This window comes from Neolamprologus multifasciatus, chromosome 12, assembly GCF_963576455.1.
Source record: "Neolamprologus multifasciatus chromosome 12, fNeoMul1.2, whole genome shotgun sequence".
In the NCBI taxonomy this organism is placed as follows: Eukaryota; Metazoa; Chordata; class Actinopteri; order Cichliformes; family Cichlidae; genus Neolamprologus; species Neolamprologus multifasciatus.
This window is the reverse complement of record NC_140450.1, coordinates 31,347,485-31,418,069: the sequence shown is the minus strand read 5'-3', so window position 1 is coordinate 31,418,069 and position 70,585 is coordinate 31,347,485. Positions and strand designations below refer to the sequence as shown.

Here is a 70,585-nt window from a genome sequence, read left to right as displayed (position 1 = left end):
GAAACTTTTAATTTACATGAACAATGGCAGAAAAATCCTCCCAGAAAAGCAGCTGTGGAGGTGGAGGAGTTAAAGCAGGCAGGAGACATCTGACATTAAGCTGAGGGTTAGCTTAAGCCAGTGTACAGTTGTCTGACTTGCCCTAAAGACAATAAAGATGCCGAGGTGTGAACATGAAAGCAATTTGTAAAATCTGAAAAGATGACTGTTTAAAAAGCCATTGTGTGGATTTCAGCAGTGAAATGTTTTTATATTTGAGGGAGATAACAACAGATCGCTTCTTGACATATTAACAAGCAACCTGTTGTGTGAATAATGCCATCAGTAATGGGTCATGGTAGTGATCAGACACCAAAATAAAGCTATGGAAGTGTGAAGGAGGCATTTCTCAGACAGGGATGTTCTTTCTGGCTTAAAATGACTTGATCATCATGGATATGTTTGGCAAATATCTTTTTTTTCCTGCGTGATGTTTTGCTTATGTTGGAAAAAAGACTGAAGTCAACTGGATTTATGAAGGACTATATATGAAGAAATTACCAAGTTTGCAAGTATCTTTATGATTCCGTGTTATTGTACCTAAAGTATATTCAACCAGCCTATGAATATCTTGATAGCACTATTATGTTAAATTCATTGTAATATCTGCTGCCCACTTGGTCACTATTAAATAATAAACTTTTAATGTCAGTGAGACTTTCCCCTGGTAAATAAAGGATATATAAAAGTCCATTTACCCCAAACTGATAGCGGCTTCTATAATTCCTTTTTTTTTCAGTGTGGAAAATACCGGAAGTCCTTTTTGGCACAACACCTGACTCTAATTAAAACCCTCCTGACGCAGGTGTGATCCTCCGCCACGCCAGAGGCCTCTCGCTAATCTCTTTTACATGGCGCCGCGATAAAGAATTAAATCGACCAGGTGGTAGCTTATTTTTATCAAACGGTACTCGTTAAAATGAAGGTACCGGAGGAGGAATCCATGAGTGACATTTTGAAGCGGCTGACGGGCGAGTCCGCGCTCCCTGTCTACTGCAACATCGAGAAGTTCAAACGAGGACGGGACAATTTATACTTCGTGGCCGAGGACTTCAGCGAAACTGTGAAAAAACGAGAGTTGGTCAACGCCAAGGAACGAATGAGAGTGAGTGTTTTAAAAAGTAACTCGTAACCACAAATGAAGGACGGGTAGCAACATTTCCTTTAACAGCTCACTCAAGGAGGGAAGCTGTTAGCAACCTCACAGCTAACGATGCTAGCTGGAAAAATAGATACGTTATTGTTCATTTTGGGAATAATTTGCTAATATTTCCTCAAGATAGACTGACGACTTTATTGTCCAAGCAGAATTGCAAGTTTAATCTAAACACTTCGACTCTCAATAAAGCAATTTTTTTTTTCCTTAATCTGTGCCACCCCGCCCAACAAGGAGTCCTCGGCTAATGTTTCACAGCTGCATCCCTGAAGCTGCACTACACCAGCAAGGGACATTGTTTGGCACTGAAGTTCGCTCAAAGGCCTGCATCTTGTTTTTTTTTGTTTTTTTAGCAGCTGTGTATTAAGTGCTAAGCATGACCTTTTTCTGAAATTGCTTTGTGAATGCATCCTGGCATTAAATGGTCTGAAATGGACTACATTTTCTTGGAAATGCAGTTCTCCTTCGTTGTTATATTAGAGGTGTTGTTTTTGGATGTCTGAACGATATTATTAGAATGAATAATGATGATAATAATAGCGCTGATATTTGCATAAGTAGACCTGCTGGGGTGCTAAAAGTTTCCTTTGTTTAATTAAAAACTACCTTTTGTATTTCAAAATTGACAAGTCTGTATACAACTCAGTGCTGCTTACGATCAAATAAGTATGAATATAGACCCTGTAAATGTTTAGTTTAAACCGGGATTTGTTCCCACAGGGCTTAAATTTCTACAAGAGTATCAAATTGTGACAATCGCTCCTGCTTCAAACCCTACAGTTTTCAGTGTTTGCTAAAGCACTTCAGCCTCTCTTTGTTGCAGATCAGGAACTTGAATACCATGTTCTCTCGCTTGAAAAGGATGGTGCCACTGATGCGACCAGACCGAAAGCCCAGCAAAGTGGACACACTCAAAGCTGCCACAGAATACATTCGACTGCTGCTTGCAGTTTTGCAGGAAACTGACAGTGTAAGTACTTCGCTCGGCAGGACTCCCTGAAATGACGTGTGTTGTTTTCCAAGAGCAACACTGCCACTTATTGTGAAATGTTGATCTGTGTTTTGTTTTCTTTGTTTTTGTTTATTTTAGGATGATGGCAGTGGGACTGATTTCTTAAAGAATGCAATCACCTACAGTCAGACTGAAGGCCTTGGTAGTGACTTTTGGCGAGTGGATGATGTAAGTTGTCTGTTTCTACAGTAAAGTGACGCTGTTGTATCAACCTACTAATGGTGCTAATCCACATTCAGAATTTGCATATATCATTAAATGGAGCGTCACATACATACTAGTGCTCTGGCCTAAGTTCCTGCAGTTTAGTTTTGCATTTGCATGTATGTTGGGTTGAATTCAGGTTGGTGCGTTAGCCATTAACGCCTATCCCCATTCTTTGCATTGAGAAACTCTTTGCTTGCCTTTGCCATAGACTTGGGGTCATTACTTGTTTGCACAGTGAATTGTCATCTGATCAGTTGGAGTTTATGCAGGTGCAGACAGAGCTACTGCTGTAAGTAAGCCTAACAGCTTCCAGATCATTTATTCTGGCAGTATGGCAAGAAGGTCATCACTGCTTCAAGCACTGTTTATATGATCTGGTCAGAGAGCAAGGACAGCAAGCAGTCCTCTGCCCTTGAAGAAAAGACATCTGCCCAAGATGAAGAATATTCCTCTCCAGAAGATGAGGGGACAATCTCCAAAGAGGCTGACTGCATCACCACTGATGAGTACTAGCCGCTGCCTGAATACTCTTCTTTTTTTGGGGGGGGGGGGGCATGGAGGTGGAGGCCATGGAGGTGGAGGCCGAGCAGCTGATGGAAAAGAACATAGGAGCATTTTCTGAGATCCCTCATGATGGGAAAACCACTACTGAAGAGAGACTGCTCTACAATCCAGTGCCCACTGGTATCGAACCAGGACTCACCCTGTATGCAGTTCCCTGCATTAGCAGCCTGAGATCTACTTTTGACTTTTTTTATAACAAAGGAGATCTTTTAGCTGCTGTGCACCCTTACAAACCTGCACAGGAAGTGAAGGTGTGAGGATTGGAGTTGTGAGCCTACACCAGAATAAAGCAATACATAGCATGTTGGATGACAACACTGGAAGTTCTCAGGAAGTAAAAAAATGGCATGGGGTTCAGACTCCAACTGACGGAGGAGCTCCTAGGACAACATCTTTACTTCGGTCACCTTGGCAGAGGAACCCCTCAGATGAAAACTGGCACAGGGGAAACAACCTAGAGCTTCCTCCTCAGCTTCTCCAGATGCAACAGAGGAAGATTTTGTTGTCCGTCTTTGGCTTCACCAAAACTAGCATGGTGATATCCCACAAGCCAAATCAACTTCTTTTGACAGCAACACACAAGGAACCAGCAGTCAGTCATGGGGAATAAAGGACGCCTGGAAACAAGAAGCAATCCTGGACTACAATAGACACAAATACAGCTTGGATAACTTGGAGAGGATGTTGGCACCTCGAGTTGTTGAAGGAAAACTAGCTGCTGGCTCTTTCCTCCAATCTCCTGGATGTCTTGGGGATACAATGCCTTTGTCCCACCGGAAACAACTTCACTGAAGTGGGGAGTCCTTTACAACCTACAAATGAAGAGTGATCCTGGAAGAGCGGGGGCACATGCTCGTGGCCTCAACAGCTGCAAGACACCCTTGTCCTTGATTCTCAGCCACTTCTGCCATTGATCCTAAGATATAGTAGTCTGAACCAGAGTGTGACCCACACCCCACCAAAAAAATGAGAAGGTGCAAAAGGCGCACCTCCAGGATTGGAACAGCAGCCCCTTGCACCAAGTGTACAGGGTGGGCCATTTATATGGATACACCGTAATAAAATGGGAATGGTTGGTGATATTAAAGTCCTGTTTGTGGCACATAAGTATTTGTGAGGGGACAAACTCCTCAAGATGGGTGGTGACCATTTAGAAGTCGGCCGTTGAAACCAAGCACACCATTGTTTTTCTTGTGACATTACTAATAAGTTTGTCACATGGCCCTCTTCCTATTTAAAAAAACAAACAAAACAAAACAAAACAAAAAACAAAAGTTGTATCCAAGATGGCCGACTTCTAAATGGCCACCAATTTTATAGCCTTTTGTAAACTTAAACAAGGGGTGCCCATTTTTGGCCACGAGCACGCTGAGAGGGAGTTTTTATGTTTTTGCTCTCCCTGCACAAAAATAACAATGCATTATAAGCAATTACATGTCCCAGACTCTACTATTAATAATACAAGAAATTCCAGTAACACTGAAAATATATAAAATTGTGAGATTTGAGGTTGTCTTCCAGCTAGTGCAGTGGACAAACTGGTGTTTAAAGGGTTAAAAATGTGAAAAGTAATAACTATTTTATATTTATGAAAAGAACTGAAGTTAGTTAAAAACGTTATGCAGAAAGAATGGCAAAAAAACATAAAACCAAAATAATAAAAATTACAGACCTAATCAGTTGGTGGCCACAAAAGCTGCAAGGTTAGTGATTTTGAACAAGGGTTAATACATAATTGTTTTTTTTCATAAAGCCGCAAGCAGCAATCAACCATTCAGTCCTGAGCATAACATAAAACTACTTCAGCTCACTGTCAAAACTGTATAGATATTTATTGCAAAATATTAGCATATTAAATGAAATTATCTGTTAGTGAAGAGTTTTCCAGTGTGTTAGGGTGAGCTATTGTATTCAACATGAAGTGCAGCTTTTCCAGGAAAGTGCTAAATGAGCAGTAACGGGGGGTGGCAGGGGGCTGCATGAGATTTAGGACGCAACAACTTTCTGACAATGGCCAACAATTAAAATGTGGAAAATTGGATTAAACGACTAGTACTGACTAGTGACGATTAGTTATGTAGTAGACTAATTACGCACACTTCTAATTTGTAACCATGAATTTCGTTCAGCTCACTGCTAAATATGGAATGAAGAAAAGTTCTGCAGGCTGAGTGATTTGTGTAATTACAACTGAAATAACATTTGTCCCTAAGCAGCTCTATAGGCAAACTTTTATATTTATCATTGAACACTACTGGGTTGTTCAGTGTTTTCTAGGAAAAAAAACAAGCATTTGGAATAAAATCCCCCTCGTCAATAAATTAAAGATTAATAAATTATAATTTTCATTACAATTGATTGATTTTTGCAGTGACCTTTGAGAGAATAACTTTTTACCATCTCATTTGATTGTTGTTCTGGTTTAGTTGGTCTTGCTTTACTGTAGTTGACCAGTCACGGTTCCCAGAAATGAATGTTTTATCTAACTGTGGTCTTTCTCCCTGCCAGTTGCTGAGCATGTCAGAGGAACAAATTGATGATGGATTCACTTTACCCCCTGAACCGGTGACAGATGATGGAGAGATGACCAGACTGATGTTGCAGCACTGTGTGATGCCAACATACCAGTTCATCATCCAAGTAGCTCCTGATCAGCCTGCGGTAACTCATCAATGTACTTCATGTTTTCAGGGGTCAGTGTTCAGCCTGTCAGTCAAAAAGAGAGGGAACCTCAGTCTGGATTACTCATCTGATTTGAGGCTCCCTACTTATGTTTTTTGTTTTTTAAGTGCAACAGTGCACACATCTGCAGGTCTATAACTAAGATTAGAATTTTCAGTTGAGTTCAGAACTCTGCTCATGCTGAAATGCAGCAGTGTGCTTGTTGACATGGTGACTCTGGTCACTTTTGACCCCATAGCCTGTACTCCGTCCTCCCTTGGGACACACAGTAGTGGGGTTAAAATAAAGACTAGTAGATAAGTGAAAGGAAATCATGTGTGGGTTTGTTTGTTTGTTGTTTTTGTTTTGTTTTTTTCCTCACAATGAACATTCGAGCAGTGGATCAGAAAAGCTTCGTGTGTGTGAGAGATTCAAGTTGTCAGCAATGACCTGCCTCCAATTAACTGACCATTTACCCTATTTAAGGAACATCTGCATTTTAAATTTTACACATGTTCCACATGACTGTTTTAAGTGTGACCTAATTTAAAAAAAAAAAAAAATCTAAAAATTGCACATCTCTAAAATTGGGCACATAAAACCTCAACACAACACATTACACTGGCATAATTTAACAACAACTAAGCCAAAATGCACAAGTGGTGTGTGGAAAAACAAAGTACACCCTTCCTGCTTCCAATCGGAATAAAAGGCAAATGGCAGCCCATTGGCACTGCTAATCGAATACACCTGATTAATTGATCTTCAGGACCTCTAAGGCAGAAGTTTCTGGTCAAATTACCTCAACTGTTTTGGCATTCTCAATGCAAAAATGAATATAGTACTAAACAGCTGAGGTGTTTGCTACAGTCTAAAGGGTGTGCTTTGGAAATGCAGTCCACTAAGGCTACGTTCACACTGCAGGCGAAAGTGCATCAAATATGACTTTTTAGACCCTGCGGCTCGCATCCGATCATGGTGTGACAGTGTGAACAGCACAAATCCAATATTTTCAAATCCGACCTGGGTCACTTTCATATGTGGTACTGAATCCGATACATATCTGATGTTTTAGAAAGCGACTGCTGTTTGAACGGTCATGTTGCATTAAATCAGTCTTTTACGTCACCGACACAAGACAGACGCCAATTATCAGCGCCGGAGAAGACATCGTGAACGCTTCCTGGACATCCAGTGAAACTGTTGGGAAGACAACGTTGGAGAAATGTGAACATTTTATTTGTACTGTATAATCTGCAGATTCTGAAAATCTTCAACTGTCCTTTGAAGCACCGCTCCTCTCTAAAACGGCAATAAGGATAATTATTAGGCCATATGTGAATAACAAAAGTTATAACTTAAAACAAAACTGCAAAATGTAAAGTCCGAAACAAGTCTTTATATTAAGGGCCATCAGTCAAACAATACTGTTTGCTCTGGGTCTAAACAGAGCGCGTTGTGTGTGACGTCTTCTTTTGCGCACGCGGGCCGCCTTGAGCGTTCACACTAGAGCGCGTTTGCTGTCACATTTTATTTGTAGTGTGAACAAGCAGACAAAAAATCCGATTTGATCAAAAAATCGGAATTGAGCATTAAGACCTGCAGTGTGAACGTAGCCTAAGTGTGCTCACAACAGTCTTGTAGCTGTGGTGTTGCTCCCTCAGGGCTGAGTTAACTTTTAACTTTGAGGTACAGAGCTGTTCTGTTGAGAACTGGCTTATATGCAGCAGTTATTATATGATCAGATCGGTCCTAGTGGGTGTATGGATTTTGTATTTGTGTGGACATGGTCCAGTGCATTCTTGTCTGTTGTAGGAAATCAGGGGTTTATTGTATTTTTTTTAATTAATCAAGTTAATTTAATTAATCATTAATCAAGTTGCATACAGAATTTACCCTGATATATCAGTGTGTCACTCATTGACAGCTGGAGTAACCTTTCAGAAGGAAGATGGGCGATGTTTATGCAGTTCTTGGAAGACGAACCCTGCAAACAATAGGCAATCACATGTTTAATTCCACGAATGATCTGGCAGAAACATTCTTCAATTACAGCTGACAATCGGCGCACAGCATTTGATTGTCTTCTGAGTAGTGCCAACATCTGAAAGGTTCAAGCAGTCCTGACAAGTGCCCGAGCATCTGATTGGATAATTTAGGTGAAGAGGTTTGGAGAACGCCAGAGCGTTTTATTGCCGCACTTATGTCATTATGCTGTACACAGAACTATTGTGACAAGCAGACTTCAGTTTTCAGTGTTTGTGCATCAAATTATGAACATATAATCCTCGTGGACTTTAATCCAGCAGAGGAAATGCTTAACATTATAAGGACTTGAACATTAACTTTTTTTTGTCTTCCAACAGACGTCTCAACCTTGCTAAGCAGTGTTTACAACAGCTGATGTGGCCTGATATTGGACACCTGCCAGGTTTGCATTTTGAACACGAATATTAAATCAGTTTACAGAAATGCAAGTGATGAAATGTTGGTGGGATCAGAATTTAATGATCAAGAATGTAATTGACTGCAGATCAAATCAAGTTAGTAAATGCCCTGAATGATAATTAAATATCATTATTCTTTACTATTTTAAAAATATATGTGAAGTACAAAATTACTCAGAATTTGTACAAATGTTGCTTTCATGTGGTCTGAATGAGTATCTCAGAATGATTAAGGCTGTGAGTACTACTTTTATATTCTAATTGGGCCTGATTTCATAGAATCTTTGCGTGTAATGATGTAATTGCCCTTTTCTTTTTTCTTCTCTCAAAACACTGGATGTGCATCACATAAAGTAGTCTATAGTTGAGTCTTTAAGTGTGGTTGCACTGCCCTCTGGTGGAGCGTCCACTGTCTAATCTGTAGTTTCTGTTTCACCTCTGACCAGGGTACTAAAAATACCAGATTAGCTGCTGTTTGCATTGCCGATTTTTAGATTCCTGAATGTGAATTAAGGCTTCCTACAGAAACTTTTATTTAAGTGGCTCATAGTTTTAAGCGGACATTCTAGCCAACGCAACAGCTTCCTTTGAGCACTCGTGCTTCTACAAGTGGTGTGACGCAGCGCCACACAGGAGTTATTCTCACATCACTGTGACTCGACTATAACTCAAGTGACCTCGACCTGAAGGTCAGAGGTCAACTTGAGAACAAGGTGTAGAGGCTGATGTTCACCACTGGCTGCTGCCAGGATTTTTATACATACTCCTCCATTTTCAGGGGATTAAAAGTAATTGGACTCCTGAAGTTCATAGGAAGGATAATGACATAACCAAATTCTCAAAATCATGAACGCACTCGAACAGGTAGACAGATCATTGTCAAGAGACATGTTTGTGAATGTAAAGTCTCTGTATGTTCACAAACGATCCTGGTTTCACTCAAGAACAGGAAGCACAGGTTTGACTTTGCTAGGATACAACTGAGATCGTTGTACACATGAAACTAAAGTTAACTTGTAACAATTTGAGAGAAACGTGTCAGCATACAGTCTATAAAACGTGTAGGTAATGTTTTTATATGGCTCATGTGGATGCCCGTGAAGCAGTCACTGACGATGTGAATGCTGATAGAAGCTGGGTGAAATGTGAAGTGTACAGACAGGGCTCTAGTTGAACTTTACATGTTCACTCCATACAGACAATATTGATTTGTAAATGATTAACTAACAATCTCGTCAACACAAGTTCCTTATTTGGAGCACATTTCTACAAGACAGACAAGTTACTGTGTGTGTGTTCGAGTGATTGATAAATGTTATGAATACTTTAAGGAACCCAAGTTTTTCTTTTTAGGGTCCTGTTGCTTTGAAGAAAAGGATTGTTTTGAAGAAAGCAGACTTTCATTTGTGGTGTTTTAACCTTTTGGGGTTTTTTTTTTTTGTTGAAGTAAATGTTGATTCTCATTTTACAGATTGTATCCTTGGCAGCCTTAAAATGTAAAAGGAACTTTGTTTTTGTAATTTCACTTATGAAATGAATTGTTTTCTGTGTAGGCCTATTAGAAACCTGTTATATACAACACTTGTTGTAAGAGTCATGTAAATGTTAAACTCATATTAGTGTTCAAGAAGGTTTTCTTTGGGGGGGAAAAGACTTTTGCTAATTAACAGAATGAATTTGTCACACTGCTGTCACTTGTTAATGTTATTAACTACAAGTGGAAATGCATGAAAAATTAAAGACTGTAGTTCTTTGTTTCTTTTTGTTTTGATTCAGCTTTAAATAAATTTTAATTTATCTTCTCCCCCTCCAGCATATAATGTGCTCTTTTGAGGACATTTCTTATCATTGTTATGCTGATGATATTCAGTTGTACGTTTCTTTTATGCCCGAGGATTTATCTAAGCTTCAGCGTCTGAATGATTGCTTAGATTTGATCAAACATTGGATGGCTGCAAATTTCCTCCAACTCAACGAGGAGAAAACCGAAGTCCTCGTATGCGCCCCTGATAGGTTTCTATTGCAGATGGTGAAAGCCCTCGGTCCTCTCTCACTTTGTTAAATCCTCTATCAGCAATTTAGGTGTCACCTTTGACTCGAGTCTCACATTGGATGGGCATGTGAGATCTCTGGTTCGGTCTTGTTTTTATCATTTAAGAAATGTGGCTAGGTTAAGCCCGGTTTTATCTTGCTCTGAACTCGAGATTGCTATACATGCATTTATTTCGTCACGCTTGGATTATTGTAATTCGCTGTTTGTGTCTAAGCAAAGGTTCTCTGGATCAACTGCAGGTTGTGCAAAACGCTGCAGCAAGGCTTTTGACAAAATCCTCAAAGTACTCACATGTGACACCGTTATTAGCTCAGTTACACTGGCTTCCTGTTAAATTTAGAGTCGATTTTAAGATCCTGGTCTTGACCTACAGAGCTGTGCACGGACTGGCACCTGCCTACATCTTTGATCTGCTACAGCCCTATGTCCCTAGCAGGTCTTTGAGGTCATCTGATCAGGGCTTACTTGCTATAAAAAAATACTAAGAGGAGGACTAAAGGTGATAGAGCTTTTGCCACTGTGGCCCCTAGACTGTGGAACTCTCTCCCCCAAACATTAAGAACTGTGGACTCAGTAGCTGGTTTTTTTTTTTTGTTTTGTTTTTTTAAAAAAACAAACAAACAAACAAAAAAACTCAAGACTTACCTTTTTAGAACTGCTTTTGGTTAATTTTTTGCCTGTTTTATTTTCTCTTTTTAAATCTTTTTATGACTTGTAATCTTATGTGCAGCACTTTGTGATTCTGTCTTGAAAGGTGCTATATAAATAAAAATGTATTTATTTAAATAAAAGCTCTTTTTGTTCAGATGTTTATATTTTTTTTTCTAAACCCAGCAGTAGAAAATGTTAAAGCTTCATACACTTAAGTTCACTTATTAGGACAATTAAGGTTCAGAAGACCTGATGAATTCTGACCAGGTCTCTGCAGTTCAAGAGTAAAGAGACTTTAAAGATTTGAAAGCCTGTGTCAACGTGACCCCATGATTGCTGCAAAAGATCTTCAGAAATATTTAGAGAAACTGATACTGTTCCGCTTTTCAGGTCTACATGAAGAACATCACTTGAACCCTCATCTACAGTCTGCAAAGCAACATCAGCAGTTTTGTCGGCACAACCTAGCAACTAATTGGAAACTAATGATTACCAATTGACTATTTTTGTGTAGCTCAGTGTACAGAAAGTTGGTGTTTGTCTAGTTTGTATTAGATTTTTTTGTAATTTGATGTAATCGTTGTAGCTGGGAGTTCTTCAGCAGCCATATCATCACACTTTCCTTGGGCGGGTTTGAGTAGGTGGATACATTTCGGGTAAGTCATTAATGTACAAACTGAACAACAGAGGGCCCAAAGTTGAACCTAGAGATACTCCAACGTTTGATTAATCTATTCTCCCCGCGTGGTGTGGATCCTTGAGAAGAGCAAAGAAAACCTTCTGGAGGAAACCTGGTCTTGTTAGGAGAGACGGCATCCATCCCACTTTGGATGGAGCAGCTCTCATTTCTAGAAATATGGACAAATTTATTAAACCCCTCAAAACATGACTATCCAGAGTTGGGACCAGGAAGCAGAGTTGCAGTCTTACACGCCTCTCTGCAGCTTCTCTCCTCCTGCTACCCCCCCCAAAAACCCATCTCCATAGAGACTGTGTCAGCTTCCAAAAAGACAAAAAACAAACTAAAAACCAGCAACAAACAACTTAAACATTTACAAAGAAAGAACAATACAGTATCCACATCTGAAACAAAGAGTAAAACAGTGAAATGTGGATTATTAAATATTAGGTCTCTCTCCTCCAAGTCTCTGTTAGTACATGACTTAATAATTGATCAACAAATTGATTTACTCTGCCTTACAGAAACCTGGTTGCAGCAGGATGATTATGTTAGTTTAAATGAATCAACACCCCCGAGTCATTCTAACTACCAGAAATCTCGAAGCACAGGTCGAGGGGGCGGTGTGGCAGCAATTTTTCACACCAGTCTATTAATTAATGAAAGACCAAGACAGACTTTTAATTCATTTGAAAGCCTGATGCTTAGCCTCGTCCACCCCAGCTGTGAAACTCAGAAACCAGTCTTACTTGTTATCATCTATCGTCCACCTGGGCCTTACACAGAGTTTCTGTCTGATTTCTCAGACTTTATATCTAATTTAGTTCTGAGCTCAGATAAAATAATTATTGTGGGTGATTTTAACATCCATGTTGATGCTAAAAATGACAGCCTCAACATGGCATTTAATCTGTTGTTAGACTCAATTGGTTTCTCTCAAAATGTAAAAGAACCCACCCACCACTTTAATCACACTCTAGATCTTGTTTTAACATATGGCATAGAAACTGAACATTTAACAGTGTTTCCTGAAAACCCTCTCCTGTCTGATCATTTCTTGATAACATTTACATTTACAATAATTGATTACACAGCAGTGGAGAGTAGACTTTATCAAAGTAGATGTCTTTCTGAAAGCGCTGTAACTAAGTTTAAGAATATAATCCAGCCACTGTTATCATCGTCAATGCCCTGTACCAACACAGAGCAGAGCAGCTATCTGAACGCTACCCCAACAGAGGTCGATTATCTTGTTAATAATTTCACCTCCTCACTACGTACGACTCTGGATACTGTAGCTCCAATGAAAACTAAGGTCTCTAATCAGAAGTACCTGACCCCGTGGTATAATTCTCAAACACGTACCCTAAAGGAGATTACTCGTAATCTGGAGAGGAAATGGCGTGTCACAAATTTAGAGGATCATCATTTAGCCTGGAGAAATAGTTTGTTGCTTTATAAGAAAGCCCTCCGCAAAGCCAGAACAGCTTACTACTCATCACTGATTGAAGAAAATAAGAACAACCCCAGGTTTCTCTTCAGCACTGTAGCCAGGCTGACAAAAAGTCAGAGCTCTTTTGAGCCAACCATCCCTTTAACGTTAACTAGTGATGACTTCATGAACTTCTTCACAAATAAAATTTTTATCATTAGAGAAAAAATTACCAATAATCATCCCACAGATGTAATATTATCTACAGCTACTCTTAGTTTCATTGATGTTAAGTTAGACTCTTTTTCTCCAATTGATCTTTCTGAGTTAACTTCAATAGTTACTTCCTCCAAACCATCAACGTGTCTTTTAGACCCCATTCCTACAAAACTGCTCAAAGAAGTCCTGCCATTGATTAATTCTTCGATCTTATATATGATCAACCTATCTCTAATAATCGGCTATGTACCACAGGCCTTCAAGGTGGCTGCAGTTAAACCTTTACTCAAAAAGTCATCTCTAGACCCAGCAGTCTTAGCTAATTATAGGCCAATCTCCAACCTTCCTTTCATATCAAAAATCCTTGAAAGAGTAGTTGTCAAACAGCTAACAGATCATCTGCAGAGGAATGGTTTATTTGAAGAGTTTCAGTCAGGTTTCAGAGTTCATCACAGCACAGAAACAGCTTTAGTGAAGGTTACAAATGATCTTCTTATGGCCTCTGACAGTGGACTCATCTCTGTGCTTGTCCTTCTTGACCTTAGTGCAGCGTTCGATACTGTTGACCATAATATCCTATTAGAGCGATTAGAACATGCTGTAGGTATTACAGGTATTGCACTGCAGTGGTTTGTATCATATCTATCTAATAGACTCCAATTTGTGCATGTAAATGGAGAGTCCTCTTCACACACTGAGGTTAATTATGGAGTTCCACAGGGTTCAGTGCTAGGACCAATTCTGTTTACATTATACATGCTTCCCCTAGGCAGCATCATTAGAAGACATAGCATACATTTTCACTGCTATGCAGATGACACCCAGCTCTATCTGTCCATGAAGCCAGATAACACACACCAATTAGTTAAACTGCAGGAATGTCTTAAAGACATAAAGACTTGGATGGCCACTAACTTTCTGCTTCTTAACTCGGATAAAACTGAGGTCATTGTACTCGGCGCTGAAAAGCTTAGAAATATGGTATCTAACCAGATTCTTACTCTGGATGGCATTACCTTGGCCTCCAGTAACACTGTGAGGAACCTTGGAGTCATTTTTGACCAGGATATGTCCTTCAACGCACATATTAAACAAATATGTAAGACTGCGTTCTTCCATTTGCGCAACATCTCTAAAATTAGAAATATCCTGTCTCAGAGTGACGCTGAAAAACTAGTTCATGCATTTATTACTTCCAGGCTGGACTACTGCAATTCATTATTATCAGGATGTCCAAAAAACTCACTGAAAAGCCTTCAGTTAATCCAAAATGCTGCAGCAAGAGTACTGACAGGGACTAGAAAGAGAGAGCATATTTCTCCTGTTTTGGCTTCCCTTCATTGGCTTCCTGTTAAATCCAGAATTGAATTCAAAATCCTGCTCCTCACATACAAGGTCTTAAATAATCAGGCCCCATCTTATCTTAATGACCTTGTAGTACCATATCACCCTATTAGAGCACTTCGCTCTCGCTCTGCAGGCCTACTTGTTGTTCCTAGAGTATTTAAAAGTAGAATGGGAGGGAGAGCCTTCAGTTTTCAGGCCCCTCTTCTGTGGAACCAGCTTCCAGTTTGGATTCGGGAGACAGACACTATCTCTACTTTTAAGATTAGGCTTAAAACTTTCCTTTTTGCTAAAGCATATAGTTAGGGCTGGACCAGGTGACCCTGAATCCTCCCTTAGTTATGCTGCAATAGATGTAGGCTGCCGGGGGATTCCCATGATGCATTGAGTTTTTCCTTTCCAGTCACCTTTCTCACTCACTATGTGTTAACAGACCTCTCTGTATTGAATTGTATCTGTTATTAATCTCTGTCTCTCTTCCACAGCATGTCTTTTATCCTGTCTTCCTTCTCTCACCCCAACCGGTCGCAGCAGATGGCCGCCCCTCCCTGAGCCTGGTTCTGCCGGAGGTTTCTTCCTGTTAAAAGGGAGTTTTTCCTTCCCACTGTCGCCAAAGTGCTTGCTCATAGGGGGTCATATGATTGTTGGGCTTTTCTCTGTATCTATGAAGCGCCTTGAGGCGACTTTTGTTGTGATTTGGCGCTATATAAATAAAATTGAATTGAATTGAATTGAATTGAAAAGTCTACACGTATAAGAAGTTAATACTTAATACAGCCTGTACACCTTAAAAACAATCAGATCCATGAGCTCAAGCTACAGTCATCTAGGGTGTTGATACAACTCATAACCAATCTGAACCTCAGCAGTTTGTTTTCTGCTGCTGACTCAAGGCAGCAGCAGGAAACAAGCAGAAGTACCAGCCTCTGCCACCCACCACCTATTATTTACATCTGCTTCCAACCTACAGTAGCTTGTGTTGCCTCCAGCTGCTCATAACACCCACCTGCTCCCTCGTGCAGTTTACGGAGCTGGGAAGGAAACCACACACACCTCCCCAATCAGCCTCTCGTGCACTGTTCGATCCCCATCCAACAGCCTCTTACAAAGACCATTAAAACATATAACATCCCTCTGCTGGTCTAATCTCCACCCCCACAGAGCTGCAGGCACGTCACCTATGGCCTCATTTAACCACAGTCCACTTGCTACACCACATGAATGTTCTAAGGACCATCGACGGCCTCAACCTGCAACCTACAACTTCCTCCTCCACTTGCAGATTAAAGCAGATCGCAGGAGCTAAAGCTTCCACCTACTGCCTCGTCCAGGCAATTTCACCAGCACCATGAACCCAAATAGCTGAAAAGTGATGTTATGTTTAAAACAACTGCCAACCCCACACCTACAGCCTCATCCCGCACCTTTAATTTCAGCTGCAGATACCAACAGAAACCTTGAAGCCAAATCTCCTTCAAACAAAATGGTCATGAGTAGAAATGTTCAACTAACTAAATCCTACATAGTTCTGAAGTACTCTTTATGTGATTATAAATACACAGTGATGTGTAAATTTGAAGGACATTTGGCTGAATGTTGAAAAATAATCACATTTCTGAAAGTAAAAGAAATATCTTAAAAGAACTTGAGCTGTTTTAATCTTTATATGATCCTTAAAATCCTGACTCTTTTTACCCTAAGGATGAAAAATGCCACCCTTCCTAAAACTGCTGTAAAAATATTACTGTATAATACTTTTTTCCACTTTAAATGACTCAGTCTTTTAAAGCTACTTCAGCCTGTGAAATACATTTTAAAATGTTTTATTTTAACCCTTTAAAGGTCAGTGTGTTTACAGAGCTCCACTGTTTTATATCGGAAAAGAATACCAGCAGCGGAAAGTCTAAAAACTACATTTCAAGGAGTGTTTTTTATTTTTTTTATTAGGTCCTAAGATGGGTCAATGATTGGAGGCAACATTGCTTTTCCTGCATTTTTCATTTTTTCTGTCATGCCAGATTTTTTTTTAAATGGTAGCTTTGCAAAAATTGCTGTAAAAATGTTATACAGTAATATTTTTTCCACTTTAAATGACTCAGTCTGAAATATCAATATCAAATATTACATTTAATTACATTTTGGATTTTAACCCTTTAAAGGCCAGTATGTTTGCATAGCTCCACTGTTTTGTTTTAACAACTTCAGCCTGAAATATAAATATAAACTATTAAGTAGAGTTTTGGGACTTTAACCTTTTAAAGAAGAGGGACTCCAGCTGAGGTGGAGCAGAGGCTGAAAATGGACAGACTGGTCTTGGCATATAAGCTTCCCACATGGTACTGCCAGCTCTTCTATTTTTTTCCATGGAAAAGTCACACTGCTCTTACATTTGCTGATGAGAGGGGCTTGTAGCAGCACCCTGCAGATTTTAATTGATTAATTGTTTGACTTGTAAACATCCACACACTCATAGTACCATCTCCAAAACAACTGCTCCTGCATTGCTGCTCATATTTCTAACTATAGGCGCAGTGCAGTTGCATAACAGGCGTGATAACAAGGCTACTGAAAGTTTCAAAGAAAAAAAGTTGCCTACCACAACACTGGAAATCCTACTTGTAAAAAGCTAAACATAAAATAAAGTTAATTGGGAATGTTTACACAATCAGGAGTTCTCCATATTATTGACTGTTACATAAAGTGTTATTAAACCTTATTGGCAATTTATTACTCAGTACCATCCTCATAGCTCCTTCATAAAAGGTGATAAAATTTGACTGATACAATGTAACTGTCACATCTGGGCTGTAATTAAACCCTGTAATTAAACTGAATTGTTTTCAATTATTTTATTTGAAACTACAATAATTATATTTAGCTATGAACACTTAAAGTTCACACTAATAATAAAGGGGGAACAAGTCACTCCTTGAAAGAGTGTATTTATAATGTAAGATTGGAAAATATTGTTTACCCATAAAATTATGAAGAAGTTACGCAGTACTTCTGTAATAATTCCCTGTAAAATTATGTTATGCAATACTTTTTTAATTACTCATGCGTGACATAACATTGCTTACACATGACTTAAAATTACCTACAGTATCATTATTTCTTTGTTTCCTGTAAAAACGTGACTTGTTACTCCCTTAGTGTATCTGCCTTTAAGTATTTGCATCTAAATATAATTCCATGTCACATTATTGAAAATTCCACACAGTTACAGGGGAATTCACATCCTGGCCATATTAAGTGTTATCATAACCTCTATATCCATAATCTTCTCTGGTGATCTGATTAACCTTACTTGAAATGAAGAAATCAGTTATATAAAATTGCAGGTTGAGCAAATATTGTGTTGGCCCGTAGTGACGTCACGGGGGTCTGTTTTAGTACTTTTTCAAGCTGAGCCTCCTAAAAAACACAAAGGATCAACTGCATAACCTCGTGTAGCAGTGCTTGATTGTGCTGGAGTGGATGTGTCTGCGTGGGGTAAAAACACAGGGTCTTTACAAATAAAAGTGGAAGTGACCAGCTGCTCTTTTTTCCCACCACCTTGTCTTTCTAGTTCAATTACAATCTGACAAACTCATTTCCAAACACCTACAATCTGCATATTCCTGCTTCTCGGGCTGTGCTGTGTTAAAAACAGAAGGTGGCGCCTGTTTGATGTATGATATTTTCTTCACTTGAAGTGGGCCTGAACGACTAAACAAAAAGACAGCGATAATAAAATCCTCCAGGACTGTGCGTCAAAAGGCTTTACGAGCACAATAACCGAGCACACTGCCAGGATCCCCTCTGTAGCGAACTGACTGGGAGTGTTTGGGGTGCTAGACTGTGCACAGGCGTGGCAGTGGGCTGGTCCTGGCTCACTGAGCGATGAAAAAAAAACAACACAGCAGGGTCGGTTGACTTGGTATCAGCTGAGGCCCTGAAACACTCTGACAAAGGAGCCAGTGCACACAGATTTGTTGCAATTAACTCCTTCACTCTGAGGACGTCTTCAGGCTGTGGGTGTGCCGCACCCACTCAGCAGACACGCTCCCGAGGATGCGCTGAGGTGAGTAGCCCACACTGCTGATATTTACGTGTAGTTATCCACGGAGAAAAGACTGGGTGTAGTGCGGGGTTCTCCCTGACGCGTGCATGAGCGTTGTGTGCGCATTTCTCTGACGATGCCTGCCTGAACTACTTCATGTTTAAGCTGCTGGTGTTGCGCGTCCAACTCTGTTTTTGCACAATGAAATTAAGAGGCCCACGCCGCATGCAGCTTTCACGCACATTCCCCCCTCCTGTAAATGATCTCCGCAGCCAGGCTCGGTGGGTGTGAGGCTGTCTGTTAACAGAGCCTGTGATGGCAGCGCCTCTCTGCTACTTTAGCCACACCGCGTCTGCTTGTCGTTGCTTTCCCTGCGCTGTGTTTCGCTCGCTAGCTGTGCTCGGCCTTTATTTGGACTGTAGTTGGGTTTAAATGTGCCTTTGCTCGTTTGGCTCACTGAGGGGGGTGGTGTAGTGTTGTGCTACCGTCGCTGGTCTCTGCCTTTTTGCAGGAGGCCATTACCGGAACCTCCGCGCTGCTGGTGCTGATGCTGCAGTGCTTCCGAATGTTGCTAGGCAGCCATGGGGAGCGCGCGCGGTTTGCAGGCGGAAGAAAGGATGATACTAAAGAAGGGAAAAACTCGGAAAACAGTTTTGTACGTTAACGTTGACGTTTACATTCCTGTGTTCTGCATGCACTGCTCAGGATCAATTGGCCTGTACGCATCTCCCCCCTCCCCGCCATGTGACACATCTGGGGTTTTTTTTTTTCCTTTTTTTTAATCTCCCCCAGCACAATGGCAGGCCGTGACTGTGGGGTAGCGCTCAGACACAGTAGTCAGACTTCAGCGATACTGAAAAAAGAAATAGCTGTAAAAACAATGGTTTGCACACTGTACCCTGTTCAAGAGAAATCATAGCATTTATTGGGGGATTTTGTTTATCATTTATCCATCTATCGAATAAGACACTGTTGTGGTTATAATGAACCAAAGCACCTTAAAATTTAACTGTATTGTAAGCTGTATGTGGAGATTGTTTGAATTTGGAAAGATAAATAGTTTTTCTTTTTCTTTAATAAAGCAGTGATCAGGACAAATAGAACAAAATAGATGTAAAATAGTTGTGATGAGGAATTATGATGATGTAATTCACTATGTAAGTTAGAAATATGTTCAAAAACATGATTATTTTTTATTTTAAAATGTTTTTTTGTGTTTTGTTTAGTTATTTGTTCTTGAACTCCAGATGCAGAGGGATAGCTACTTAGCATATGCTATGTAAAAAGTGTAGGTGCAATGAACGTCAGACACCTTTTCAGCCTGTAACTTGTGTTCATCTTGTTTAATTCAACAATTTGTTGACAGTATGTATTTAAAAGAGCAGTTTGGTGGGGGTTGTAATTGAAAAAGTAAAAAAAAAACTGTTAATCACCAAAACTGGAGCTTATTTTATACGATATTGGCAAGTGGGAATTTTGTTGTTTGAATTTAAATTGAAACAACTTAAAGAGCATATTGTGCTCATGTCCAGCTCCTTATTTTTTATTCTTATACTCAATTAGCATATGCTGAATTTTTTAATTCATGCATTATCATCCATCCATTATCACACAAGGAATATTCAATAACTGCAGGATTCAGTAATACTGTAATTAACGTAGTTCACTCCATTTCTTGTGTGTGTCTTCAGCTGCTGGTCTCATGTGCTGAAATGCTTTCTGTGTTGATGTTTTGTCAAGTTGGAGCCAAATTTCCCATTAGAGGCCGCAGAGACATAACTGTCCTACAGAGAATTTGCAAAACTTATTATACCTCCACATCAATCTTGCATAAATGCACTTTTATTTACTGCACACTGCATTTCTACAAGACACTCTTGTGTCAGATGTTTAATATTAATGTGTCCAATCTAAAGTGTCAAATCTCACTGCTACATGTTAGCAAATTAGAGTCAACTAAACTCTGTTTATTTGTTTTTTACCAAGTCCAGCTGATGTCTTTTTACCAATATTTTTTGTGTGTGTGTTTGTGTATACAACAATTATGTGCACAATATATTTTAACATACATCAATAATATCAACACTTAGCAGCAAATCAGGACTAAAATATGGACAGGTGTCAATTAAACATTTTGTTTCATCTCAGGCTTTTATCCCTGAGTTACCTCAAATTCATCTGAAGTGCATCTGTAGTAGTCTGCTGTTTACCTCAGCTGCCAATATGCCTCCACCTCTATTTACTACAGAGGAGGCTGTAAAACCTTGTGACAGGAGTACAAATCGATGAGTCGATGAAGCTCAGTTGTGTCTAATGGCAGTGATACTGAGGTGAGTTGTTGAGGACATGCTGAACTTTTCTGTCAGTAAGTGCTGCTGTTTTGCTGATGTTAGCCTCTGTTAGCTGCTGTTAGCCTGCATTAGTGAAACCGCCTTTTGAGGTGCCACTAATGTTGATGGATTTAAAAACTTAGTGGCCAGCTGTCCAGAGACAGGAGAGTTGCATGTCCACACTGCTGACAATAACTGCAACAATATTAGGAAAAAATAAACATGTTTATGCATATTTTTATGTGTTGGAGCCCTGACTCCAGGTTAGGAGATGAGGCTTGAGTTGTGGAGGATGAGGTGGTGAAAGAGAAGTCAGTGGTGGAGAGGGAGAGATGCACAAAAGTTAAATGGTCATATATAGTTTCTTTAAATTAAAAGTATTCACAAGGCGTTTTATGCCTACTCAAATCAGATTGCTATGCTTTGGTATGACCTTAAATCAGCCACTCGTGCTTGGAAATCCTCCAATGTGGCTGAATTACAAGAATCCTGCAAAGAAGAGTGGGCAAGACTTCCTCCACAGTGATGTGAAAGACTCATTATTAGTTATCACAAACGCTTGATAACAGTTCCAAGGGTGATACAACCAGTTATTAGGGTTAGGGGGCAATTCCTTTTCACACAGACAGTTAGGTTTGGATAGCTTTTATCCCTTAATAAATGAAATCATTTGAAAAGTGGATTTTGCATTCACTTGTGTTTATGTAATTATAAAATTGCTTTAATGATTTGAAAGATATAAATGTGATAAATAAGAAATCAGCAACAGGGCAAGTGCTTTTTCACAGCACTGCACATGCAAATTGTGATGGAGGACATTAAAACGCAGTGACTGACCACAATTATTCAGTTTCACCACCAAAATCTGTTATGATTTATTGAAGGAATGCTGGTTTGGATTTGCTGAAAAGGTGTGAAATGAACTAAATGGAAGGGAAGCCAAAGAAAATGGATCCAGCAATGCAAAATGTTGAGTCAGTGCTCTCTGCCTCTGTGCTGCTGGATGTGAAAGCTCAGACACAATGACTTAAAACCACTCGATGATAGCTTTGTCTGCTGCAAATCTAACCCTCAAATGTGGAAAATGATGCACTACAAGCTCCGTGTCTTTAAAAGAGAAATGCGTGTTTAGTTTCCAGGGTTTGATTTAAGGATAAACATTGAAAAAGAATCCTTAAAAAAGCAGAACGAGATTCACTTAAAAATGATTGCTTCCTGTCGGATTTCACCGTTTGGTTCGAAAGTACTGATTCAGCTGTCGAACTCAGGAAGTCGTCTTGAGCTTTTGTGAAACAAAAGTGAGGTGATGATGCAGCATGTTCAGCCATCGCAGGGAGACTAATGATAGGGGGTGGAGGCAGTGATGGAAGGCCAGCAGCCAGAAGTCCATGTCTCCCTTTTAGTCATTAGGATCCTCCCTGGAGAGAGCAGCTTTCTGTCTGGTGCCTGTCAGCAGCTGGGCCCCCTCTGCCCCCTGAGACAGAGAAACACACACACCATGCTCTGGTAGGGAAGAGAGAGAGCTGCTGCCGTTGGTGAAACACGAGCGCCAAAAGCATTAAAACAAACCCATCTATGTGAATAGATGTAGATTTAAAGCAGCAGTGTAGCTTGCATATAATATAACACAGTGTGTGTGTGTGTGTGTTTGGGGGAGGGGCTTAATTCTTCAGGGACCGGCTGATGTTTTTGCACAGCTGATGTTGGGATAAGTGCACAGTTTATTCAGAAACTCCATTAAAGGTTTAGTCGTCTGCTGCAGCGAGGTGCAGTAATGCACACGTGTCTGCTGCCACTTTCTCTCGTACCTTCAGAGGATGAGAGTGCATGTCAGCTGAGGTTACACAAACAGTGGCATTGCAGTAATGCACCTAATCGAGTAAGTAAGTAATGAAGACAGTTAGTGAGTGGTAGCATTGGAGGGAGGGTGTGGTGTGTGCGGGACCTTATCTGCTCCCTGCAGCAGAGTGTGTTTGAGTGAGGGAGTGGCCAGCTCTTTTCTGAAGATCCTTACGGTAACTCTTTTACTCTTTCTCCAATTACCGAGCCATATCGCATGCTAACTTCCTCTTAGTGGTTCTGCATGTGAGCTCTTACTGCTAATGCTGCATTTTCTATAGCTCTGCACTTCCACCGGCCAGGGCCCCGAGGAATACGGCATCCTTAATGCGAGGGTAGGTTTTTCATCTTAATGCTCCCATTTGAACGTGCAAGGACGCCGAGGCTTAATGCGCAGGCCGGCTCGTTGTTTATTTATCTGCTGTGAAGCAGGATGCTGAAAAACACAGAGGTATTTAGAGCTGAATAGAATTGTACTTAAATGAGCGTGCTGAATGAAGACACAATTGTACTTTAATGTTCGATCGCGTTTGCTTGATCTCTTCAGAATGTCTCTCTGGGCTGGTGTGAGCAGAGCTCCTGAAGCTTAAGCTTTAAAAGTTTTTCCTCTCATTTGCATATTTACTTACACTTCCTTGGCTAAGCTGTGATAGGGGTGTCTTTTTAAGCTGAAAAGGATTATGGCTGCTGCTTTAGAATGATATGGGTAGAATATTAAGAATAGGTAATTAAACTTATTTTCATATACTTCTTGGAACTATTTATTATTCTCCTACTTTACTTTTTAAATCACATCTGCACATCCTGATTGGACTGTCTGTTCTTCCTGCTGGGTGTGAACAGAAAGTGAATATTATGTTGTCAAATGCGCCTTTTCCCTACATATCATTAAAAATTAAATTGAAAATGGTTTACATAAGCTTAAGAGCGCAAACTCTCATTTCATCTGCGCTTAGTTTGAATGTCTGGGGACATGTGTGTGTGACTTTTGCAAGCATACCTACCGGGCCACGCCTGGATGGAACATCTGGATGCTCAGTGGTCTTTCCCAGACTGCACATTTAATTACACTTAATTTAAAAAAAAAAAGAGGAAAAGAAAACAAACACTGATTTTAAGTTTAAATATTTTTTGTATGAACTTTTGTGCTACCTTGTGTCATTATTTATAGCAGATTCACACGGGAGGCAATCCTTTCACAGATTTTAGCCCTAACATCTGTTGATGATATTTGGCTCACTCACAGATTTCCCCATACTCTCCACACACGGTCTATTGGTATCAGCATCGATAAAAATATCAACCAGTATTATTATTATTAAATATTGGTCTTAAAAATCCTATATTTGTCGCTCTCTGCTAATAAGCAGAGTCATGCTGCATTTTGGAGTGAGAGAAGAGAGCAAACCAGTTTTTTTGTTTTGTTTTTGTGGCTACAATTTACAAAGGTCTACTATACACATCATGTGCAGACAATCTGTAACTGCTGAGCCAAACAGTGGACTCAGCTATGTCGGTTTTTAATGTGCAATGCTTGGGTCAAGCACAGGTAGAGAACAACTGACAAAGATGGAGGCAAGAGGGAGAATTCATAAAAAAAAAAACCCAAAATCCAAACATGCCAGAAAGCTTGACAAAATGCTGAGACAATCTGTGAGGGATCGAAGGGAGGATGTATACATCCTGGGTGTGTCATAAGCTGATGGGAGAGAGGTGTGGCTGAAAATTGGTGAGAAAAAAGCAAAGGAATCATGTAGACTTAGCTTAGGTGAGTAATTTCAAAATAAAACAGGAAATGAATGAACTGAGACCACAATCGCTAAGTTATTGTGTTGAAAACAGACAAAATTTGGGGCGATGGTTTCACACTAACCTGTGCTGGTTAAACTTGTGTGTTTGCTTGTCTCCTCCACACAGAGTGGACCAGGGAAAACAGTTTTTACCAAAATATGAGAACTAATCAACCGAACCTTTTCAAACTCTACAAAAACATGTTTTCAGTCAGTGCAAACATGCTGCCATGCAGTCATCCCAAATCCTGCCTGCATGTTGATGATGCTGTGCATCAATTAAATGTTCCAGTATGCTATAACTTTGCACTTCTCTGCTATTGGAGCAAGACACTGCCCCCCTCTGACAACAGATGCTCTCTGCTGGTAACTGAGAGTCTAACTTCTGTATTGCTACAGACCTGGGTAATAGGTTCACAGCAATACAACTGGATAAGCAGGTGCGAAGAGTTGGTAGGTGAGGGAACAGACCTACAGAGATTTCTCAAATTAACTGATGTATCACAACAACAACACAGTTTGTGGCTCCAAGATATGCTAATTTTTTTCCCCCATAAATGCTTCACATCTGTACACAGTATACAGATGTGAAGCATTACTATACAGTCATCCTCTCGTCACACCCAACTGGTCACAGCAGCCGCCCCTCCCTCAGCCTGCCTCTGCTGGAGGTTCCTTCGCTCGCTCATAGGCGGTCGTTTAATTGTTAGGGTCTTTACCTTAGAATATAAAGCAGCTTGATGTGACTGTTGTTGTGATTTGATGTTATACGAGTAAAATTTAATAGGACTATCATTTACATCAGATTATTTTGCAGACCACTACACTACACCAAACCCCATGTGGTGCACTAGAGCTGGTGACATTCACAGTTTGTAAATCAGCAGAAACATTTACATTCAATGATCAGTGTTACCTGACGGTTTGTAAGCACTTAAAAAGGCCACTGCGATTTACAATTTACAGTTTTTGTAATTAACTGCATTTTTTTCTTTGCAGATCCACCCCTGGTTGTAAGACGCCCACTGCAAAATAGTAAAAGATGAGCAAGTCTCCCACCCCAAAGGGCACCCCGGTGCAGCGCAGTCCCAGTGATGGAGTCTCCGAGGGCCTCCAGTCTCCCCAGCACTCCACCCCCAGCATCGGGCCACAGCATAAGAAACGCATCTCCAGCCTCCTTCAGAGTCCAGTAAGACGTCTGCTCGCGTCTGATTTATTCTTTTTCTTTCCCCTCAGCCTCTCTTGCCCTCTCTCTCCTCTCCGGATGTGATTATCTCCTCACAGATGAATAAATCTGGTCTCAAATGCCACGTGACAGCTCGGGTTACAGCCAGTGCTGGACCTCCATGCTGAGTGATTGTGTGTGCTTCTGCATATGGAGTGAGAGTGACTATGAATTGCAAGGACGGATGCAATGAGGGTGACTCATTAAATATTTTCACTCACCCTCACCCATGTAACGGACAAGTGTTTATAAAGTTGTGATTGTGCTTAAAGCTCCTGTGAATTTGTTCCAGTTAGACGCTTTTTCAAACACTTGCATTGAGTTTTAGCTTGTGAAGAAAAAGGCGTCAATCCAGTATTCAAATGTTCAAACTGTACAAAAGGAAGTTCAAATAAACATTTTTATGAAGCTGAAAAGATTTTTAAGGCATGATCTGTGTATATGTCTTTGATAATATAGTCATTTATTATCTGTGTTTCTGCAGTCATTTAGAGAGGAGCTGGATGTGCTGATCCAGGAACAGATGAAGAAGGGTGGCAGCTCATCCAATCTATGGGCACTGAGGCAGCTGGCTGATTTCATGGCCTCACATGGCTCTCCGGCTTCCCTGCCCGTCTCCCCCTCAAGTATGTGTTCCACATCTTTTAGTAAACATTTATTCATCCTAGCTTCATGTACATAAACAGACAACATTAAAACTTCTCCGTGTGAAGTGTCTGATACGGATTGTCTCGTTACAGTAAGACGTGAGTGGTTAGGCTGTTGTTGTAGCGTATACAGTGGGTAGTACCTACCAAAAGGAGTCCAAGGAAGGGCAAGGAAAGACTCCTGCGGTGGCCAAGGTTCAGTGATGCATGTGGAGTGAAAACCTTAATGGTAGCTATGATAGAAAGGTGTGAACAGAGTAATCCCTGCTCATACCTTCAAATGTCCAGGCTTAAACGCATCTGTTGTGGGATTGTGAACATTAGAAGAGAACAGTGGAAGAAGGTGGCCTGGTCTGCTGAATCACATTTCTTTCACATCATGTTCACTGATCTGGGAACGAGGTGGAAATAGAACGCCTTGTGGGAAGCAGGTCAGGTCACTGATGAACATCCTATAAGGCGGCTACGTTCTTGATGGCGGTTGCCTTTCTCAGGAGGATCTTTCCGCGTGCCTTAAGGAGCACGACGAAGAGTTACAGTACTGATTTTGCCCGTGAATTGTAAATTTGCTGGTAAAAGAAGGCAGATCCATGATCTGTTTGCTGCTAACATTTTAATGAGACTGCAGGAGTTTCTTTTTACTAGTCATATTTCATGAAGAACTTTTCCAGAGTCAAAGGTGTAAGGTTACTGTTACATTTAGACCAGCGGTCCCCAACCTTTTTGGCACGAAATGCCCGAAAATATTTTCACGGACCGGCCTTTAAGGTGTCGTGGATAAATACAACAAAATAAAACTAGTACCGGTACCGAAAAAAAGAAGATTTATTCATAACACACGTGAAAAGACCCAGGAAAACCGAGTTAACGATAAAAACGATAACAAAAAAAAAAACGCTGAAAACTGATAAAACCCCTGAAAACCATACATTTCACACCTGAGCCTCAACTCTCACGGCCCGGTACCAAACGACTCACGGACCGGTCCGAGGCCCGGGGGTTGTGGACCGCTGATTTAGACGATTGTTCTTTTCCATTGAGCTACTTTTATTTGCTAGTAGCAAGTGCTAGCACTATAAGCTAAGTATGCTATTGAATAGTTAAGTGTGCTATTTATTGTTCTAGGCTTGTCTTTTGTAATTTATTACTATCAGTTTGTCCTACAAGCTCCCTGGAAAGTGTTTAGTTGACTGACAGGAACTAGAAAGAAAGAGCGTATTTCTCCCAGGTTGGGTTAATATGAGCATCCACGCTAAGTTGACTTTAAGGAAAAGAGCTAAATGAGATGTTATCTACCTATGTGGTGATGATGTTTTATTGAAACAGTCTTTTGTGTGCAGACCATGAGCTTTACTGCCTCTTTTCTGTCTCTGTCTGCTTTCTCTCTTCCTCCCACTCGCACAGACATGATGATGGTGACACCCATCAATGACCTGCATGGCTGGGAGCCTGGCAGCATGGTGAAGGGGGAGAGGTTGATGCGCTGCAAGCTGGCCAGCACACATCGCCTGTTTGACCTCTTTGGCTGGGCCCAGATCGGCCGCACCTGTCTCACAGTCAGTTCTGCTGCCTTCTCACATTACATTCCTCACTTTAGCCTTATTTCTTTTAAGAAGCATTAATGGACGCATGTGAAACATACTTATACACTGCCTTCCGGTAAGTTGAACAGGCTGATTAAGAGATTAGGTTGCAGATGTGCTTCTCATAAGTCGCTGAGTGATTTGACAGCAGTATTAATCCATGGTATGACTTAGTTTCAGATATGAATAAAGGAAAAGCAATTATCTGTAGAGGATATTATCTGTGTGATTAAGTGCAAGTAAAATGAAGGAGATGGGCCATAGGAACTTGCAGGATAAACACACGGAGTAGAAAGAGGATCAAGGGAACTGGAATTTACCTGCTATATGTGTGAGTGAGACGATATAAATCTGTCTTTCTGTGCTGCATTTTCTTGATTTTTGATGTGTCAGTAAAATCATAGACTGTATTCAAAAGATGGCCACCTACTTCTTAATGAATCTTGTTAATGAAACCTACACCTGAGTACTTTTGTTATCGTCATCTTAGTGGACCTGATGAAAGATTGGTGGACCAGGGTGAGAATCTGAGGGACAAATCGTAAAGCTTACCCTTAAGTCACTTTATTGTACTGCAGACAAAATAAAGTTAATTAAAATCGTTACAATAAAGTTGTATTCTAAAAGAAGCTAACGGTTCAAACCACAACCTCAGAAGTAAAGTACTGTGCTTTCAATAACATATATGTGGTATTAAAATACGCCAAATGTTTTCCTTTTAAGCACATTTTATATCAAACCGATTTACCAGTAGGCCGCCATTGTTATTTACTTCTCAATGCACTCTGGGTAGTGACGTCACACAGTTGCACTGCATCGAGTTCGCAGTTAGCAGCGCACTGGAAATGGCTTCTGTTCAACCTTTCCAGTTTGAACCAGAGCAAACCGAGAGAGAGAATGAGAATAGTCAACCAGCACTTAGTTTAGATGAAGATGAAAACAATCCGTCACACGAGGACGCGAGAGTGAGGGAAAACTGCTGGTGTCTATGCGGCTGCTGCTTGGCAATGGCAGCGGCGACTGAGAGCGTTTGTTGTAAAGAGCAGCAGCTATCCATGGTATCGCATAACCGCATGATGAAAACATTAATTGAATTCTAATTTTTATTATAAAGTGAAATTACGATATCATTATTTTTACAGATTCTCCATGCAACACCAGTGCACCTTTGAAGCCGTCGTGCCAAACTAAGTATCCCCGACAGAATTTGTTTCCCCTGCGTCGGGAGCATACACTGGGCTTTCAAAATCATGGACTAACAGTATCCCACATTCATCATTTTTAGTTCATAAACACTTCTAATAATTACTAACTACTCCAGAAATTTTGGAGATGTTAGCTCTTTATACAGTAAAGTTACAGTGGGATACAAATAATATCAGGCTGATTCTACCACAGTTTGTTCCCCCTGTCCAAAGACTTATTGCTCCTGAAATTTTGGAGGTTTTAGCTCAGTACAGTTCTGTACAGTTACAGAAGGATACAAATAATGATCAGTCAAAATGTCATTGGTTTATTTAAATAATCCCATCCGTTGTTGTACCAAGGTCCCAACGCAGGGGAAACAAATTCTGTCAGGAATACATAATTTGGCACGACATTGACAAGCAGCAGCCGCATAGACACCAGTAGTTTTCCCTCACTCTCGCGTCCTCGTGTTTTGTTGTTTTCATCTTCATCTAAACTAAATGCTGGTTGACTATTCTCATTCTCTCTCTCGGTTTGCTCTGGTTCAAACTGGAAAGGTTGAACAGAAGCCATTTCCAGTGCGCTGCTAACTGTGAACTCGATGCAGTGCAACCGTGTGACGTCACTACCCAGAGTGCATTGAGAAGTAAATAACAATGGCGGCCTACTGGTAAATCGGTTTGATATAAAATGTGCTTAAAAGGAAAACATTTGGCGTATTTTAATACCACATATATGTTATTGAAAGCACAGTACATATTTTAGCACAAACGTGTTAATAGCCGGGGTTCCCTTTAAAGCCCAAAGTGTTTTTGCAATCAGGTGTCACCCCCTGGTGGCCATTAGAAAGAAAGCAGGTTATGTCCATCTTTTATATGCAGTCTGTGTATAAAAGTCAGTAGTGTAAGTTTTTTTTTCCGCTCTCTCTCACTGACAGCTGCGTGTGAGTAAAGAACAGGAACACTTCCTTGTGCTTCCAGATGGACTGGCCTATAGTGAGGTGACTGGATCCAGTTTGGTGAGTCAGCAGCGACACATGTGACTGGGTTCTTCTGGCTCCATTGTTACTGATACAATGCTACTTTTGATTGTACTTCATTTGTTATATAATTAATGAGTGCTACAGTGGATGTCCAACTGATTTCCTTGATCATTTATTCTTTAAAATTACACTGAGATTAATAACTGAAATATTATTAATGAATAAACATACATCAAAGTCAAAATGCCTGTCGATTTCCAGTAAATGCTCCTCAAAGAGACTTTTCCTATATATTAAATCTCATGTTAAATCTCATGTGTCAATGTTTACATGCCATAGAACAATATGGTGATAATAATATGGGCATCCCAGAAATCTAGGAGATGTAAGATATTGTGCTACAAGCCTACATGGCTGTAAATGTCATGTAGGCTGCCCTTTACGACAGTCAATCAGAAATCTAACTGAGCAAAATAAGAGCACTGTAATCTCTCATTTAACTTCATTATCATTTTTACCCTCAGAACTAATATAAGAGTCTTCATGTTAAACAAACAGGCACAATTACATTGTATGTGAAGCCAGTGCTTTCAATGAAACTGAACAAACAACAACTTCCTGTTTTGTTTTATCTGCTCTTTCCTCTTGTTCTCATCTGCCACTTAAATCATTCGGTCAGCATTTTTGATCTGACATCTGACCAAATCTCACATTTTTAAAATACAATTATTACATTATAAACAGATAAAACGATTTATGCATCACTTGCTTGAAGGGGAAAGTGTGTTTTAGGGTCTGGCCACGAAAAGTTGTGCCTTGTGAAAAAAAAGGCTGTTGGCTATCTGTGGAGAGCCCTCTGCCTCAGCAGCCTGAGCCTGCAGACGAAGCTGTGGCTCAGTCATGACTCATTTGCTGCTACAGGCACAAGAAAATAACTCTTCCTCCTCCTCCTCCACTAATCATTGTTATCACCGCAGCCTTGATTTAACTTCTGACTTATTGAAGTTGCTACCAACACACACTAACTGAAGAACAGAACCATCACTCATGAGCAAAGGTATAAAAGTAAAAAGTGCACATCATTCATTCACCTACAGCTACATTTGTGACATATGCAACTTGTGTTATATTTTTGCTCTGTATGAATCCCACGTTATAGAAATATCTTAACTGGAAGCCTTACTGCTAAATGTGACCCTGTGATGGCGCTGTGCACTTTTACAGGTAAAGGTGAATATCCTGGGCGAACTGGTGGAGAAGGGGAGCACCAACCTGGGAGTGGACACTGAAAAGTTCAGCCTGCACTCTGCCATCTACTCGGCCAGGCCAGATGTTCGCTGTCTGTTTCATCTCCACACACCGGCTACAGCAGCAGTGAGGCAGCTTTAGAGGACTCATGCAGACACAAAACAACTGAATTTTACTGTTTATTCCCTAAAATAAGAAGATTTTTGTAGCACATTGTGACTTGAGTCTATCTCTAGGTTTCAGCTATGAAGTCTGGCCTCTTGCCACTGTCCCATGAGGCACTGCTGGTTGGGGACGTAGCCTACTATGACTACAATGGAGTTATGGAGGAGGAGGAGGACCGAGTGGAGTTACAGAAGAGCTTAGGACCTACCTGTAAGGTGAGCAGACTAAAAGAGTCAACACTGACAGTAAGACCCACATATCTTTGCTCAGTTCAGCAGCTGCTGCCCTCGTGCCTCCCACATGGGTTTCAGAGTGAATGGAGAGAAGACGTAGGGTGATGTGGTCGTGCGCTGGATTAATTACTGGAGCTGCAGCCTGTCTCCCAGCTGAGATGATTTCATTCTTGTGGTAATATTTCTATTTTATGATACCTTTCAGGTTCTGGTGCTGAGGAATCATGGCATAGTGGCTCTGGGGGAGTCTGTGGAGGAGGCCTTCTACACCATCTACCACATCCAGGCTGCCTGCCAGATCCAGGTAACACACACAAGCACACAGTACTGACAAACAGCTGACGCACTGGAGATGGAGTGTGTGGCTATGTGAGTGGGAAAATGAAGTATCATGTATTTCAGCCAGTAGCTCTGCACTGCAGTATAAAACACTACAGGTATGTTAGCACGTGATAAAGCAATTCTGCAGTAATCCTACAGGAGCAGCAGTGAAGCCTGAAGGGAAGCAGATATGTGACTGTAAGGTGTTCAGTCAGGGGTTTTGTAAAACACTGCTGAGCTTGATTAAATCTAAATCATAGACCATGTCATATATAAGATTCAGAGTGTAGCCACCCTGATGCCACCCCTTCTGTACTCCTTACCTTAATATATCTGTGGAGTTATTGTGAGGAACACAAAACAAACTTAACTTACATTTACCTACAACAAGCGCTACCTATGGTCCTGATTTTGGCCTCTGCTTTTGCCTCCACTGCCTACTGGATGTCTATTTCTGTTGGCTGTGCAGGCAGTTGTCATAGCACCCAGCCGTCAAAGAGCCAACAGGGGCTGTATCCCAATTCAGGGTCTGCAGCCTTAAAGTACGCAGCCTCAACGATCCTCAAGGGCCGCGTACTTAAAGACCGCTAAGGCCGGAATTGCGAGGCTTGTGAAATGGGACGGTCTAGCCTCCGTTGCGCTGCCCAGGTTGCCTAGCAACCATGATACTAACAACTGGAAACGTTTCATACAGCATTGTTTGACAGAAATGAAGGAGAAAATCTTTTGTTCATTTGTTTGTTTGTTTCTACATGAGCTTTGATCATTCTCTGATTAAGCTCAGCTATTTAACAGCGTATATTTTAAAGTAAAGGCTTTAAAACCAAGTTAGTACAAACGTCACTAATGTCACATAACTTTGCCGACATGTGGACAACAGTAATGTTTTCATGTTCTTCATTATTAAACATTTGCACATAAATAAGTGACATAATATTCAGTACTTAGTTTACTAAGTTACTCTTAGCGCCCCTCAGCCTTATCCACACCCACCGCCACGCTATGCATTCTGGGATATGTTGGGCACAAACACCGCCACAGCCTTAAAATTCAGGGAAATGAAGGACGCATTTGAGGGCCGCATTTCGAGCAGCCTTTGAATTGGGACAGCCTTCGTCGCGTCGCTGTGACGCACTCGGCCTTAAAATGCGGCCTTTAAGGCTGCAGACCCTGAATTGGGATACAGCCAGGGACTCCTGAAGTGCATGCTTCGATCACCGGTGCGTTGCTCAGCACAGCTACAGAGCATAATGCATGGTTTAAGTCTCTGCAGCATTTCAGCAGTGGCACAAATACCTCAGTTTATTTTCCTGGGTGAAAAAAAGCTTTTTAAGACAGTCAATCAAAGCAGCTGTGCAGTTTGGGAGTTATTGAGATGCTTTTAGCCTCAAGTGGCCGCTGCAGGAACTGCAGTTCCTGGAACTTTGAATTTGCTTCCTTTTCAACCACAGAAGTTGCTGGGATGTGTGTGCATGTGTGCAGAGCAGACCTATGCCAGAAACATAGAAATTGCACTTTTGTCTTCGACTTTTTATTGTCAGGTGTCGGCGTTGTGTTGTGCTGGCGGAGAACAGAACCTGATTATGCTGGACCGTACCATCCACAAACCCACTCCAGCCGGCACGGTCGGCTGGGCTGGCTCCACCTTCGGCCCTCTGCATAAGAGCCGCGTTGGGGAGCATGAGTTTGAAGCCCTCATGAGAACTCTGGATAACCTGGTAAACAAGAATCACCCTGAACAGACACGTGTTTCACAATCAGCTCACTGATATTTTTTATTGAACAACAGAATTAGCTGTACATGTAAAATTCTGCACGCATGCTTTGTGGGTTTTACTGTATATTAGACTGTCTGACTTGTACAGAGCAGAAAAAAAATATATGAACGATCTACGTGCATGTATGCAAGGATGTGCCAAGTTTCTTAAAGATAGAAGACTAAAATGTGACATTTCCACTAGTATTCAGTCCCTTCTGCACCTTTGAACTTCTTCCTCATGTTATTTTTTCAGGGCTACCGCACTGGCTATGCCTACCGCTTCCCTGTACTTCTAGAGCGAACGCGAACACGGAGGGAGGTGGAGGTACCGGCGACCGTCACGGCCTTCCACCAGTTTGATGACGATGGCGTCCACCCAGCGCTGAGGCAGCATCCTTTTGCCCAGCGCCAGCAGCAGGAGAGGACCCGATGGCTCAACACCCCCAACACGTACCAGAAAGTCAGCCAGGAGCAAGCCAGCCCGGGACACCAGCGCACCACTGTGAGGCTCGTTTTAAGTTACTGCGATTGTCTTTAAAACAGTCGTCTTTCCTACTAACTGTGCAATACGACATGTCTTATAACTTGCAGCTGGTGCGTTTGAAATACTGTGGAGGATAGAAACTGATTTCAGAGCCCTGGATGTAGAGAGATGAGAAATAATATTTACTGGATATAAGTGTTGGGCGTCCCCTCGAGGCTTCACCTCATCACAGTGACACAGATCTATTTACTTATCCAATCAGAGGCTAGCAGCCTTACCCTGCTGTAATGCTCAGTGATTCCCTTTAAGCAACAGTAAAGCCTGTTAGAGGGCAGAGCATGTGAGATGGTTCAAAGCAGAGGTGGACTAGGGCTGCCACGATTAGTCGACTATTAAAATCGTCGACGACTGATTTAATAGTCGACACGTCGTTTGAAGCTTAGTAAGATCACGCAGGAATAAGTAGTAGGATTTAAGAGTGTAATAACGGACTGAAACAGAAGATGGCAGCACTGCATGTACAAGGATGCCAGCTGCCGTTAAACCCTGAAGAAGAAGAAGCAGCGTCCCAGAATTCATAGCGCAGCCCAGTGCAGTTGTCAACAATGGCGGCAGCTAGTTAGTTTTAATATTACTCTTATTATTCTTTCTGGGTCACAAAATAAACGTTTAACATATTTTCAGGCGAGAATGTAGCTGTGTAAACCTCAAATATCTGCTCAGTTTATCAAGACACCACAAAAGCGCCCCGACATTTTTGGAGACGTCTGTTACCCACTAGCTCGATAGCTAGCCGGGGTTACAGGCTCACTAGAGCCCGTGAGAACACCGGAATCCCGGCAATTCGTTTTCAAACCCACCGCCGTCTTTTGCTACTCAGGTTAAATGTGATATATAAGTCACTTAGATAACTTAAAAATGTTATTGTTTGGCTTTTTTTAGTATTTTATTTGTTCCTGAGTAAATCGGTTTGGCTGAGAAATAAAGTTATAGTTTTTACACAGCTGAATAAACGTCAAGCAGACAACTGATTATCAGAAGTGTGAGATGCTCGAGAATATACTCCGGTGTCCTGTTATATTTTAGATAGCAAGGAGCAGACGGCTGAGTTTATTAAACTCCACTGAAACAACCTGCAGATTTCATTCAAATGTAATAAACTATCATCTTGTCTCTATTTTTAGTTAGCACATACCTTAAACACTTAAAGCTGTAAGCTAATGATAGTTATAGATAGATATAGATGCATGCTGGTGCAATAAGCTGTAAGTTTTACGTCCAGTGGATGATGATCTGATTAGTCGACTAATCGCAAAAATAATCTGTGACTTGTCGACTATCAAAATAATCGTTTGTGGCAGCCCTAAGGTGGACACAGGAACAGAATAACACAACTCCCCATCTTTTCTCCTATACATCTTATTTGCATTACACAAGGCAAGCTGAGCATTTTCCTGTGATTCATATGGAGGCGGATGTAGACAGTGGAGCCGCTGTTTGTGTTTCCAGATACCTCAAGGGAAGGATTAAGCAGAGCTGCAAATGACGAGTCTCTTAAAGATAAAAACAATAGGAGAGCGGCTGTCTTACATCAGAGGGAGGAGCTTGGCTGTGCATCTGTGTTTCCTCTCCTCCTCAGCACCTCCCGCCATCCTTGCTCTCTGCATTGCAGGGGGAAACCCACCAACTCATTTATGATGGTGACAGTGCAGAGTCTGCCCTCTGGTGGCAAAATACACACTGTGTCACAGATTGGGTATAAATATTTTAAGAATTTCAAAAATGGTTTAAAATACCTCAGGAAAAAAGAAGAAGAAAAAAACCCACAATAATAACAAGATGTGAACAACAGGTGAATACTGAATTAGATGATGTTGTGTTGTTGGTTTTCTTCGCCTTAGTGGTTGAAGACAGAAGAGGTGACACAGGCTGGCAGCACAGCCATCAAGATAGAGAACCCAAACCAGTTTGTGCCTCTGTTCACCAATCCCCAAGAGGTGATCGAGACCCGAAATAAGGTAACGCTTCTTTGCTTTTGGCTCGTTCTGTTTCCCCAGTGTCCATATTCCCTTCGGTGTACTGTCACGTGAAACAAAAACAGTTTACAGAACGGCTTTTCTGTCCTCAGATTCGACAGCAGAATCGTCAGGACATGAAAACAGCCGGACCGCAGTCGCAAGTCCTCGCCAGTGTTATAACAGAAGATAGTCCTCCGGTAGTTTGCAGTCTCTCTCTCCATTACAACTCACTTTTATTTCTTACAGGTTAATCTTCTGAGGTAAAAGCTGTAATTTTGTGCTTCTGCTTGTCTATTAGTCCCCTGTCAGTCCACCTAAAGTCCCACCAGAGCCAGAACCTCCAAACCCCTTTAATGAGCTGACGGACCAGGAGCTGGAGGAGTACCGCAAGGAGGTGCAGAGGAAGCAGGATGGAGGAACCAATGGTACTCTGCTTAGCTTCTAACACACAGCACGTCTAATAAGCTAACACTGATTGTCAAATAAGTGTATACTTAAGTAATAATACAGTTAAATATCGTGACAGACCAGAGAGCCAAAAGTATGCAGACACTTGAACACCTATAAGTGATAGCTGAATATCTTATTCCATGTTAACCACAAGTGTTAACGATAAGTAACAGTCAAATATCTTTTCTGAACGGAGTGTTTTTGTCATATTTCAGACCTGCTCTAAATGACTTGGTTTCCATCAGAAGTTAATGAGGGTGGTCTCTGCTTATGCAGCTACCCTTGGAAAACCCCAAAAACTATTCTAATGTCCATCAAACCACATCTTTATTGATATCTACTGAGGTATCAAAACAGAAAAATTAAGAGTAGAGGGGAGGTCGTCACATATTGTCTTCATTGTAGTGCAACAACTATTTGGGGAAGGCTAGCATGTGTCGTAACGTATCTGCATAGAATTGCTGTCGGTCCACCACCAGAGCGTACGGGAGGTCGGGTGCTCGGTAGCTTGTGACGATCCATTTTTTGAAGAGAGTTAGCTTGAGCTAGTTAACTAACTTAACAGGCTGGTTCTCGGCCTGCCAGCTACCTGTTTAGCATGTTAGCTTGATTTTGAACTAAACTCACATTTATACTTGTAACAACTGCCCAATGGCAGCCCACTGCTTCACTGAGTGAATGGGTTAAATGCAGAGAGGGATCAATAAAGTATACATTATTATTATTATTATTATTATTATTATTATTATCATTATTATTATTATTATTATTATTATTATTATTATTTATTATACATCACTGTTCATATAAAAGTAGAGGCTGGAATTTGGTTAGAAAAATTAAAAATGTTTCCTATGCAAAATATTGAGCATATCAGTGATGAGCTAAAAACCAAAGCTAGCAGAAACAGAGTAAAATACATTTCATGTTATTCTTTTAATAAAGATCATTTTTCTATTATTTTAGCTTCCTAAACTGACCCAGCACCATTTACTGCTATTGCTATAAAAAATGTCTGCATACGTTTGGGAACATGGTGTAACAAAAATGGCTAATTATGCTACTACTCACCTTCACACTTTATACTAACCTTCTCATAGATGCTGTGTGTAACATTTAAAAATTCAAATAAATTGTTGCAGGTGCTTTTTAAAAGCATCTGTCGGCTGCTCCCTCATTCACAATGGGCTCGCCACAGCTGGCAGCTCCACATTTGGCTGATTTTTACGCAACTCCTGACATGCTACACACAGCAGCTTTAAGCAAACTCACTTGTGACTGTGGTCTAAACTGTGTTCACTAACCTTCTGCACAGCTGTCCCCTCACTGTCCCTCACTGCTTGTGTTATTCTTGTTTATGTGCGTGTTGTGTAAGTAGAGGAGGAGGTGGCAAATGATAAGGAGTCTTCCCCCACTACGTCCCCCACAAAGGGCCCTCCTCCCAGCCACCCTCCTCTCTCAGGTGAGGCTCGGCAGAGTGCTGCCTGCCTGCCTGGCTCACCTCACATACTCTCTATCTGACTGACAGCTTTGCTCCAGATCTTACATGTGTGACTGATGATGTGCTGCTTCTATCCTCCCATGCTTCAGATACTCACTGACAGCCGTGCTACTCCTCCTCTCCTCGTATGCAGCAGATACTAACTGTGTGCGCTTTAAGCACACATTTGGTAGATCTGAGTCAGATCTGCATTCACACAAAGTCTGCCTGTTGATTGTTGTCTTTTATTTTCCTATAAAGATGATATTGAGAGTGACAGTCAGTGGGCTAATCCCAAAAAAGAAAGTTCCATAAAGTTCCTGCATGTTCACCAGCAGATGGCACTTTATCAAAAAGTCAACCTTTTGCACTCTGCTCTGTTCCAACTCAGCAATTTTCATTAAGACTTTACTAAGATAGCTTTGTGTATCCATTTGCACGGTTCAAAATAAACTTTTTTATCTTGTAAATGGGCCGTGCACCTCCTCAGTACATTCTCTGTATAAATGACTATTTTAGCTGTTTTAACATCTTTATACTAATCAAATAGAAAGATTAAACAGCAGGTGGGTGAGGCTGTGTTCCTGAGATGACCATATTAGGAATATTAGCTCTTAGTTACATCATACAGAGTCAAGAGTAGGAAATCTGACACTGAGGGTTTAGAGGATAACTGGCTGAGAACCAGTACAACCTCATTATCTTAACCCTTGGACATCTTTAATATGAGCATCATCCAGTGAAATGATATATGTATGACAGAAAAATAGAAATTAGCTAATAAACTTAGCTCAGTGACAAAAAACAGAACAAAACTCACACATGTATTTGTCAACGTGTGCGTCTGACCCTCCCTAATCCCCTGTTTTAGTAAGTAGTCTGTTACACTTTCATTTAAAGCTAATATGTGTGCAGCATTAGTAAGGATAAGAAAAACATCAACATTAACAGGCAGTGAGGTGATTTATGACGTGAAGATACTTTCACTCCCATCAAAGTCTCACGAATCACCAGTTTAAAAGTCAGAACACAGAGTGGTGATGAGAACCTAGATGAGCTCTGAAACCCCAAGTGACCAAATGCAGGAAGGTCTCCACAACTGTAGGGGTTCCTGTTCAGACCCAAAGCCCAGGAGGGACATTTGCTGGCAAAACTTGGGTCACTCAAAGTGGGCACAAGATGGCCCAGCCCCACACCACCCCCACAAAACTACAAGAGGTGCCCACTCCTTCCCTGAGGGACAGTAATGTATTTCATTTGGAAACATTCGTCCAATTGAAATATATTAATTTCAAGGTTTTACTGTGTGTTACAAAAAAAAGCATGTTTGTGACTCTTACATTTTGTCATGTGTTGTCGACTACAAACATTGTTCACAGTGTGTTCTGTGGATTGATCACTGTGTAGGTCTGTAGGAGTAACACAGGCTGTCGTCGCTATGTCTCTGTCATAAAAGACATTTTGACTTCACTTTAGCAAACTGGTTCAGGTATATTTTGCTTCAGATTCAGTGAATTAAAACAGTAATAAAGGTGCACTCAGCTGTGCCCTGGAAAAATGTCTAATAGTAAATTGATTGCAGATTTTATAATGTTGTTAATTAAGTCAAAATGTCTGACTCGCTTCTAGTTTGATCCACATTTGTCACATTTCAGCCCTTTGTAGTGACATCCATTTGTTTGTGTACCTGTTGTGTCTGCTGTGCTGTCTCCTTCTGTGTCTGTCTGTCCTTTTCTGTGTCACTCTACACTCACTCACCTCTGGCGCTTTGGTCTTGTCTCGCTAGTAAGTACAGAGCACCCACTGCTCATTAAGCAAGCATGTTCACCTGCAGCAGCATGTCGCTTTGCAGCTCCACCCAGCTTTAAGGTTTTTATCTGGCTGCTGAATATATTTACTTTTGTGTTTGTGTGTTTTTCACCGATACTCGGAGCAGAGGAGACAAAGACCGACTCTCCGGCCATTCAGAACGGAGGCGAGGAGGAGAAGCAGACGACAGAGGAATTAGAGAAAGGGATGAAGGCCCTTTCAACCAACGACACCTCCACGCCCGCCGCCCCGCCCGCCAAACCGCAGGGCGGCACCCCGGAGGGCTCACCCTCCAAGTCTCCGTCCAAGAAGAAAAAGAAGTTCAAGCCTCCGTCGTTCCTCAAAAAGAGCAAGAAGCAGAAAGAGAAGGCAGAGACCTGAGACGTTCGGAGTCGTGTGGCAGAACCTCGGTGAAATACTACAGTGAAATATTTCCTAGTGTATGACGGAGTAGCACGTGGAGTCGACCACATCAGATGTATTTAAAGAGCCATTTAGGATGTCATTCACAGATATGGTGTACTCAAACGACACATACTTTACTGTACCACTCACATATGATATATGTGGTGACTCATCTTAAGGAAGTTAAAAAACAAAACACTGGTGATTATTTTCACATAATATTTGACCCAGGTGGGATACTTTGACGCACTTCTCGTCACACGCAGTTTCTGTATTACCCACGTCTTATTTTTTAGCCTTGCCGCGCTATCGCTCCATCGTTCCACTCCACTGTACAGGCATTCACATTTTCATTTCTAAAACGGAGGTTACTACTGTGATCAGACTTTTTTTTTTTTAAATAAATCCACAATTTTGCAAGACACAAACGCCCCAATGAGTTATGCACTCCTCATCCATGTATAGGCACAATGACACATAGATTGACATCCTAGCACGTTTGCGTTTGTTCATTATCATAGGCATCTTCTAGTCACCATTTGGTTCTAAGTATCAGATAGATGTTGCAGGTATAGTATGTGAGCACAGGTGCAGTACAATGTAGAAATATGCCGATAGCTACTGATCGCGCTCTGCTGAACGCTGGTTTGGTGTTAAAACAGCAGGGACAAGAATGGGAAGACGAAGCTGGGCGAGCACGCGAGGTCTCGCGACGAGCTGCTGCGAACGCTTTGATCGAAGCCAAAGGGATGACGCATAAACAATTTGTTGCTTGTCAGTGCAGTCTGTAAGCCAGTAAACAGAAGGTACTAAACATTCCACTTTTTGTCGTTTTCTTTTTAAATGTGCAGAATACCTCTCAACAGTAACGACTTTCTGTTTGAACTAGTAGCTGACGCTGACGTGTGATGTTTGCTCATGGTCTTAATTTATTTTATATTAGAATGTATAAGTGAGTGTTGCAAGGTTACCATGTATCAGTCATTAAAGGTTGAGTTTGATTTAAAATCACATTTTTTTTGTCTCTGTTTCTTTCTTTGCTTAAATTTTCTTCCTCCTTCCCATACAACCTTGAGGTAAGGATACCTCAAAAGTATGATTGCAAAAGCATTTACATGCTGGATGATGGAACTGAATTCAAAGTCAGCCAAATACCCAAGACAGCCACTGCTATTAATTTAAAAGCTAATGCACACGATCTGTTTAAATGCTGCTGCTGCTTCTTTCAGCTGCTACCTTTAGAGGTCGCCACAGCAGATCATCTGGCTCCATCTCACCCTGTCCCTAGCATCTTCTTCTGTCACACCAGTCCTCTGCATGTACTTCTTAACTAAATCTACAAATCTTCTTTGTGGTCTTCCTCTTTTCCTAGATAACCCTATCTCCAAGATCCTTTGCCCAGTATATCTATCGCTATCCATCTTCGGCATATGCCAAAACCATTTCAGCCTTGAGAGATGGTCCCTACTCTCACTATAGACCACCATGTGAACCATGTCATAGTCCACAGAGGCTCCTGCCTCGATCCCTGTAATCCCACCCCCGCCTGTAACCCATCTGTTGCTCCTATTGCACACATCACCACTCTCTCACTATCTTCATATCCATCCTGCACCACTCTGGCATTCTTATGTACCACTCCTGACTCCTTCATGCAGTACTACAGTTGCCATCTTACTTATACCCTCATGGTTTGTCTCAGTTTTTTCTCTCTGAGGTTACTACAGCTCTGCACTTCACATGTGTCATTAAGTACTATTCATTTAAAAAAAAGAAGAAGAAGAAGAAGAAGAAGAATGAACAACAGCTTTTATTCATTACTAGCTGGTCTTGGATTGGATGTTTTGGTCAACATCATAAAGGCTATGCCACCAAACAAGAAACTATCCTCCAGGTTGGTAGAGGGCGCTCTTCTTCCTGTACGTGACCGGAAACTTGCATACAAAGCTCAAGGGAAAAAAAGAGACCGGTTTGGAGTAGCATTTAATAGCATCCACTAGCGACATACAAATAACTTCCAGCTGATTTGTATTAAATTTATTTTCCATTTTTTGTGAGTCTAGTATCTTATCTGTTCGGAGAATGGGTAGGAGCAGGAGTCGAACTCCTCCAAGACGAGGTAAGAAACTGAAGTAGCTAGCTGTTTTTCTCTGTTAACGTCGTCTCTTCGTCAACACGCCGAGAAGTAAATGTGCTTTATGAAATCACGTTTTTCTGTCTGATAAAGATAATAACCTATACCTCAAAGGGACTAGAAGCAAAACTGATATTTTAATTGTAACTGTGTGCATTGACTGGGTTGTCGTATTAGCAGAAGGTTGTAGATGTGTGGAGAACTCAAAGTAGCTTCGATACGATTCCCAAGCTGCGTTCACGTACTGTGCATAAAATGGGAGATAAACAAAAACACTCTCCAGGGGTCCACGGGAGGAGAAGACGCCATTCTAACCAGCAGTGCATTGTTGGGTCTGATGTAGGGTTGTTGTTGTTTTGGGGGTTTTTTGGAATAAAAAACTGCATATTAAAATATATATATTTCTGCGTGATTTATCAGGACACATTAACGTGTGTTTTGCAAAGATACAGCTTTGATGCAAAGGTACAGAAAATCTGCTGGACAAATTACAGTTTATTTTCCCGCGATTTTTGTATGATCAGTTTGGGAAATCCAATACACGGTCCTCTATTTTTAGAGGTTAAAAATTGATGCATAGTGGACTAACAAGGAGTTTCACGGTCAGTCGAGGACTGTATGCTTAACTTTTTTTTTATTAAACCCTATAAATTAAAGGTGAAAGTCTATGCTATGGTCACGTCTCGTGGGTTCCTAAATGGTACAGTACTTTTGACTATAAATGGCAAATGAACTGGTACTAATTTAGCACCTTCTACTCGGTTTGCTTTTTACTACAACCAAGGTAAGCAGCGAGAAATTGTGTGCTGATTATGGTTGGCCCACTTTCAGACATGATACCAGTACCTATGAAAATACATAATACTCCATCCTACAGAAGTAATAGCAAAACAGTTATTTCTAGAAAAAGTTGTTAAATTTCAACCAGTTTTTCCCAATTATATGTGACATTTAGAGGTTTTATTTTATATGGTATGGCAGAAATCCAACACAGTACAGAAGAAAATAGCCGACGTTTGGATTTTTAAGACTGCTACAGTATATAGATGCCAGTCTGCTGTTCAAGACGCTTCAGTTAATGCTATGATCTCATTTCCTCCTCCAGAAAGAAGACGTTCCCGCTCAACTTCTAGAGAGCGTGAGCGAAGACGAAGGGAGCGGGATCGCTCTCGAGATCGGGACCGGGACCGTCGCAGGAGTCGCTCACGGTCTCCTCACAGGAGACGTTCAAGGTGAATTTTTGTTTGTTGGTGTATTTGTTTTTGTGTTTAGAGAAACTTTGTTTTCAAGACTAATATTTCCACCTCATTTACTATTTTAGAGACCTTACCCATGCAGAGCTGTGATAGATTTTGGTCAGAATGAGTATTGTTAGTATATACTGAATAAACGACAGTTTACTATCACAGAGAAGTGTTGTTTCAGATGAGTAGTGGTGCACTTGGGATTTTCTTTGCCCTTTGTTAACAAACTTTTTGTCGAGATTCTTTTAAACAAAACAAGAGCACCACAAAGTGCCTTATTCGCACTGATTAGATGTGATAACCTGTCCTGCAGCCATCACTGTGCTCCTTTTGCAGGTCTCCCCGACGTCATCGATCCTCCTCCCTCTCTCCTTCGAGACAAAAGGAGAGACGAGATGATGAGCGCAAAGACTCAAAGGAAAAGACGGCAAAGCCCATTCAGATCTCAGGTATCGGACATTATCTATACACTTGCACATTAAGCAGGAATCGTAGTTTTTCAGGCATTTTGTAGTAAAAGAGACTAAATTCAATGTTTTTCTATTTTTTAAATAGCGGAGGACATGCAGGGCAAAACGGAGGAGGAGATTGAGATGATGAAGCTTATGGGATTTGGTTCCTTTGATACCAGCAAGGTGAGAGTTGTTCCATGTGCTATGCAGCCACAAGGGGGTGCAGTTTATTTCTAATAAAGTTCACCACACACACAGTATGTTTGCATTTATTTCAGTGGATTGAAATGGAACTTCCAAAAGCACATTGGAACTGATGAAATCGATTAGAGCAGCTGCTGTAAAAAGCAGGTTGTCCTTGTTTAAATAAAGGGGACATTTTTCATGTTTTTCCCTTGACTCTTTCTATTTAAGGGAATACTGTTGTTTTTGAGTTATGGTTCTTTTTCCCCCTGCTTATCTGTCAACCCCTTTAAACCCACGGGAGCGCGCATGCTCCGATTTGCATAACTATTTTCAAATCCCTATTATATTTTCGTTTTTGCTGCAGGTTGTAAAAATAAGTGTATCTCAAAAATGAAATTATAAAGACACTCAAAATAAATTTCCTGTGGCTGGGAACTATTTTGTGGAACTTTGCATTTACAGTTTTGAGGGATATACCTCTTAAATTTTCAGTTTCTTTTTTAGTTTATTGCACATTTTTTATGTAGTTACTATGGATATATTGCATGCGTATGATTTAAATTGAAGATATAATGATTTTATTGATGTATAGCAACTGGAAATGCTCCAAAAATGGCACTACAGCATGTAATAATGTAAAGATAAGCTCAGGCGGACTTGGTTCTATGGTGGGCTTAAAACGGTTAAATATTGACATACTGAAATGTTTGTACATGAATGTAGAGCAGCTTTCACATGACAGCAAGCCCCCCATGGCTAATGTAAGTTTGCAATACTGTGCAAGAGTCTTGAGCCACTCTCATTTATTTTGCTTCTATAACGAGCAGTGTGGGTCCACAGATAACAGACAGTTTGGCAAAGAAACAATTTAAAATCGTATCTTTAGGGACTTTTGTTCCTAATAGCCTGTCACAGTATCTACAAGTAATATTCTTTTGAAGTAGGAACAAATCCAGCAATGACCTGGCACAGGGAAGCATCTGACCCTTTGGGTGGTCATCTCCTGTTCACTGAAGCCTCATCAAAAATAGTGTTAGTGGAAAGGTGAAACCATTCTTAAGGAAGAATAAAAGGAGAAAAGGCTGAAGTGTTCCAAATTACACAAGAACTGAACTGAAAATCGGTGGTAACAAGTCTTAGACATGATAAATCAAAATGTGAGTTTCTTGGTTCAGTTTTTCATAACATGTATGCAGGAGGTTAAGATAGAGGTACAACACTGAGTGTCTGCAGTAATCTAAAACAGAGGGTGGAGTCTTTTTTGTGGTTTGGGGCTGCACTTCAAGCAGTGCTGTTCAGTATGAACACAGAAAAGTACCGTCATTTCAATCAACCACGTAATAGCATCTGGAAAGCATGTGACTGGCAAGGGCTTCATTGTTCAGCATGACCCAGTCACACTGCCAAAGCACACCTGGTTAGATAGCCGAGCATCAACATTATTGAAGCAATGTGGGATCATCTTGACAGAAAACAGAATAACAGGCACATTCAAAATAAAGATTCAATCAAATCAAATTGTTAGCTATAAGAATAGATTAACATTCTAAATGGTATGAAACCTGTCTTATGAAAATGATTAAAAGGGGAAAATAAGTGGATAGACTTAAAGTAATCACTAAATAAAGAGTAGCAGTTACAAGAAGTGGATGAATAGTTGCAATCATAAACTAATAGTTATGGTTGGGCAAACTGTTTATCCAATAAGAGTTGGTAAGCTTAATCTAATCACAAAGAGCAAACAGTGGGTTGAAAAGGGTCACTTCAAAAATCAGTCCCATTGAACACTAGCAGTGTTATTGTTGATAAAGAGGTTCCTCTGGCAGGCCACTGGGTTTGTGTCCTATTAACAAAACTGTTTTCCACTGATCAAAATCCTTCAGTTCTGTGAAATGCATATTTAGAGAATTCCAACTGCTATCATGAGCTTGACCCAATTCAGCTTCATCTGTACACTGTCATGTTTAACTAAGAATGTTTTTTAAAAGTTTGTTTTGTAATATGTCATGCAGTAACATTGTTTTTACACAGGGGAAGAAGACCGATGGATCAAGTAACGCGTATGCCGTCAATGTGACCATGAAGAGAAAATACAGGTAGGTCATCGAACAGAAACAAGCATTTGTAGTTGTTTGGTTGTGCCGTGTCTGTACAGTGCAGCACGTCTCTGGATATTTCATAAGCTTTCCTTTGTTAGTGACGGATCCTTTTTAAAGTTACTTTTGGAGCCCCAGCTGTTAGTCGTGTTGCTGAGTTACGTCAATTTTTCTGCCCCCCCTTTCACAGTGTGCACTCTCAGCATCTATCACTGTTAAAGTAGCCAATCACCTCCGCAGGTGTTTCTATGCAGAGATGCCAACGCTCCCATTGGTGCTCGATGATGTAATCTGTGTGTGTTGGGAGGGAAACAGTGATATAATGTTTTCTTATATATTTATTTTACAGGCAGTACATGAACAGAAAGGGTGGATTTAACAGGCCGCTGGACTTCATTGCTTGAAAGTATCATCAACTCCAATGTTCCCCAAGACGTTTACCTGTGTGTACCCTCCCTTCCCCCCACCCTTATGAAAATAGATGGCATGTTCAATATCTTACGTGTTTTGTGTGATTTAACAGTCGTGTATATACCTTTTTATAAGCAAATGCATACATGTAAATAGTAGTATCTGCAAGATGTACTCACGACTGGGTGAGACTGAGCTTAATATTGTTGACATGGATGATTTATTTGAAATAAAAGCATTAAAAAACATGCTTTCTGTCCTGATTATGAAAATGAATTTATTAAAATGCCTATGCACTAATTAAATATCCATCCGCTAGGTTGTGCAGGAACACGGTTTCTTTTGAAATAATGGCTAAATATGACATTATTCATTGTCCCTTTTAAGGATTGAATAGGATCAGATTGGTTATTCCTGTGAATGCTTGCGTTTCTTTCTAGTTTAAATATAGCATAATCTCATTTGGTGTTCTCTGAGAAATGTATCCTATAGGATTGTTTCAAATCCAGGTTTAAATTCAGTCCTACGTAAAGGCTGCTAAGAAACCTTTCCTGGGGTGGTATTTGTTCAAGTCCAGGGTTTATCGTGCTCTAAAATAATGATCCCTTCATTTTGAAGCAAGCGTTTAAATGTTTCATACTAGATTGGATCAGCTGTGCTGTCTGACAGAACCGACCCACCAAAATAACCAATCCCTGTACTTGTCCTTACCCCAACTACCAATCATAACCGAGCATCCCTCCGGCAGATCCAATCTAGCACCGAGCCTTTTAAAGCCATTATGGATCAGAAAGCAACAAGCGGGCGCATGCGTGCAGATAGTTTGTGACGGAGAAGAAAGAGACCAATGATAAGAGGTCATGTGAATTGGACCAATCATGTATCACAAAATTAATTAAATGGCACAACGGGAGCCAATCGCTGCCATACACCGAGAAACAGCATGGCAGAGAGGCGTGTTGATTGTCAAAAGCGGGCGTTGTCAGATAGGCTCGTGCCCACTAGGGCCAATAGCTGTCAAGTTCATAGAAAAAAACAACCAATTACTGTGTACGAGTGTATAGCGCAGAAACTGTCTCCATTGTGGCTGTACACGGTGTATTTCAGCCGATGTTAATTAGAACCAAAATGGCTGCTTAAGGTCCACAGTTGAAGTAAGCGCTGAACCCTCTCTGCAATTGACAGTTTTAACGCCGAATAGGAGCTTGAGAGGTTATACTCAGTATCCAATCACATTGCAGCACCCAGAATCTTTGTACAGTACAGTAGAGAGTTGGTGTCCAGATCAACAAGCCACTATTTTGGAAGCTGTTTGACAAACAGTCACTCTTCTTCAGTTGATGTCAGTCGTTATCTGCGTTTCCAGCGAGACGTATCGCGCGTTAAACCGGCGCAAAACTAACCAGCCACAGCTCTAAACCGATAAGGTTGGATGACATCGTCGGCTGAACTTTAAAACAGCTAGCTCTTTTATATATATATAATTTTCACAAGGCAAGTGTCTACCAACTGTACATGCTAACGTTCTTTTTTCACTGGCCGAAGCTTTTCCAAATACAACCGAGATAGCAAGAACTTTCCATATTTAATTTGACAGCTTAACATTGGCGCTAACGCTAGCCAGCTTTTTTTTCGCCAAATAGAGCAATTCGGGGATTATATTTGTATGTTACACAGCCTTTCGTTTTGTTTTTGTCAACAAGCCGTCTTTTCTCGAAGAGCCAACTATAAAGCTGACGATATTTAGCTGACATTTTGACTTAAAGGGGAACAAAGTAACCTTAGCTCCTGAAGAAGTGTTATTAGTGTCAGCCCTTACTAGCCAGCTAACACCATATCCTTAATTTAACAACCACAGACGAAGTTTGGCTTTTCGAACTGACTGGTGCTGCATTCAAGGCCTTTAACAGTGAAGGACCAACTCTGTAACGCGCTCTCTCTGGCTCTTTAAAAATAATAACTGACAGAACAGCGAGCTACCTAAGTGTGAAAAAGAAGCAGGACCCTGAAGCAGCCTGTGTACAGCCACGGAATTCCTTTTCGGATTGTTAAATTATCAGTGTTATTGTTTAAAATGGCGGCGATCGGAATGGTGCAGATGTTGATCGAAGCAGCCGAGTACCTTGATCGCAGGGAACGAGGTAAAGTATCATTGTATTATTTTCTACTCTTTTTTCTTATTCACTCTGTGCAATATAACATTAACACCCCTCCCCCTCCGAATCACTCGGATTTAAGCACAAGTCGTTTGATGCTTTCCCAAATCCTGTTGCTTCCCATTATTATTCTTATTACATCAAACAATCAGGCCATGAAATAAATTCATAAATGTCGAATTTTAAGCATCGATTCAGCAGGCTGCATCACCTGCCCCAAACAGGTGCTAATAAATATGTGATTACAGGCGCATAATGCATACGTGTAAAGACAAACGGGCATTTGCATTCGCGATAATGAAAGAATGAATGCATATGTGGCAGATGTGCAGGGAGACATTGTTTTCGTGGACGCCCCTCCTTTCCTTCTGTTGTGGTTTGCTAGTGGGGTTTATTCCAGTTCAAGATGACATCATTGTCCATCCCGAGAAAGGGGGAAAGGGCTAAAAGATACTACTTGAGACCCGTTCCATGCATGCATGCTAAAAAGCATAAGACATTGCTGCGGGATGCCTAAAGCTGAAATGTGACACATTGTGCAGTCTCTCCTTCTGTTCGCTGTGGCTATATTTTGCATTGCAGGATTTCAGGACATGTGACCACTATGTTGTTTACTTGCTTGCAGAAGCTGAACATGGCTATGCCTCCATGCCGCCATTCATCAGCAGCCGGGAGAGGGAAAGTTTGAAAAGGAAAAGCAAAAGCAAGAAAAACACAAGTAGCAGGTAAAGGCAAAACTGTACATGCCTGATTGGTTTTCTGCTCTGCAACAAGTCGCCCATCACATCCCCACTTCAGGGGTCCCCCGCACCTCCCCCCTCCTCTTCCCCTCCTCACTTCTTGGAGGATTAAGCCATTCTTCATCACACTAGTGTTTGTGTTTCAAGTCAAAATCCTTATTTGGTGCTTGTGATGTGAGGCTTGCTTTTAAATTTTTAAATTTTTTTTTATGCATTTCCGTACTGTGCTTCCAGGTGGACACGCTAACTGCCCAAATTTAAAATGGCAGGAAGTGCAGTGAGATCACAGATAGCAGCCTCATCTCTATTTGCATAATTTGTTATATTCACAGCAACGCTGTTGAAACAGCGACTTTGTGCTCTTGGCCAAACATGGTCACAATCAAACATCCAAAGCTTTGAAAAGGGTTATGACTGCAAGACACTACCTTGTTGTTTTGACGTCAAATAGTGACCGGGTCTGCAAAGAAAAGACAGACAGGCTAGGTCAATTTTATAATCAAAATAACATGTTAATGCCTTTTACGTAATATGTCTGCAAAAAAAATTGTATTTGTATGTATCTGATCATGTATTTTGCTGAGAGCTTATTCGTAGAAGCTTTCGGATTGTTACAGAACATAAGTCAGCTCTCTGATCTTCCACTGTAAGCTATAGATACGGTTAGCTTCTGATCACCATATCTGCATTTCAGTCATTCCTGCACACTTTACGATGTTGATGAAGAATAGAACATAGGATTATGAATTAATCTATTATCTTTTTATCACTGACTGCCACAGTGAGAGCACAGCTGATGTCAGCTAATGTTTTAACTGTTATTTTCTTATTTTCTCATAGAACAACACTATCTGCAGTCAGTTTACTAATGGACAGTGTTCTTATCATGAATGTTTAGTCATTGGTAACCAGGTGACCCTTACTGCCTCATGTTGGTTTACCAGCTAGCTTTCAAGTTATGTTGCAGTTTTAGTGATCCTTGAGATCATGCTTCCCCAGAGAGGATCTCTCCCAGGGTTGGACAGACTCCAACTCCACCGTGTACAGCGAGTGACTACAGTTGTCCCTCTACCCTGAAGTTTCACTTGGAGATGGAAGACCTCTCTAAGCAGAATCTGCAGCACATAGAGAACTGGTTCAGCTCACTGACGCTGCATAGAAGAGCAAGAACTAGTCTCACTAGCTGCATACTGAGTCGGTGGAGGTTGAGTCGGTACATAGGATTAAAGACTTACCGGAGTAGCAGCTGATTGCATTGTTTAGTTATTTATTTGATTCAAAATATTTGCAGAGAAGAAAATTCTGATAAACAGTATTATATAATAAATAACCTATTATATTGCCTGTGCCATGCACCCTATGGCACAGGGTGCATGGCACAGGCACCCCATGCCATGCGCCCTGTGCCATGCACCCCATGTACGCATGTACGCATGTGAACATGTACGTATGTGCCTGTGCCATGCACCCCATGGCACAGGCACATACTTCTAATGGTGGTAAAGGATTGTGTTGACTGACATATGACAGGGTGGGACATGTGCAAGAGGATAACCTATGCAACCAGAACCTGAAATATCTGCTGGTGTCCACCCATCAGCTCACCTTATATGTGGACAGGGCTTTAGCACCATAATCTGTCAACAGCACTGACATGCTGTATGCATAGGCCACTTTAGGTGTTGCTACCAAGTAATATTTTGTAATTCAGAGTCTAATGGCTAATTCATATGTAACACTGCAGAAAAGGTCCTTTGATGTCACACGTATGTGTGAGTCTGTTAGGTTAAGATTACGTTTAGTCTTCCCCATGTGTTCTTTAAAGTATATGAGTGACAGATACAAATGTCCTTTAAAGGACCTTGAAAAGCTTATCCACGCATTTATTACATCCAGATTGGACTACTGTAACTCCCTCTACTCGGGCCTCCAACACTCTTCTCTTTGCCTGCTTCAGTTAATTCAAAATGCAGCTGCGCTTCTATAAACAGGTACGAGAATCCATGAACACATAACTCCAATTTTAGCCAAATTACATTGGCTCCCTGTTAAATATCGCATAGATTTTAAAATTCTTTTGTTCACTTTTAATATTCTGAATAATTTAGCGCCCACCTTTCTCTCTGAACTACTCCACTTATACAATCCCAACAGAGCACTTAGATCGTCCAATCACAAGCTCCTAGCACACCTAGGTCTCGAATGAAGTCGAGAGGTGACGGGGCCTTTGCATCCGTGACACCTAAACTCTGGAATAACCTTCCTGTTCATATTCGTACTGCCGAGTCTATCCAGTCTTTTAAATCACGTCTTAAAACTTATTTTTTTACTTTGGCTTTTGATTCTGTCTAGTTGGCTGGTCTAGCTTGTTGTGTTGTTACCTATTGTTTGTTGTCCTCTTTTATTGTTTGTTTTAACTGTCTCATGCTTTTACTGACTGTGAAGCACTATGGTCAACACTGTTGTTTTAATATGTGCTATATAAATAAATTTTGATTTGATTTGATTTGAAACGTCATCCTGGCTTAAAGTCAATGACCCCACAGTAAGGAAAAGTGGGTCAGTCAAGGTGACTGCAGAAGACGTTTAAGTGAGGGTGGGGGTGGTGAGTCCGGGCTGCGCTTGTCATCTAAGTGGACACTAGTCAATTTAGAGTCTCTAACCTGAATTCCGTAAATCAATGGTATGAGGACAGATTTGTGTTGCCTCTGCAATCCACAGATCAATTTGCACTCTGCGATTGGACTCCAGTTGGCTGTCATGATCCTGTGTAGGAAGTTATTTTCAACAGAGAGGATGAAGTCCGTTAAAGGCTGTTGGAAACTGATCTTTTCAGATAAAACAGTGACATCTAGGCACCTGCTTCTGTCCTTCAGTAAACACAAAACTGACATATTGTTGATCCCAACCTTTATGTGCCTTCTTTTCATTCAAACATTTAAAAAAAGCAGCAGATCAAAGAAGCAACTGATGAGAGCACCACCAACTGTTTGCACAGATCTAGTAATTAATATAAATATTTTAAAGTGCTTGATGGTTCATATTGTATGAAGCTGCAATAAAAAGTTTCGATGCTACAGTTACAGAAGAGTTTCGTAATACCTCTAAAAATATTTCAGAGACATGCTTTGTTGGTCAAACAGGTGTATCAGGTGTATTGCCATGAGGGTACACTGTTCATCCATCCATTGTTCATCCACCAGTGCAGAAAATATATGCTGGGGTGCATAATCTGCTTTGTGTAGGACTCATCTGATGTAGGATTGTAGGTATATTTACTGGACTATCAACACTCTTTTCTACTCCTGTAAATGTAGGGTTTTTGTAGCAGTTACCTCTGCCTCTGATTTGATAGAAATCTAGACATTTTCCAGTTATTCCTGATCATTGGTATACTTTAAAAAAAAACACTGCGGTTTTCTGTAAGTGGCTGACGTAACTAAAAGTAAACAATAAAAGAGGGAAAACGAAATGTGCAATGGAGGAAATGAATTTGGAAGAAGTTGAGGTGCATGTTGTGACTCATAAAGCTGAACAGCTTGACTCTGGATGGTTAATCTAATAACTTTGTGGCCAAGAATTCAAGTGTAGTCAAAAGAAAACAGTTTAGCCAACTTATAGAAACCAGCATCACGTCTGAAATATAAATCTCCTGTCTTATCTATACAGTTATGATGTTCATACTAAATATGGTCAAAGGTTTAAATAATGACATCTGAGTATGTCCCAGTAATCCCAGAAAGCCAATTACTCAGGCTTCAGACAGTTTTTTTCTACTCTGGGATCTTTATCGTGTCAGAGAGTGTATGCAGTTCTGGTTGTGAGCATAGCTTCGCCAATCTGCTGATCAGTCAATGTCTTTATGAGGGACAGTTAATCGGAGGAAAGCTTAGTTCAGAGAATTGTGGTGTTAAAGGAGAAGAGCTAAAAGAGCTAAATTTTTTAAATATATTTTTTAATATATTCGTAGCTGTGTATGATGTCAATGAGAGTGTTAATGTTTGTCTCTGACACAATCAAGTCTGATTGTGATCTCAGAAGCCCCACCCACCTCCTCTGCAAACCTTCTCTTCATGTGGGGCAATCACAAGAAAGTTGCCTTAAAGGTGTAGGGGAGCTAAAGCAGCTTCTTTCGCGTGGATTGTGAACTGAACGGCGGCACAAAGTCCCATTAGGAGAGATATATGACCACTATTTTGAACTGTAAATTATGCAAAGCTCCTCTGGTCTAGAAGTAAATATATGAAGCTGAAAATATACAACATCGGTCCTCTTTATTAAAGGAAACAACTGCTTATTCAATACATCGAGCAGTATATCAGTTGATTTCGACAAAAGTGACTGACAAATTTGGAGTGTGCTACCATTTCTGCTGTGATTTCAAAAACACAGGGTGTAGAGTATTGAAAAGACATGCTTCTAACTCAGATCATGTCCTAGCATGTGTAGATGGCACCAGGTTTTTAGAGGAGGTTTACTTGGTTTGTTGCTATTTCTGGCAAAAAAACAAAAAAACAACAACCAGCCTTTCCTTTTTCCATTTCCAGTTCTGAAGCATTTTTTCAGCTATTACTCATTGCTATTTAAGGGCAGCAGAATCACACAGCATTAATAAGGGTATCTCTGCAACGATGATTTGATGTAGTCGGATCTGACATTGTCTCTTGGTGATTAACAGTACAGAATAAATTTACATCCTGGGGGGGGGGGGGGGGGGGGGGTTGATCTCTGCTAGAAAAGATCTAATCAATTAATTGGTGTTATTTGATCAGTTTTAATGTTGTTTCTGCTGCTGATTCTGGTCAAATATAGGGCAGGCATTTATATTTGAATTTGTACATAAGCCCCTCCGGTTTCTGCCATTTTCCCCGAAGCGTAGATGTGTGAGTAGTAGTAGTGGGGGAGGGGACTCGCCATGTTTCTGGCGTGGACGTGTGCATGTGTGTCAGTAGTAAGGAGTCCACCCTCCCCCTCATTTCTCTCTCTGTCTCCCTCTCGCATTTCTCTCTCCTCACCTCCTCCATCCTTCTGTGTCTTTCCTGCTCTGCTCTCACTTTTGGCCGTCAGCGGAGAACAGCAGCGCCTCCATTACAGACAAGGAGAACGAGTCCTCCCCCTCCTCACTCACAAACACACACATTCATACAATACGCAACTACAGTGCACTGTGGAAATTACACGATTAGCTTGCCATAATCATTCTGCAGTCAACTGGTGCCTTTCGGTGGTCATCACGCCGTGTTGTTCAGGCTGATGCAGCTGGAAGAAAAGTGCACTGGTGAATCGTTTGTATCTAACCTTCTGAGGACCTCTGAGGTGACAGTAGCTCATTTGGTGAGACTTGTTTGTTGTGCGTTTTCTCTATTTTTGGTCAGTGATTTCCTCTCCAAAAACAAATGTTGAGGTTGACCCACAAGCCTGTCTGTCACAAGGCTCTGTATAGTTCTATGAAAAAAAAGTACTTTCCAAGATTCAGAAGCTTGTAGAACCACCTTTAAGCAATACCTTGAAGTAGCTGTCTCCTTATGACTTTATCTGTCTCTCACATCACTGTTGAGGAATTTTGACCTACTTGTCTTGACAGCATTGGTTCAGTTCATTGGGTTTGCAGGTATTTTTGATGCACTTCTCACTTAAGATTGCACCACAGCATTTCAGTAAGGTTGAGGTCTGAACTTTGACACTGCAGAATCGTAATCATTTTCTTTTTAGTCGTTCTGTTTGAGCCAAGCTTTATCTGTCAGACAGATGGCCTCACATTATAATTCACAATACTTTTTTATACAGAGAAATTCATGGTTGACTGAGTGATTGTAAGGTGTCCAAATCCTGTGCCTGCAACATAAGTCCAAGTCAGCACCCCCCTATGTTAATATGTGGTCTTTGGGCTGGCACTGTGTAGCCAAACATCTCCAATTTGGTCTCATCTGTCTAAAGGACATTGTTTCCAAATTGTTTGGGTTTGTTCAGGTGCAACTTTGGGACCCTAAACTGTGCTGCTATGTTCTTTTAGGGGAGAGAAGAGACTTTCTCCTGTCAGTCTTTCCGAATCAACCATATGTTCATTCTTTTTTGAACTGTACTGTTATGAACTTTAATATTTAACATACTAACTGAGGCCAGTAGTTTCTCTGAGCACTGCACAGAGGGAATTTGCTGGGCCATCCACTCTTCGAAAGATTGTGGCCCTGTGTTAACACACACCTGACTGCTCCAGCCCAGCAAACTGCAAAAACCTCAGCTTTTATAGAGGTGCTCACACTTGGAGATGATCAGTTAAACAAATGCATTTAATTAGCAGCACCTGGCTGCTGTTTAGTTCCTATGCAAGCAGAAAATGTGTGTATTTAGTTTTCTCCTGTGGAAACCTTCTTTTTCATATGACTGTACTTTAAGTAACTAGAACAGTGATGGAGTTGGAAATTAGCATAGCATGTCATCTTAAATATTGCTTCTGCATTGTGGTGGCATAGGTGTGTTTGGTAAAGTAGCAGAGAGCTATGAGGTGTCTCAGAGCCTGAAATCTAGCCTCAGTGAGTGGGATCACTTCCCTACCAGCTCTGTTATGTCACCAGCGGCTGTCTGCCCTACACAGGAATGTACACTGGCTAGAGGGGGCCAAGTGACAGAGAGAACACCCAAAGCGAGTGGCAGAAAGACAGCCACACACATGCTGCAGTGACACGCTGCGACACAGTGAAAATATGGTCAACCCCGAGCTTTAAACCCAGGTTTGGCCCAGCAACTGAGATTACACACGAGGGGGCACCTTTGAGGTTGTGTTTGTGTGTATGTGTGTAGGCAGGACAGTGCATTAGTTTGCAGAGCTGGAAAAATGCAGAGGCTATTTTGGGATTCAGCATGGGGGTGGATGGTGGGGTTCAGGTGGAGGTTGAGGAGCGTTCAGGAATGCAGAGGGGATCTTCTTCTCTGCTTGTGACCTGCTCTCCTGTTTATCCTTTCTCTCACAGGTCAGACACATTTCTACCAAACTCTACACTTGACCCCGTTTCTGTGTGTGTGTGTGTGTGTGTGTGTGTGTTACAGATAGAGAGAAGTTTTAATACTGCAATGACAGAGTCATGCTGGCCACGAGCCCACCTCTATCTCTCATTTTACCTTCGCTGTGTTCCCCCCACCCCCACTCTGCTCAGGCTTGCATGTACAATGGATAATCAGGCAATATGAAGGGACAGAGTCCCATCTACTCCTGTTTCTGGTTACTGTTACTATGTTTACCGTCGGGCCCCTCATCACGTATCTGTGTACGAGTGTGGTCCTTTAAAAAAAGCTTCCACCGTGAAACAGGCCTCAGGCATAAGAACACCCAGGCTTTTCTTCATTTTTTTTTTCTGTCTTTTTTTTCCCTCTTTGAATCTTATTTTGTAAGCAGCTCCGGCTGTTCACAGACTCCCACACAACCCTTTCTCTTGTGCTCCCTCCTCTGCCTGGATTGCGGTGCATGTGGAGAAGGGGAAGCCTTAGCTTTTTTCATTTTAATCAGTGGCTTTTTTTATTATGTCTGATTTTTCATATGTGTTTTGTTTTATCTCTGCAGGTCTACACACAACGAAATGGAAAAGAACAGGTAAAAAAAAAGAAATCAAATCTCTCTGTGTGTTTGTGTTGTTCTTCAATCCATGGAAATATTAATTCACGCCACCCCATGCCCTCCCACACTGAGGAAGTCTTTAAATTAGTTCAGTGCCAGTTCAGGTCCTGTAACCTGTAACATAATCTGAAACATTTTTGGAAGAAGGTACATTTTTTAAAGTTCCAGATCTAAGGCGAATGCTCTCAGAGTGACTATCAGGATTTTAAAATTGTAGTAGGTGAATCTCTGGTGATGTGGTGTGACGTGTTCGTTGGTCCTCTTTTATGAGCCTGCTTACATGCATGAGTGGGCGATCAAAAGAAAAGCAGCGCGTATGTAGACAGGTGAAGCTGGACCTCAACTTTTTATCAGGTGAATTATTGAGCGCGATTCAGCGGAATCCTCGGGTTTATCGGTGAAGCCGCACTGCAGACCCGTGAGAAGCAGGATCCCTTCTGCATATGGATGGGCCCGACGTAGGTCAGATGCACATTAAACAGGCTCACATCACGCGCCTTTCTGGTGGATTAAGAAACCTACAGTTACGAACTAAGGCTGACATGAATGCACAGATTGCAGAGAAACTAGTTGAGCTAGATTACAGTCCTGAACAAACCTTACCTTTTCTCTTTTGGCACGTTGCCATCGTGAAACAAAAGCATACGTTTTATTTGTGTACTGCCCTGTTAGCTTATGTAAGAGGTAAGCTGTATAACCCGTGATAAGCAGAAGGGAGACGTGGCATATCTAGACATGGTGGACATGTTGTTTTTTTGTAAACTCATAACTAATCAAGTTTGAATTTAGGTGATAAGGGGGTAATGAGAATAAAATGAGCTTTATGGTGTAGTTAAGTAATTTCTTTTGAGGGGGGTGGAAGCTATGATGAACAAAAGGAACTAAGGAGAGAATCGTTTCATGCTTGAACAGAGCCACTGTTTTGTCACGGTGCCCTCCTGACACTGATGAGATGAACGACGGGGTCACGGTTGTATCAGGTGGCTCACTGTGCTCTCTGGCTCCTGAGAGCAGCCGATCTGGTTTCAGTGCTGCACAACTTGGTTGTCTTGACAACATTTTGGAGAGCATTCATTCATGATAATTTGGTTATGTAATGGAAATAAATGTAAAAGTTATCAGAGGAGATGGTGGAGGTGAAAACATTGAACGGTTAGTTAGGTACAGTTGAAAGTGTCATGACGCTCGTTAATCAATTCTGCTTCCTGAATTTGCTGATTTTCTTTTAGCTTATGTGAACATAAACTGTCCCGACAATTGATAAAAGCCATTTTTGGATGATGGTAAAGTCCTCAGTTTACATATGTAAAGCAATAGGAGTCATATTTTGATACAGTCGCTGTCACTCTCTGAGCTAGATGATCCAAACCAGCCACTCAGTGGACATGCTGAGCCCTCTGTATGTGTTTGTGGACACACCTCATACCCTGCAGTAAAACACAATTATGACCACTAGAGAACCTACTTAGCTAGTTTCTCCCACCACTAACGTGATGATGGAAAGCCATCAGTGGCGAGTAGTAAATTAGTCACAGCAGCCCACTGCCAGCAAAGCCTCAGGAGAGCAATGAGACCCGCCTCCCTTCCATCAGTATTGGCTTGGTTAAATCACTCACTGTTAGAGGTCAGAGGGCAAGAGCCCTGAAAGCGAGGTGATTTACTGCTAATCAGGCAAAGTGCACCAGCTGACCTACTTGGGAGAAACCATTTTGGGTGAAAGGGGTGACAACAGCTGCAACTGTTTTGAGTGTAACAAACTGAGGCGGCACATTCACCTCATTTTGGACCAGACACATGCATTCAGGTCAGTCGTATGCAAGTGTGAAACAAGGCCAGAGAAATGTAGGCTGCGGCCTGAGGCTGCAGCTCCACATTTACTGTATAGTTACCTATTGACACAGTGAACCAGAATAACCTGTCACTGGAATAGCTGTGTGTTAGGACCACGCCGTAGTGTTTCTCCGAATCGCCATGTGACTCGTGCTGTTTGAGTCTGCTCTCTGTCAGTGTTTAACAAACATTAGCCAGCCCTTATTATGTCAGAACAACACAGGCCGGACCATTTCCATGTTATGTAAAGACAGTCTGCATGTCCTTTGGACTGAGTCAGCTGAGAAGCAGGCACTTGGCTTCAGCTGCTTTGTATGTGCGTGCAAAGGCTCTGCTCGCCGATTGTGTGTTTATCTTTTTAAAGGGCAACGGGTTGAGAATATATTTGTGCGCTTCCACTGCCCAGAGTCAAATCAGCCTCGTAGCTCTCCATGCGCAGCATTTGAATAAACTCTTTCCGGCAGTGACGCTCACGTTAGGATTATTTGTAGCAGACAACAAGTGAGCGGCTCAGCCGGCCAGCCCCTCAGCTGCACAGTCACAAAGAAAGAAAAAAAACAAAGAAAGAAAACAATTTTTACACTCATTCTGACGTACACACGCCCACTCGCTCAGGCAAACACAAGCGCACAGACATGTACACACTGTGACGAGGCTGGAGCTGGAGGTGTGTGTTGTGTAACAGCGGGGTCAAGTGGTCACCAACACCCACCAGACCTTAGAAATTGCCAAGGCTGCCAGCTGAGGGGCTGAGGGGCATACAGTTGGAAACAGAGGCTGTGAACTGTGTATAGGTGTGTGTGACGGGGGTATAAAGGGCAAGTGACATCAATAATCAGTTGCAGTTCTGAACATATGGTGCAGATGGCTTTCTGGTTTTCTTCTTGTTTAAGAGGACGGTTGGCGCACATCCTTTCGAGCTCTATTATGTAATAGTTAACACACTGCTGACTTCCTGAAACATACAGGGCGTCTCTTTCCGTTTGCTCCTACCTTTATACTCTTTGATCCCAAAGGTTGCATTAAAGAGGAGAAAGTGTTTAGTGGCTCCAGTCTGACAAATACTTGCAGTAATGACACCTGGTTGATGAGGCCTGAAGAGTACAAAGGCAGTTCACTGCAGCTTGTTCCTCATATTTGCTTTGATGCAAGGAACTTATCGGCTGGTATTGCTTCAGCACGCAAATCTCCTCTTTGAACTAACTCAATTTGTGTGAAGTGGACAAGAAATTCCACCCTGACTATGACAGTTATTGTCACAACAAGGAAGTATTCCCACTCTATTTAATGCTTTAACTTCCTGCTGAAACAGAAAGGATCCACTGCTGCTTGTGATCGCCTGCAACAAGTAGAGACAAGACATACCACAGATGAGGAAAAGAAGAGTCCTGTCCTCACAGCAGTCTGGCGCAGAAGTGCTAATTGGTCCTAATTATCTGACCATGTCACTGTGCAGTAGTCATGGATACATATTACATCACTTTAAGATTTGGTTTGTTGTGTTTTTTAAGACTGCCGTTAAACTTGTCTAAATGTGAGCATCAGAATATGCGTGCTACCAATGAAGTAAAAGTATACCTGGATAGAAAAACTCAATGGAACTCCATCAGTCATGGATTGGCCAGTACTTCAATAATAAGTCCAACATTGTGGGATTGTGTTGGCAGAGAACAAGAGGCAGCCAACATCCAAAGAGCTTTGAATGTCGTTCAGGAAGCCCGGAGAACTATTCCTGAAGAGCACTTAAAGAAAGACAGGAAGCCCTGCTTAAGGCAGTTCAGGCTGTGTAGAAGAATAAAGGAAGCTGTATTGGCTTTCAGACTCATTAGAATTGTCCAGCAGTGATTTTGCCTAATATACTGTATTTCCATGTGTGTTTGCACATGTTTGAATAAGTCATTTCACCTATTTCCCATGTTCCTGGAAAAGTCTAATGACACAAGACTGATTCGAGGCTTGTCAGAGTAAAAGATGGCAAAAAACGCTGCCGTTATAATTCACCTGTTCATTTGTCAGTATTTGGAAAAATGTAAACACAGTCCTTTCAGGGCTCTTAGTATGAAGACAAAATCTCCCCTGGATGTATTTTAAGAGGTTGCTTGTTTCCCCTCAGTGAAAAATCTGAGGTTGAGTCCTTGAAGCCCAATCATCCAAGTGAATTTTATGTAAAAGGTCAATTTCAATACAAGAGTAGAACTTCTTGTAGAGAGAAAAAACAGGATAGTTTAAGATATTTGCATTCAGCTTTTCAAAGCTCAGGTAAAGACTAGTTTTTATCAGGGATTTTCAGATTTCAGTGGCCAACCTTCTTGTTTTGTCTTTGCTTTTTGTTTTTCTGTCCATTTAATAGCATCTTCCACCTTCATTTTTATCTTTCCTCTTCAGACGGGCACATCTACGACTGTGTTTGGAGCGCTTGAAATCCCTCGTTCCCTTGGGACCAGATGCTAACAGGCACACCACCCTTAGCCTGCTGATGAAGGCCAAAGATCACATCAAGGTGTGTGGATGTGCGCGTGGACCACTCACCTAATCGGTGTGAAGAGGGCAATTTGTTGACCGCTGCGGTTGCTGAGTGTGTTAGTAATTGCGTGTTTCAGTAGCTGATAAGCTGCTGTGGACACGTACACAGGAGCAGATTAGGAGCTGTTCATGAAGCGCGCCGTTTTCTCTCCTTCTTCCTTGCAGAGGTTGGAGGAGAGCGAGAGGAAAGCTCAGCACGCTTTGGAGCAGCTACAACGGGAGCAGAGACACCTGAGGAGGCGTCTAGAGCAGCTGGGAGTGGAGAGGACCCGCATGGACAGCACCGGCTCCACTCAGTCCTCTGATAAGTCCGACTCTGACCAGGGTGAGGCTGCACACAGGCAGAGCTGTGGCCAGCTCAGACGACTTCGTTACCACCACATGCTTTTATTCATGTCACTCATCACGTGTTTCATGTGTGGAACCTCCGGGCAAATATTCAGATTGTTTAACATCTTCTCTCAAAGCACATGAAAAAATATGGAGGTGAACCGTTGTGCAGGATGTTCAGAATAGGCATCATTTTATTGTTCTTGTGTCAGGTATTGTCTTCATCATCATCACTAAACGCAATCTTCCACAGTGCAAAGTAAAGCGTCTTAGTAAGTACACACTCATCAGATCTTAATGTGAAAAAAACATTCTGGATATCTATACTTAGGTAAAGTAAAGTGTTAGGAATGAAAGGATGCTACATTTCTTGATACAAACAAAAGTGATCAACCTACAGAGCGCTCAATTTAATAATACCCCAAAAATCCAAGTGAAAGAAATTGTGCATCAAACGCCTCCGTTCTGACAAATGTCATTGCAGCAACTCCAAATGATACTCAGCAGTTTATACTCAGTGCCATTTATGTGGCATTCATTGTTGTTTAGTCATCTGGTTAATGTCCTCCCTCCAAAGCAAATGATGTAAAAGAGGAAAGAAGAAACACGGAGAAGTAATAGTTTGTGGATCATATGCATGCTTGATGATATCAGGGCATGCTTCTAATGAGACAACAGATAATGTCCTGTACATTTCCTCCCAGATCTGGACCAGGACGTCCCTGAGCTCCTGCTCTCATCTGTAAAAACACACAGGGCGACAGTGGTGGACATGCCAAATCTGGTACTCTATGGCAAATGCCAATCAGCTCCACAGTGCTGTGTAGTTAGCACCAGGCCCAGTGGGAAACCTCAGTCCACGCTCAATGAAGTCTGATTGTTTGGTCAGACACATTCACTCCAGCGGCCTGTTTGGAAGTCATTTGTAGCTCTGACAGCTCATCCTGTTCCTCCTGGCACAAATGAGCACTGTCAGTGTTCACTTTTTCTTTTCTTTTTCTGTCTATTTGGACAGGGTTACAGGGACATGACATAAAACAACCTGAATGCATTAAGTCACTCAATAAAAGAGCAAAATCAAAAACCTTTAAATGGTTAAAATGAAAAGAAATCTGTGCATGTGTCACCCTTATGCTGTGTAGCTTTGTCCCTGTTGTTTAAAGGGGATTTTAAATCCAGGAAAAAAGAGCTTTTGCAGGATGTGCAGAGCAGGTAGTTACCAGCTGCTGCTGCTGGCTGTACAGGTTCCACCATTAACTCGCACTAGTTGTTTAATTAGTGTTACTTGTAATAATAACATCGTCTCTATAAGCGGAGAAACTTGAGTAGATGAATAATATGACATAGTTGTCATTCAGCTCTTTAATGGTGTCGTGTTTGTGTTCTTGTTGTTCAAACAGAGGACCTGGATGTGGACGTGGAGGGGACGGACTACCTGCTGGGTGACTTGGAGTGGAGCACCAGCAGCGTGAGCGACTCAGGGGACGAGCGAGGCAGCCTGCGCAGCAGCTGTAGCGATGAGGGCTACTCCAGCGCCAGCCTGCAGCACGTGCAGGACACTCAGGAGAAGACTAAGCAGCTGGGCTGCAGCCTATAAACAGCACTGGTCACTGACCCAGCACCCACCTCTTTCCCTCAGCCCCCTCACCACTCCTTGGTCCCGCTCCGACCTCACCTCCCCTTCCTGCCCTTCTTCCTCCCTCTTGACCAGGACTGACCAAGTCTGAGGCCCCTCCTCCAGCTGGGCCTCCGCGGACTTCCTGTCTGCACACCGACTTCCATTCAGACTGCAACACCTCCAAGACATCCAGCCCATCATCAGCGGTCAGTCTTTAGGATGTCCCCCGCTCTGCTCCGCACCGATAATACGAGCGGGACGTCAAAGACACTCCACCCCCCCCAACCACCCCTACCCCCATCCGACAAAAACAAAAACAAAAACAGAACACAACTTTCAGCCAGAGAATGTTACCACACAATGTCCCACTGCCTCCTTTTCTATGCCTCAAGAGCCATGGGAAGCACTTATGAGATTTCACCCATACTTCACACACATAACATCAACTCGCACGTACACACACATACACACACAGACCGCTCCATCTCTCCCAAAGGTGTGATGCTGACATGGTGCGGGGCTTTTTTTTTGTTTATTTTTGTGTTTTTGCGCCCCGCTCACCGGTCGACCGTATGTGCATGGTACTTTGCACTTAAAATTGCTTTTTTTTGTAAACAAAACGATCACCTTTTTAAAACACTGTCCCTTAGCAAAGCCCCACCCAACCCTCCCGCTGCAGCCATGGCAGCAATGCCACCAGATGAACTGAGTGTTTGAAAAACATGTCAGTCGGCAGACTTTGCGGACACTAAACTAGCGCGCGCGTGTGTGTGTGTGTGCGTGTGTGAGAGATGTTAAACTGTCGACAGCAATACGTCCCTCAGTACTCGGGCTTTGGCAGGCAGGCTCGCAACTGCCCTGTAATTTTTTGTCCACGCCTGCCCTTTAGAGCAAAAAGTAACAGAAAAACCGGCAAAAAAGAAAAAAACAAACAAAAAAAAATCGTGCAGCATGAGATTGTGATTGGGGAGGGTTTTCAGGGGTGGGTTTGATTGTTTTTATGCCGCTCTCTGATGACGGGGCATTTATTTTATTTTTTTCAAACATCGTCCCTTTCTTATGTGTGCTTGTCATGGATATTATGAACACCAGCCACTGGGCCCAATACTGGTACGCTCTGGCGGGTGTTGGTACGTTTTTGTACACTACTTCTTCACTGCCCCATTCACCAGGTATTAAACAGGAAGGGAATCTACTGAGAGCACATTCCACTTATGTAAACAGGCAGGTGAGGCTGAGAGCATTATTTCATTATTTTTTGTTGTTTTGGTTTGCGAGTGGATGTTCCTGCCAGTTATTTATGAAGAGAGTCCAGTTTGAGAGGAAGCGAATCACTCGGAAATACAAATGGTCGGCTTTGACTTTTCAACAGGAGCACACACACACACACACACACACACACACACACACACACACACACACACACACACACACACACACACACACACAGAGAATCTCTCTTTCTCTATGCTCACAGCTAAACTAAATCAGTTTTCTCTCCCTCGCCTTGCCTTCATAGCTATTTATTGTTTTAGCAGAAATATATACCTTTTAATGTAAATAGTTTACAGAAAGAAGTGTCTATCAGCAGATGTATTTATTAGATAAATCTATAGATGAATATACAAAAACAATCTATTTAATTAGTTATAGCTTATGTTCTTCTTGTGAGGTTTATTGAGAGTTTCCTATATGTAGTTTGTTTGCACAGCCTAGTCAATCCATAAAATATTGAGAAATGTCTCTTTGTGCCTCGAGGCTTTGGTGTCTGTCTGAATTCAGCACGGTGCTCCTAGGAAGTGATTTCTTTGTGGCTGATTCTGATTTTTCTTTTAGCCATTTTCGAAGCCCATAAGAGAAGGATAGTGGGACAAAAAAACTGAAGAACTTAAAAAAGAAAATGATTAGAAAGTAGAAAAAGCGAAAGGAGCAGGTGTCCGGGTCAAGCGCAGTGGCGTTGCCGGTTCACCTCCCATCACCCCTTTCCCTCCCCCACGCCTGTGCCTCAGACAAAATGGCTCTTGAGCCTTGTGAGATTTTTTTTTCTTCTTCTTCTTTTTACCCCTCCTCTTCCTCCTCCTCCTCCTCTTCGCGTGTGGTTCCCAGTCATCACGGGCAGGGACAGGAGCGCAGATCTGTTGTCGTTTCTTCTGAATGTACGTGTTATCAACCCCTGCAGTCGTAGCAGCACGGTGCCAAAAGAAGCTCCCTGCGTGTTGTGCATGCGCCACTTGCAGACCTCAGTTTAAAGCATGACGATGGTACGCCAAAAAAAACACAAAAACACAAAAAAAGGAGAAAAAAAAAGGAAAGCAGAAAAATAGATATGAGATTGTTTAGTCGTTGAGTGTCGAACGCTGCTTATTTTTGTCCAAACGGAGAGGGACTGTGCAGCCACGCTAACCAAGTGGGGGTTGGGGGTGTTGAAAAGTAGGTGTGAGTGGGCAGGTGTGTTCACTGAAATGCCATCTGTCGGTGCATACGTGTGTGTACAGTATGTGAGCGTGTGTGTGAGTTTACTGCATTATTGTCTTCAGAGGTGTATTTTTTTGGCAGTAGAGGGTGGGTGATTTTAAAAACATTGTAAATCCGTGTTTCTGTTTATTTGTTTTATTTGAAGAAGAGCATTAATGTCTTTCTGTGGTAGCCACCATTTTTTTTCTCTCCTCCCCATCCATCGTCTCATTTCTGTCTTCCACTAATCTCTGTGTGTGTGCGTGTGTGTGCGTGTGTGTGTGTGTGTGTGTGTGTGTGTGTGTGTGTGTGTGTGTGTGTGTGCCATGCAACCATGTGTGAGCAATACACCCTCCTCCACATGCTGCGTTGGCATCAGTGGTTCAGGCAAAGTGTGTGTGTGTGTGTGTGTGTGTGTGTGTGTGTAGCGGGGCAGTGTACTGTATGTGTCAGTGATCACATCGCACCCCTCTCACTTCCAGTACAAAGACCCTGGTGCTCTCAGCATCTGCCTTAAGAAGCAGGTGTGGAATCTCTCAAAGAACAAGACTACAGTCAGACCAGTTGTTTAAGCTACAGCTTTCCACATCAGGGGAAAACTCACGTTCATGTGTATATTTGGCTTCTCTTGTCTTTTTTTGCACACTTTTATCCCTGCATACAAAGCGGCTCAAAACAGACACACCTGTTACGGCCTAACAGACACATCTGATGTGTTTACGACAACAGCGACGTGCATCACAAAGGTCATTCCCTTCTTTTCTTCTTCGTGACGGGTCTCAGTCGTGGTGCTCTCATCGCATTAGACACAAAACACACAAGACAACACCCCCTCGTCACGGCTCCATCGAACATCGTCGTCACCTCCTGCCTTTCTTCTCAGAAAGGTCAAACGTCTGTTTGCTGAATAATAACATTAAGGTTTGTGCACTTAACTTTTTAAGAATTTGGAGAATTTGGACACTGTCTTCTAAAGAAATCTCTTCAAATGTAAGAGAGGGGAGAAACAGCCCCCCTTTGATAATGAATCGTTGAGCAGCAATTTATATTTGCCAGTGATATTAAAATGAATTAAACATTTGAAACCCTTGTTTACCTATCTCCTTGTCGTGGTCTTTGTTCATGGTTTGTGATTATTAAGCATACGTGAAGAGGACAAATGGAGGCTGTCAGCGGAAATCCAGCCCACCGGTTTCTCATACAATGGGTAATTTTCACGTAGAGGTTGAGTAGACGGTAATGAGGAGTTTTTTGGGTTTTTTTGTGAAGATAATATAAAAAGAAAGCCTTAGCAGGGGCTTGATCCTCGCCAGCCATCCATTGTGTTCCAGAGTAATCTCTTGGCCAAATCCCATGTTTGTGTGATCACCGCCATCTGACTGCTGCTCTACAGGCAACACACACGAAGCTAGAATGGGAAAAGAAAGAGGGGGATGGGTTTCCTGAAAAGGCTGCATCCCTTCATGCTGCATCGAATGCAAGTCCTCTCCACCCTTTGCATCCACAAACAATCACAGTTCATGTTGTAACTGACCAACAGGTACCTTGACCTATCATGGCAGGAAAGCATGGTAAATGTTGAATTGTTCAACAGTAACTCAACCTCTTTGAACACACAACATGTCGACTCTTAAGCCAGCCAGAAGACCACATCAACTAAGAACACAAAACACTGGCTACAGTTCACACGGGCTTACCGAAGTTGGATACTTCTCTGCGCACCAACTGAACATCATCGAAAGGCCACAGCCTGCCTGAGTGTTGTTAGTGACCACATCCATCCCTATATGGCTGGCTGCTTCCAGCAATATAATCAGCCACAGTGGAAATGCTATCATATCATGTCAACACAGACCAAAACGTCTGAGGAATGTTTCCAGCACCTTGTTGAGTCTATGCCACTATTAAGGCAGTTCTGAAGGCAAAAGGAGGTCCAACACATTACTAGCAATGTGTAACTAATTAAGTATGTTATGCTGACACATCTTTTAGTGACAAATCCCATCTACACCAGGCATCCCAAACTTTATGTGATATCCTAATATAACAAAATACTCATGACTGAGCTGAACACCAATGGTAACATTTGAAATTCTTGAGTCATTTTTTATAAATGAACACAATACTTTTAACAGGAAATTTGGTAAACTCTGGCAATTTCTGTGAATGTACAACAAAAACCAATTCTGAGCAATAAGCTAACATAGGCCAGGAGACTGACTGAATTTACTCACCTTATGTGGATACGGTTTTTCTTGTCAGGCCTATAACCACACTTCAGTAGAGAACTGAAAAAAAAAAACCCTCTGTGTTTGAGAACTGTGGATTTGTGAATTTCTGTGGTTTTGAAATACATTTTCCATGTATCATTCTTGCTTCTTATAGAATCCCTGCTGTTTTATGCATATGTTTTTCCTATAACAGGTCTGGACTGCAGGTATGCCAGTTTAGCATCCAGGCTCTTTGGAGTCAGGCTGCTGGAATGCATGCAAAATGTGGCTTGACATGGTTTCACTGAAATTAAGCCCTTCCTTAAAAAAATGGAATTTGAATGGTGCTCCAAACCATGCCATTACCAGTGACTGTGTGTTAATGCATCCTCATTGGTATATAATAACCAACTACTGTATTTGTGCCATTTATTGGGGTCTCTGAACAAAAAAAGAAATACATTCATGTTATTTATCTTAATAAATCAGTTGGTTGAATCAATGAGGCTTTCATCTTGTTCACCTCTTCCAAGTGATGCAAAATGATTCAGTCCACCTGCACTCTGGCTGCTTTTACAGCACAGCTAATTTATTATAAATAGAGAACTGCTAATGTGTCTTTCCCCAAGAAAGCAAAATCGAGGAATCAAAAAGAAGAAATGAGAGGCGGAGAAGCAGTAACTGAAATTTTAAAAAAATTATTTCAAAAGAAACGTGACCAGAGTAAAACCTTTACTGCTCTCAGCATTCATTAGGTATGATAAGTAATTTTCTGAAGCTATGTAATATAAATAACAATATTGTAATAATAAATATACATTGATGAGCATGTAATTACTCCAACAAACTGATATAGCCTCATAAACATATAAATAATCCATTAAAAATGCAAAGCAGTGGGCACCAGTTTGTGTAAGCCACCATGTTGAATCACCATCTGGAATACAGTGGTCGAGATGGACATCTCAGGCACTTATGTAATGCGTCACAGATGGAGGAGAAAAGAACTTGCAGACGTTCATGTGCTGTGGAGACAAATGTTAAGTTGTTTCTGCACCTTTAGACTCAAGATATGAAGAATAATACCTTTGTTTTTTTTCATCTAAGAAGGGGTCCTCTTCCCCAAAGAAGCATAAATGCGAAGGACGATGCAACAGGGCGATCCTCTTTCTCCTCACTTCAGGCCTCATGTCTTAAACTGAAGTCAGAGCTTCAACACACAAAAACATGTATAAACACAGTTATTTATTCCTGATATTGTTGCTTATTATCAGTAGATTATATTCACAACAACAACAGCTGATTATAAGCTAACATTAGGCTAGTTAGGCATAATGTTAGGCTTGAGTATCCTTTAAAAAAAATCAATTTTCCTTATGATAAAAAGTTTGATTACATTATCACATCCTATGAGATTTTATTATTAAGTATCCTAGTCCAACAATGTAAGACCAACTTCAAAGAAAGTTTAATTAACACTGGCTCACAGCGGCTAACAGAGCCTAACAGCAGCTATCGGATGTTAACAGGAGCTAACAGCAGCAAAAACAGCTGCACTTGTCAAAAGAAAAGTTCATGGTTTCCCCCTAAGTGTTTATATTAAAAGAATATGTTAAAATACAGTGCATACAAAAAAAATTTTTACACTAACTGATAAAAAAAAAGTCATGTCTTTCATCTCTCTTGGCCGACTTGAACATGTTACTCTTACAGTGGCCGCCATAGCTAGTACTATGCACTGTAATTGGGAGAGGCAAGAAAACAGAATTTAGCTGAAATAACCTGGAGTCAGTGAGAATGTACACACTATAACTATAAGGATGTGGCATTATATGGCAAAAGCAGTACATCCCTCTTTACAAGATGAGCTCATATAGTAATAAGTAAAAGTTATTCCAAGAAATCATTTGTATTGATAACAGCTTCAGCTTACCAACACTGATATCAAGTAACATTAAGCTTTATTGTATGTTAGTCAAGGATTCACTGTGCGGCAGGCAGAGGTAGGACCCAAATGAAAAGGTCAACTTAAAGAGGCCGCTTTACTGCCTGTGCAAAAAAACAATCACTAAATACATGAACACAAAAACCAAATACGGAAATTGGAAACAGGGAACTAATTAGGAA

At 41.4% G+C, this 70,585-nt stretch overlaps 4 protein-coding genes across 11 annotated transcripts; all 4 read left to right on the top strand.

The window, feature by feature from the left end:
• The first annotated feature begins 795 nt into the window (after positions 1–795).
• figla (folliculogenesis specific bHLH transcription factor) lies at positions 796–11,440 on the top strand. Of its 5 annotated transcripts, none has more exons than XM_085180685.1 (6): positions 796–1,144; positions 2,019–2,165; positions 2,286–2,375; positions 5,487–5,671; positions 8,006–8,070; positions 11,181–11,440. In XM_085180685.1, exons 1-6 carry the CDS (start codon positions 959–961, stop codon positions 11,288–11,290), a joined length of 783 nt encoding a protein of 260 aa, XP_085036811.1. In that variant the 5' UTR covers positions 796–958; the 3' UTR covers positions 11,291–11,440. The 5 variants fall into 5 exon arrangements, with proteins under 5 accessions (XP_085036811.1, XP_085036812.1, XP_085036814.1 ...); XM_085180686.1 differs by lacking the exon at positions 11,181–11,440 and adding an exon at positions 9,440–10,740 and having other exon boundaries at positions 798–1,144; XM_085180688.1 differs by having other exon boundaries at positions 802–1,144; positions 5,487–5,639; positions 11,181–11,282.
• Positions 11,441–18,144: 6,704 nt separating this feature from the next.
• On the top strand, positions 18,145–42,581 carry add2 (adducin 2 (beta)). Of its 3 annotated transcripts, none has more exons than XM_085180673.1 (15): positions 18,145–18,527; positions 25,465–25,654; positions 26,175–26,316; positions 27,742–27,893; positions 30,046–30,126; positions 31,315–31,464; positions 31,575–31,718; positions 31,942–32,040; positions 33,599–33,775; positions 34,070–34,318; positions 36,202–36,318; positions 36,429–36,515; positions 36,617–36,743; positions 38,147–38,230; positions 40,185–42,581. In XM_085180673.1, the coding sequence occupies exons 2-15, from the start codon at positions 25,508–25,510 to the stop codon at positions 40,436–40,438; spliced, it is 2,010 nt and encodes a 669-aa protein (XP_085036799.1). In that variant the 5' UTR covers positions 18,145–18,527; positions 25,465–25,507; the 3' UTR covers positions 40,439–42,581. The 3 variants fall into 3 exon arrangements, with proteins under 3 accessions (XP_085036799.1, XP_085036801.1, XP_085036800.1); XM_085180674.1 differs by lacking the exon at positions 18,145–18,527 and adding an exon at positions 18,543–23,010; XM_085180675.1 differs by lacking the exon at positions 38,147–38,230 and having other exon boundaries at positions 18,147–18,527.
• Positions 42,441–47,043, top strand: snrnp27 (small nuclear ribonucleoprotein 27 (U4/U6.U5)). Its single transcript, XM_085180692.1, has 6 exons — positions 42,441–42,581; positions 43,702–43,828; positions 44,177–44,289; positions 44,396–44,475; positions 46,510–46,574; positions 46,924–47,043. Exons 1-6 carry the CDS (start codon positions 42,545–42,547, stop codon positions 46,976–46,978), a joined length of 477 nt encoding a protein of 158 aa, XP_085036818.1. The 5' UTR covers positions 42,441–42,544; the 3' UTR covers positions 46,979–47,043.
• A 965-nt stretch (positions 47,044–48,008) lies between these two features.
• Positions 48,009–67,347, top strand: mxd1 (MAX dimerization protein 1). 2 transcript variants are annotated; one of them, XM_085180690.1, is made up of 6 exons: positions 48,024–49,126; positions 49,767–49,866; positions 57,440–57,469; positions 61,709–61,823; positions 62,012–62,171; positions 63,577–67,347. In XM_085180690.1, exons 1-6 carry the CDS (start codon positions 49,060–49,062, stop codon positions 63,771–63,773), a joined length of 669 nt encoding a protein of 222 aa, XP_085036816.1. In that variant the 5' UTR covers positions 48,024–49,059; the 3' UTR covers positions 63,774–67,347. The 2 variants fall into 2 exon arrangements, with proteins under 2 accessions (XP_085036817.1, XP_085036816.1); XM_085180691.1 differs by lacking the exon at positions 57,440–57,469 and having other exon boundaries at positions 48,009–49,126.
• The last annotated feature ends 3,238 nt before the right edge of the window (positions 67,348–70,585 follow it).

Coding starts and splice junctions, on each gene's coding strand:
- mxd1 (XM_085180690.1), top strand. CDS start 49,060: ATGGCGGCGATCGGAATGGTGCAGATGTTGATCGAAGCAGCCGAGTAC. Junction 49,867..57,439: donor AAGAAAAACACAAGTAGCAG/GTAAAGGCAAAA, acceptor TTATCTCTGCAG/GTCTACACACAACGAAATGG. Junction 57,470..61,708: donor AACGAAATGGAAAAGAACAG/GTAAAAAAAAAG, acceptor TTTCCTCTTCAG/ACGGGCACATCTACGACTGT.
- add2 (XM_085180673.1), top strand. CDS start 25,508: ATGAGCAAGTCTCCCACCCCAAAGGGCACCCCGGTGCAGCGCAGTCCC. Junction 26,317..27,741: donor CCTGCCCGTCTCCCCCTCAA/GTATGTGTTCCA, acceptor CCACTCGCACAG/ACATGATGATGGTGACACCC. Junction 36,319..36,428: donor TGATCGAGACCCGAAATAAG/GTAACGCTTCTT, acceptor TTCTGTCCTCAG/ATTCGACAGCAGAATCGTCA.
- figla (XM_085180685.1), top strand. CDS start 959: ATGAAGGTACCGGAGGAGGAATCCATGAGTGACATTTTGAAGCGGCTG. Junction 2,376..5,486: donor ACTTTTGGCGAGTGGATGAT/GTAAGTTGTCTG, acceptor TCTCCCTGCCAG/TTGCTGAGCATGTCAGAGGA. Junction 5,672..8,005: donor TGTACTTCATGTTTTCAGGG/GTCAGTGTTCAG, acceptor GTCTTCCAACAG/ACGTCTCAACCTTGCTAAGC.
- snrnp27 (XM_085180692.1), top strand. CDS start 42,545: ATGGGTAGGAGCAGGAGTCGAACTCCTCCAAGACGAG. Junction 42,582..43,701: donor TCGAACTCCTCCAAGACGAG/GTAAGAAACTGA, acceptor TTCCTCCTCCAG/AAAGAAGACGTTCCCGCTCA. Junction 43,829..44,176: donor CCTCACAGGAGACGTTCAAG/GTGAATTTTTGT, acceptor CTCCTTTTGCAG/GTCTCCCCGACGTCATCGAT.